The sequence below is a fragment of the Cryptomeria japonica genome, chromosome 6 (genome assembly GCF_030272615.1).
Source record: "Cryptomeria japonica chromosome 6, Sugi_1.0, whole genome shotgun sequence".
Lineage (NCBI taxonomy): Eukaryota > Viridiplantae > Streptophyta > Pinopsida > Cupressales > Cupressaceae > Cryptomeria > Cryptomeria japonica.
The window spans coordinates 500379532-500451620 of record NC_081410.1 but is presented as its reverse complement, the minus strand read 5'-3'; positions in this window follow the sequence as shown (position 1 = coordinate 500451620).

Genomic DNA, 72089 nt, shown 5'->3' with positions numbered 1-72089 from the left:
CAATTTCTCTATAAATTGGATGATCTTCATCAATCAAAGCTAATCCCTAATCAGACTATCAAATTTACGCTTCTAGTACTCTTGAGATTTTCATCAATGTCAATCTTGCTTTCAATTGTATGTGCACTTGTAGGTGAGATCCACAATCCAACCATTTGAAGAGGAAAGAAGAACAATGGAGCCGCATGGAAGGAGCATTCAAATCGTCATCCAGTTTGCATAATCTTTGCTTTTGAATGTTTCATTTAATGTCTCTATTGAATGTGTTTTAGGATAGGTTCATTGCAATGAGTGCTCTTATGATTGAGTTATCATGTTTAGTATTTTGATCTACTTGTTTGTCATGATTCCTAATTTCCTAACATACATTAATTGGATAGAGTCATTTTGGGATCCAAGCTCCGAATCTGATACAAGCAGTTCGGATAGTGACACCACAGATGTTCACATTTTTACCATATCAGCCCTCTCTATCCTTACAACCGATGATGACATGCCCCTCATATATCCCCAACTTATCCAATATGACCAACAAGAACCACTCACATTGGACTGTTTTCAAAATGATGAGGCAATTGCAGAATTCCTGGGACTACGGGAAGGCATACGACAGGGCGATCATAAGGCAGGATTTGCTATTGACCTGGATTCAAAGACATATTTTGGGGAGTCAACTCCCTCTTCCAGTCATGAAAAAGAAAAAGAAAAAGAAAAAAATCAAAAGAATAGATCTTTGAGTGAAAACCGCAAGGCACTCTCTGATCATACAAAAGTAAAAATAAAAAACGTACCTACTAGTGAAAACCTTTCTGAGGCGCCCAAAGGTGGAAGAGTGCATGTACCCCTATCAATTCAAGACAAATCAACATTTCTTGTTGAGATGACCGAGGAAATCAATTTGGGTACACCTGACAACCCTAAGGTCATTCACTTTGCTGCCTCTCTGTCAAAACAAGAGAAGATAGATTTTATCAATTTCTTTCTGGAGAAAAAGATCAGCTTTGCGTGGTCTTATGCAAATATGCCTGGCCTCGATCCAGAGTTAGTCCTTCATCATTTTCCATTGAAAGCAGGTGTTAAGCCTGTCAAACAAAAACTTAGAAAGATGCATCCTCAGGTGGCTCTTTTGGTTAAAGTGGAGCTAAAAAAATTGCTAGATGTGGGCTTCATCAGACCCATTGATTATGCAGATTGGATTTCAAATTTAGTACCAGTTAGCAAAGTAACTGGGGGCATCAGAATCTACACAGATTTCAGGGACCTCAATAAAGCATGCCCTAAGGATGATTTTCCATTGCCAAACATAGACATCATAGTGGACATGACGGCTGGATATGAGATGCTTTCACTAATGGATGGTTTCTCCAGCTACAATCAAATCCGCATTGCACCTGAAGATCAGCATAAGACAGCATTCACCTGTGCTTGGGGCAACTATTGCTGGAATGTGATGCCCTTTGGTCTCAAAAATGCCGGTGCAACATATCAAAGAGCTATGATGACAATCTTTCATGATTTCATGCATGCTTTGATGGAGGATTATGTTGATGACTTGTTATGCAAATCTGTTACCAGAGATAGTCATCTAGCCATCTTGGGCCCAATCTTTGACAGAATGGAGACCTACAAACTTTGGCTCAATCCAAAGAAGTGTGTCTTTGGTGTTACAGCTGGCAAATTACTCGGATACATTGTTTCTCACCGAGGCATCGAGGTCGACCCCGCCAAGGTCAAAGCAATAATGGATATGCCTCCACCTTCAAACCTCTGGCAATTAAGAAGTCTGCAAGGAAAGCTCTAGTCAATTCATCACTTCATAGCTTAGTTGGCTGACAAATTTCATCCATTCCAACATCTACTGCACAAAGGTGTCGCTTTTAAATGGAATGAGCAATGTCAATCAGCCTTTCAAGCTCTCAAAGACTATTTGTTGTCACCGCCTATTCTAATGCCTCCTATAGAAGGAAAGCCCTTTTTATTATATATCTCTACAACTGAAATAGCATTAGGAGTTCTCTTGGCTCAACAAGATGAGAATGGCAAAGAAAGAGCTATTTATTATATCAGCCAGACACTGGTAGGCTATGAGTTAAATTATTCAACTATTGAAAGGGCATGCTTAGCAGTGGTGTTTGCAACACAAAAGCTCTGACATTATATGTTAAGCCACCAAACATTGTTGGTTGCAAAAATTGATCCCTTAAAATATTTGCTTAGCCGAGCAGCTTTGACGGGTCGCCTAGCAAAGTGGGTCATGATTCTCAGTGAATTTGACATTGAGTATATGGAGCGAAAGGCGATAAAAGGTCAAATCATAGCAGATCAACTTGCAGATGCTCCTATTTCTGACGATCATCCCATGTTGACCAATTTTCCAGATGAATCAGTCTTTGCTCTCACACCATCTAATGAATGGAAGTTATACTTTGATGGATCCCATACCAAGTTCGGGTCCGAAGCTGGTATTTTGTTTGTCACCCCTCAAGGTGACGCTATTCCAAAGTCCTACAAAATAACTTTCCACTATACCAATAACATTGCAGAGTATGAAGCATTGGTTACAGGACTCCGAGTAGCAGTCCACTGGAACATCAAGAATTTGCAAGTCTATGGAGATTCTCAATTAGTCATCCGACAAGTCAATGATGACTATGAAACCAAAGATGAGAAACTTATTCCTTATAAGCACATGGTAGATTTCTTCAAGACAAAATTCACAGCTATCCATTTCAGTCAAGTGCCAAGAATGCAAAATAAGTCAGCAGATGCGATGGCTACAATCGCTTCCATGTTGAATATACCACATAATATGGACAAGTGTGAATTCTTGGTCAAACAATTGTTGGTCCCATCTTTTGACATTCCGACAGCTGATGTGATGTGCATTCTTGTTGGTCCCAATTCCCCATGGTACAATGACATATATCAATATTTGAAATCTCAAACCTTACCACCTAACCTTTCCGCTAACCAACGTCGAGCCTTTATTCGACAGATGGCCAAATATGTCATCATCGCTGACACCGTTTACCGCCGTTCTTTTGACCATACCCTCCTCAGGTGTTTGGATTCTGATGAAGCACAAACGGCTTTACATGAGGTTCACGATGGTATATGTGGGGGCCATTTCAATGGTCTTAGCTTAGCCAAAAAGTTGATTCATGCTGGGTATTATTGGCCCACTCTAGAAAAAGATGTTCATGATTTTGTTAAAAAGTGCTACAAGTGCCAGATCCATGGAAATTATATTCATGCACCAGCTCAAGAGCTTCATTCTGTTATATCTCCATAGCCATTTTCTCAGTGGGGTTTGGATCTTATCAGCAAGATTCACCCAACCTCTGCAAATGGACACAAGTTCATTCTTACAGCTACAGAATATTTTACCAAATGGATCGAGGCTATCCCCATGACTTATATCACTGGTGTCCAAATTTCAAAATTCTTGTTGAACTATATCATATGCAGATATGGGGTACCCCTTGCCATAGTCACAGATAATGGTCGACCTTTTAAGAATAAAGATGTCAAAGAACTCTGTGACAAGTTTCATATCTAGCATCATTTTTCCAGTCCGTATTATCCACAAGGTAATGGTCAAGCTGAAGCATCAAATAAAACCATTATCAAGATCCTGAAGAAAGTTGTCAATGACGCTGGTCGAGATTGGCACATACAGTTAAATCCAGCACTACGGGCCTATCGCACTTCTATCCGCACCCCTACTGGCGCAACACCTTATTCCTTGGTGTATGGTGTGAAAGCCATTTTACCTTTGGAAGTTGAGATTCCTTCCTTGAGGGTTTCCTTGCAACACTTGATTGATGATGAGACACACAGAGTCTCTCGGCTGCATCAGCTTGAGATGTTAGATGAGAAATGTCAGACTGCTTTGACACATTTGCAAGCATATCAAAACCGTCTCCGTCGCTCTTATAATAAGAAAGTCAAAGGGAGACACTTCAAAGTGGGAGACCTGGTTTTAAAGGCAAATCCCAAGAATGCACAGTCTACTGACATCATCAAGGGCAAGTTTGAACCTAATTGGGTTGGGCCTTTCATAGTAACTGTAGCCTATGGCTCGGAGGCATATCAGCTTGCGACTCCAGAAGGTGAACCTCTATCTAATCCTATCAATAGCATGCATCTTCGCAAATACTGGGTATAGTTTTCTGTCAAATATTTCTTTAAATATGATCCTGAAAAAATACAAAAAAAATGAAAAAGAAAAAATACAAAAAAAATGAAAAAGAAAAAATACAAAAAAAAATGAAAAAAGAAAAAATACAAAAAAACAATGAAAAAAGCAAAAAAGCAAAAAAAAAAGAGAAACAAGAGGAAAAAAGCAAAGAGCAAAAAAAAATGATTCGCCCTCTAGTGAAAACCTGGCAAACTGGCGCTTTGGGCAAGTACCATGGTGAAAACCTAGCAATCAAGCGCCATGAGTAATGAGATTATTGCTCCGTCATCTATCATGACTTCTAGATATGCTTTCTCTCGGCCGGTTTATCATGCCTATCTTGGTCTCGACCCAATGTTCTATTCCAGGCCTGTTATTGGTCAACATCACTATCTTGCCTACTCCAGTTTCTTGTACATATGTTTTGGTCCCAGTCTATGTGTCTTTCAAGTGTGCATTGGGTGCCTTCCCCTCATCATGATCAATCACTAGAGCGTTTAAATCACATAATGTCCTGAAAAAAGTCATAAAAATTGAAAAATGTCCTGAACAAAAATCCTAAAAATTGAAAAATGTCCTGAAATAATCCAAAAAAATTAACTAAAGTCCTGAAAAAAATCATAAAAATCAAATAAAGTCCTGAAAAAATTCATAAAAATCAAATAATGTCCTGAAAAAAGTCATAAAAATCAAAAAAAGTCCTGAAATAGTCTCTAAAAATCAAATAAAGTCCTGAAAAAATGAACACAAAAAAATTATAAAACTCACAAAAACACGCATTTTGCAATAAAATATCCCCTCTGTGCACAGACAGCTCACTGAGCATTCATCCAACGACACTCGCAATCCATTTCACGTTGTGCTTTAATGAAATCACGCATTAACCAGATGAACTTTTTCAATCAAACCAAGCATTCAAACTGATCCAACCTATCATATCAATCGAATATCGACATCAAAATCATTTGTCCTTGTTCCTATTATCATGGGTCTTATACAGGGTGTGGTATACTCGAAACCAGACTGTGTCCTGTCTTAGACGGGGTACCACATGTCCTGAAACCAAACAGCATGATCGTCCTATCAACACTTTCAACTTTTGACAATGAAGATCAAGATATTTGTTTGATTTTCTTGAATTTGTGTGTCTTATCTTTTTATTGATTTATCTTTGGCTTCAATCATGTTCCTATGTCACTCGATGATGTCATTGAGTGATTTAGAGTGACCGGGATGGCTCATGGTCCTTTTCTTTTTTATTGTGATTGTTGTTTGTTTGTGATGTGTCTGTCTTTTGCAAAAAGGGTTGCATTTTAGCTCTGGCCTTCAATGCCATGATGCTACGCATCTATTTTGCTACATAAAAATAAAGGTTCTCACCTACAAAGTGCATTACTGAAAGCAAGTTTTTCGTCATCTCTAACTGTCCTCTATTTCTTCTTACTAACATTTCTTTCGTCAGTCCGGATAGTCAGTTCGGTCTAGTGCTCTGATATCCAAACACATATGCTGCATCCTGCATTCATTGGTTAGTACATTTACATTCCATCACATATTACATCAAGAATTTTATCCATTTCATTTCATAAATGCATCAAAAATACATAAAAATGCATCCATACATGGAAAATAACATAAATCATAACATATTGCATCCCATCATATCGATGCATATAATATCACATATCATAATAATATCGGAGTACAAAATCGGACTGTCTGTCCTAAGTATGGCCCGTAGGCTGACTACAACATGTCAAACTACATAATGTCCACTGTCTGTCATAAGGAGCATGTGCCTCTATCACTGGGTGCTCCCTCTGTCCTCCTCATCCCTGCCATGTCTCACAGATGATGTCCCTCCTGGTCCTGGCTATGGTGGTCTCATAGGTCCACTCACCCCCATGCTGCTCAATGACCTCCGAGAGCGTGACCTACTCTCTGTCCTCGATCATGCCCGATATGAAGGTGCTCTTCGCTCTGATGGAACTACACTCTCATATAGTGTCCTCTAATATAGTCTCTCCTCGTCGGTCTCTACCAGCATCTGTGCCATCTCCCATGCACTGGCATCCCTAATCGACCCAATGAACTCAGTGACTCTTTGTCCCTCTCGTTGTGCTTGAGCTATGGTTGTATCTTGAGCCTCTGTGAGTCTGGCTATCTCCGCTCTGAATTGCTCATGCTCTCTCTCCAATGTCGCAATATAGTCCTACTGACTCGCTATGGTAGCCCTGCACATCTCCATCTCCTCTGTCCTAGCTGTCTCCGGCTCTATAGGAATATCCTGCAATGTCTCCTGATCAGCTGAGTCTGGCTCATCATCTTCATCCTCCCCACCATCATCTCCATCATCGTCCTCTCCACCATCATCCCCATCTCCCTCATCCTCGTCTCCATCATCATCATCACCCTCGTCCTCTCCACCATCATCCTCATCATCTCCCTCCTCTCCTATGAGTGGGAAGTCCTCCTGTCTCCTAGGTACTGGAATATCAGGATCAGTCAAAGGCACTGGCCATCGTGGTGCAAACCATATCTCATACTCCTCTGTCATCCCAGCATCTACCACATCTGACCACCACTCCCACTGTCTTTGCTGTAACTGTGCAAAGTCGGCATATGCTATGTGTGGCTGAATCATACTCCCCCACTGACTCGTCTCTTTGTGAGATTGGGCAAAGCATGCCGTCCTCCTAGGTACATCCTATCGCTCTCCAAACTGTCATCTGACCCTCTCTGGCAGGTACATCTCAATCACTCTCTAGTGGTTCACTAGTCGCCCAATCAAGTACCTCTCCTGTCTACAATATGGTAGCTCATCACTGTCATCTGACCATCTGAGGCAATCTTGATATGGCCTCCATATGAACTCTCTCAGTCTGTCCAGCTCATGTCGCTAGTACAATATGTATCCAAAAGGACCCTGTCTCAATGCTCCCCCATAGCTATACACATATGGTTAGTGTGGTACAATCTGTCTCTCTATAATTGGTTGACATATAGCTATGTGCTCAAATGCCCATACCTGTAGCAATGTGACTCCACAGCTCAGAGTCTGCACTCCCTGATACACTATCTGATGCAGCTGAAAATAGAGCATCGCCAGTACACATGGTCCCCATGCATACACCGTGCCCTCTATCGCCATCCATTCTAGCACTCTTCCCTAGCCAATAGGGAATCGATGTCCTCGTCTATCACTTGCTAGAAGACATGCTATCACAACTGCTATCACCACATATCGTCGGTCATACTCGGAAGCCATGCTCTCCCAACCGATCTCCCTCTCGACAATGTCCAGATCATCTGCATCACACTCAAACAGTCTACACAATGCATCTCTCCCTGTCACTAGGTCATACTCTATCATCTTCCCATGTATCGGAATGCGGAGGATGTGCCATATGTCCTCTAGAGTCACTGTCGCCTCTCCAGTCGCCAAATGGAATGAGGAGGTCTCCGAATGCCATCGCTCTACCAATGCAGTAAGCAATCTTGTGTTTGCCCTAATCTCAGGCATGTATGTGATATAATATATCCCCAGTCCTGCTAATGTGTCTCTCTCTGTGCTCCTGAGTCTATGTCGTAGCATGAAACAGTCTAGTCGATTCTCCCGTGTGATCAACGGATACTGTCGACTCTGCATCACAATCAGGGCATCTTTTTGTCAGTTTTAGGGTTTGCTCCTATGGGTTGCATTTCCTCATTTTCATGTCCAATCAGGGTGTTTTTCATCTACATTGACCTATCCTACCCTTCTCCCCCCTTTTCCGATAATTTTCCATGTCATTTTGACCAAAACTAAGGTTTTCATGCACTCTTGTGCCTGTGTCAGAGAACCTGCACCTATGTCAGGTAAATTGCACTTGTGTCTTCCTACACAAGCGCAGAAGACATGACACAAGTGCAGAATTAGACTACACAAGCACTGAAGTCATCTTTTGCATCCCCTATGGGCCCCGCAATGTCCTGCAAACGAGTCAAATTCATCAAATTGAACACATGGGTTTTCGAGATACATACCGCTACTCCTGCGTCCTCTGGTCATCTGAATGTGCGTACATGTTCTCCAAAGTGATCCACCATGGGAATGTTTGCCATCTCTCTGCACGTGTCCTTGTCCAGAGCAACAAATCCTCCTCTTTAGCTAGTGCAAATGAGCAATTTTCACCTGCTTGGTCTCATTTATAGCTCTTTGTCATTGCATAGATGGACGTGCATCCTCTCCATCTTATGTTGGTCGCACTCTTGTGTACCTTACATTGCTTGTCCTTCATACATTCGATCTCCGATTGTCCGTCCATTTGATCCTATCATTTTTATCGATCAATTGGCCTCTTTCCTGCATGTTTCCAGCCAATTCCTCGAGGGGGCATGCATATGTCATTATTATTGTCTGGGGCATTTTCATTATTGTTCTTTGAAACAACGCTTAAAATCACATTGTCTCAAAGAGGGGCAAAATGTAGACACCCAAAAATGGTCAACGCTTGCGAGGTCATACTTTAACATTTGCACATTGCCTCATTTTAGGTTTTTTGCGTCGCATTAACATTTCTCCTATGATTCGCACTTGGCCTTTATCATTTATGAGCATCAAGTCATTCTTCTATATTATTCATTCATCTCGCTTTCGAATTTGGGCTTGTCGACAACAATCTTCAATCATGATTTTGGTCGATCTTTGTCCTTTTCAATCATGTCAATTTGGTCAATTTGTCATTGATTTTTGTCAACCAATCTCAATCAAATCATTTATCAACACTGTTCATTTATCAATTCAAAATCATGATCGAATCGATATTAACTATCCTTTGTCAAGACCTAATTGTCATCCTTGCATTTCTTCTAAGGTTTTATGATTTATTCATTTAACCTAATTGGTCATTTCTTCCTCTAGGTTAAATAATTTATTTATTTATCCTAAGTCTTCTCATTGCAATTAAATATTTATTTAATTGGCTAATTATTCCTCTTTGTGAATGAATTAATTAATAAATGAAAAATTATTGATTAATTCAATAATTCCTATTTTTCCATCAATTTCTTAATTCCTAAATTCTTAATCCTCTAATTTCCTATTTTTCTAATTTCTTAAATTCAATTTCCTCCTATTTCTCCCCTAAATTTATGGAAAATGACATAGAAATTTGTCATAGAATTTGTCATAATTTGTCATAAATTCTTGACATAGAAATTTGTCATAGAATTTGTCATAAATTGTCATAAATTCTTGACATAGAAATTTGTCATGAATTGTCATAAGCCTTTGCATAGCAATTTGTCATAGACATGTCATAATTTTGCTATTATTGATTTGAATTTCTATTTGAATCACTATCATGCTAATTTGTTCATTTCTCCAATTTCTCTATAAATTGGATGATCTTCATCAATCAAAGCTAATCCCTAATCAGACTATCGAATTTACGCTTCTAGTACTCTTGAGCTTTTCATCAATGTCAATCTTGCTTTCAATTGTATGTGCACTTGTAGGTGAGATCCACAATCCAACCATTTGAAGAGGAAAGAAGAACAATGGAGCCACATCGACGGAGCATTCAAATCGTCATCCAGTTTGCATAATCTTTGCTTTTGAATGTTTCATTTAATGTCTCTATTGAATGTGTTTTAGGATAGGTTCATTGCAATGAGTGCTCTTATGATTGAGTTATCATGTTTAGTGTTTTGATCTACTTGTTTGTGATGATTCCTAATTTCCTAATGTACAAATAACATCAGAAAGTCTGACAATGAAATGGTCACTGATTTTAATGCTAGATTCCAAAAGGCTATGCATAGATTATATCAGGTGATGAGGTTAGATGATAACATGTGTCTGAATACCTATTATAATGCTTTTGATTCTAAGATGGCCTATATCCTGAGGGATAAAAATCCACATAACTTGAGAGATGCTTTTAGAATTTCCATTAATGTAGAAAGTAATAGAAAAGCATCTGGGAAGTTAGGAAGAAGAATAGATGGTAGGTTATGGCAAGAAACAAAAAAAAAACCTAGCAAAGCAGCCAAGGAGGAAGACAAGATAGAGACGTTGGTCATTGCTATGAAGGATATGACTATCAAGATAAACAAAAATGATAAACCTCATTATAATTGGTAGGATAGGCCACCTAGACTACATGATATGCCTTATAATACCAACTGGAAAGATGGGAAACCCCAGAATGAGAAGCCTAAAATTGCCCAAAACCAGGAAACTCCAGATCCCTTGAAAGGGAAAACTGTCCATAATATAGAAAATACTCCTTGGCGCATTGCTTGTGATGGGCCACATTCTCCTCATCAATGTGCAGTAGCTCAAGCCCTTGAAGAATCCATGAGACAAGAAGTTGAGCCTGACATTAATATGTTTGAAACTATTATAGAAAGTGATGAGGAGTCTATACAAAGTGAATACAGTGATGTGATGGATAATGAAAGGTTTGTTCAAGGACAACTAACCTTGGATTGGCATCCTACATTGAATGTGGTAACAATTGAGGATGAAGAAGTTCATCTTAGAAGGCCTAGTGAGGAAGAAGTTAAAAGTCTCACTAAAGCTGCCATTGCCAAAGCAAAACATAATTATAACTTAAGAAGCACCAACAAGGACACTGATCAGGGTGAACCTAGTTCCATGTTCATAAAAGAGGTTACTCAAAAGGGGGCAGCAAGTAGTACTGCTACTTTTCCTAAGACTGGTCAAGAAAAGAAGGAACAGGTTAAGGATGTACCCAAGAGTACAGATGAAAAAAATACCAGTGATATACAAGGAGCTGCCACAACAAAAAGAGCAAGTCAGCTCAAGGCAGAAAGAGTTAGAGCTCATATTGAATTAAGCAATAGTTCTACATTTGACATGGCTCAAGCTCTTACTTAAATGAAGGTTACTGTCCCATTAGTAGAATTACTAAGAATTAAAGAACATAGGGATGTAGCTTGGTCTTTTTTTCTAGTATATCTAACAGTGACACAGTCTTACCCACCAGTTCAGCTAGAATTGGAAAGGATCAAGAACTCCAAACCCTAGAGGTTTATGTTGGAACCACTATCAATCAAGAGCCTTCATAGGTAGATCCTTTTTATGTCACTTTGTTAGTAAACAACCGGTTGATAAAAAACTACATGATAGATTCAGGAGCTGCTGCTAATGTTATGCCCTATGGTGTTATGAAAGAATTAGGACTATCAGTAACCACTGTATATGGAAAATGCTATGCTATGGATAACAAGGAAGTACCTGTGATAGGTACAATGAAAGATGTTGAAGTAAAAATAGTAGCATTCCCTGAGGCAACTTATAAAATGGATGTTATTGTTACTGATACCAAGCCTCACTATGGTATGTTACTGTCCAGGCAGTGGGCAACAGCAATAGGAGGAAATGTTCAACTGGATTTATCATATGCCACCATTCCAATTAATGGAAATCAGGTCAAGTTGTACAGAGAGCCATGTGCTCCTAGGGTAATTGAAAATGTAGACCCTAATATGCTCAATTGTATGATTGATGTAGATCTTGATAACTTTAGACTTCAACCAATTTTGCCTCAGTTGAAGAATATTGACCCCGTTGTGGTCAAATTAGAATCACAACAATATGGTTTATGGCAGATGTATTTTGATGGAGCTTGCTCCAAAGAAGGATCTGGAGTAGGGGTTCTTTTTGTATCCCCATTAGGTATAACTTTTAAGTATTCTTTCTTGTTGGCTTTCTAGTGCACAAATAATACTGCAAAGTATGAAGCTCTGTTGTTGGGGCTTGAGGTTGCAAAAAGGCATGGAATCCAACTATTGACAGTGTTAGGGGATTCAGAATTGGTTGTCTCTCAGGTAAGATCCAAATATGCATCCAAGAATGATAGATTAAAGAGATATAAACATGCAGTTTGGGATGTTATTGAGCATTTTAGTGCATTTTCCATTAATTAGATAGAGCAGTCAAAGAATATTATGGCAAACTTCCTAGCTAATGTTGCATTAAAAAATGATGATGCAACCCTAACCAGCATTTCAACTATGGAAATAAAATCTAGGCTTGCCATCCTTGATAATGTGTATAATTGGTAAGTTTTTGCTGATGATGAAGATATTCTTAGGTTCATCCAATGTGTTGATGATTATGATAGAAGATTGATTACAATGCACTGGTGGAGGTGGTTGACAATAGGGAAACAGTGTTTGGAAATGACTTGGTCCAGTTGGAAACCAATGAAATACCTAAAGGGATGGTAGAGCTGGAAAGCATGTTCAGTTACAATGACAGTCACTTACATCAACAGTCTACCACCAAGTTGGAAGAATTAGAGGAGGTAAACCTAGGGACTGAATCATCCCCTAAGTTAGTATACATTGGGAAGAAATTACCCCCTCATGTCAGGACTAATCTTATTAATTTATTGAAGAAATATAAACATGTTTTTGCTTGGTCTTATGAAGACCTAAATGCATATAGACAAGATCTTTTTCAGCATGAAGTTCCTTTACTTATAGATGCTAAGCCTTTTAGACAAAAACAGAGACCTATTAATCCCTTGTTAGAAACTAAGATACAACAAGAGTTGACTAAGTTAAGAGAAGGGGGGATTATCAAACCTATAAGGCATTCTTCATGGGTCTCCAATTTGGTCCTAGTAAGAAAGAAAAATGGGGACATTAGATTGTATGTGGATTTTAGGAATTTAAATGTTGCTTCTTTAAAGGAAAATTACTCTTCTCCCAATATGGAAGCTATGTTGCAGAGAGTAATAGGTTGTGATCTTTTATCCATGATGGATGGTTTTTCAGGATACAATCAAGTGTTAGTGAAGGAATTTGAACAGTTCAAAACTGCTTTCACTACTCCATGGGGGACATATGTTTATGTAAGAATGCCATTCGGATTAAAAAATGTTGGAGCTACATTTCAGAGAGCCATGGATGTAGCCTTCAAAGAATTCTTTAATATTATCATGGTGGTTTATCAAGATGATCTAACTTGTTTCTCTAAAAGGGTTGATGATCATTGTGGACATTTGGAAAAGGTATTCAATAAAGCCTTGGAATTTGGTGTGTAATTTAATCCCAAGAAATATCATTTTGGGGTCACTGAAGGAAAATTATTGGGACACATTGTTTCCAAGGAAGGGGTACAGATAGACCCTGAAAGAATTGAAGCAATAAACAAAGTGTCTGAACCAAAGAATGTTAAAGGTATTCAATCCTTTCTAGGCAAAGTGAATTTTGTTAGGAGATTCATTGCAAACTTTGCAGAGATAGTGAAGCCCATTGTCAAGTTGCTCAAGAAGGATACCAAATTTTGTTGGGATCAAGAAGCCTCAAAGGCTTTTGCTGAAATTAAGAAGGCCATTTAGGAAGCACCAATGTTAAAGTCTCCTGATTATAGTAAGCCCTTCTCTCTATTCTCTTTTGCTTCATATCATATAGTAGTTGCAGTGTTGTTACAAAAGGATAATGAGGGATATGAACATCCCATAGCTTTCTATAGCAAGTCTTTGCAAGCAGCAGAATTAAAATATGAAACCATGGAGAAACAAGCTTTCTACAGCAAGTCTTTGCAAGTAGCAGAATTAAAATATGAAACCATGGTTAAAGCTGTCAAGGCTTTTAGGCCATATCTGGTAAATGCAAATATCATTGCTTATGTCCCACATGTTGCAGTTAAGGATATTCTATCCCAGTCTGAGGTTACAGGGAAAAGATGCAGATGGATTAATAGAATCCAAGAATTTGACTTGGAAATAAAGATCACCAAATTGGTAAGAGGTTTGGGTCTGGCTAAGCTCATGATTGAGTCTAATCTTCTAAATGTTGAAGTACACAATGTTGAAGTCAAAAGTACTTCAATCACTAGTATTGAAAGGCAACCTTGGTATTAAGAGGTAGTCCGATTTTTAAGAGTTGTTGAATTCTCAGAAGGAATGACACATAATTAGAAAAAAACTCTAAAACTCAAGTCACAAAAATATGTTCTCATTCAACGTGATCTATTTTGGAGAAAAAGAGATGGAGAATTGCTAATGTGTTTGGATGAATTCTAGGCTAAACGAGTATTGACTAAAATGCATGATGGAGTATGTGGGGGTCATTACTCTGCTAAGACAACTACCGGTAAGATAATCCGGGCTGGATACTATTGGCCTACCTTATTCAAAGATGCTCATGCACATGTCCGGAAATGTGACCCATATCAAAAGTTTTCATCCAAGCTGAAATATGAAGGAGCTTTACCCCTAAATCCAGTCACAGTTGAAGCCCCTTTTGTCCAGTGGGGTATTGATTTTATTGGAGAAATTGTTGAGAGATCAAGAAGAGGTCATAGATGGATCATAGTAGCCACTGACTATTTTACTAAATGGATTGAAGCTATTCCTACAAGAAGAGATAAAAGTAAGGTTGTCATTGATTTCCTGATGGATAATGTAATAACTAGATTTGGAATGCTTGCAAAATTGGTGATGGATAATGCCATGAGTTTTAGGTCGGAAGAGTTTGTAGGATTTTGTACTAGTCATGGAATAATCATGTCTTACTCTTCACCCTATCACCCTCAGGGGAATGGGCAAGCAGAATCCAGTAATAAAAACCTTTTGAACATCATCAAGAAAATCCTGGAAGAAAACAAGAGATCTTGGGATCAAAAATTGAAATTAGCTTTGTGGGCAGATAGAATAACAGTCAAGAAGGCTATTGGAATGTCACCTTTTGAACTGGTTTATGGTGCACAAGTCAGATTGTCAGTGAATAATCTTTTTCCAGTTTATAAATTCTTGCAGGATGAGGACATGGAGCTATCTGAACCAATGGAAAACAGAATGATCCAAATTGTGGAGGTGGAAGAGCTCAGAACTCTAGCTCATAAAAGAAATCAGAAGATCCAATTGCAATCCAAATATGTTATTGATAAAAGGACATCATTAAGGAAGTTTCAAACTGATGATATTGTTCTTCAATGGAATGCAAAAGGACAGGACAAAGGGAAGCATAAAAAGTTTGAATCATTATGGATTGGCCCTCTTGTGGTCTGTGATTTAAATGGAAAGGATTCTTATTTTGTGAAAAATATGAATGATGAAGTGCAGGAATTTCCAGTGCATGGACAATTCCTGAAACATTATTTCTCTTGATGTCCATGTACAGTAGGTCCTTTGTTTGTATATATTTTTTCCTTCATGTTGTTTTGTTTGGGTCTGTGTTTTGGAGTTTCTGATTTTTCTTATATTGACCTTGCGATCAACCATCCCCAGTCAAAGCCGCTGTTATCATTGTTTGAGAAATGGGTTGTCTTTTCCCATAATTGGCTAAGTTTTTGAAATTTTGAGTCAAACACGCTATCAACTGCTTCAAGTCTGTGTTAGGTCTTAAGGGTTTAGGGTTTTAATTTTAAATCGTTCAATGTTTGATAAAAAACCCTCTATTTTCTATTTCTATTTTACTTTATTCACTTAAGTAATGGGTCTTGGGGTCATAAGAGGTGTTCCCCCTTGTCATTTACCTTGGCGGTTGTTGAATTAATCATAAAATTTATGCCTTATGTCTTTTCTTCCTAATGTTGTTGGGCCCAGTAAGTTGTACGCAACTCTTAGATGGATCTATGGTTTTCACTATTTCATTAGGCGAAGTTGCGCAGTGTTTAATACTCGCAAAATGGCGAAAGGGAAACGCTTGTTCAATGGTGCGCATTTGGTCCAGTTTGAAAGGGCTCCATCTCGTTCAAGATCTAATGGCTGGCGTTAGTTCGCAGCTGAAACTTGTAAGTGAAATACCTTTCGCAAAATGGTGAAAAGGTTTGGCGGGACCCTGCAGCAGGGACTTTTCAAATGGCTAAAAGGTGATCAGGTTCAAGAGAGATCGATGGTTCGCGCTGTTTCATGGCTGATAGATGCTCGAAGGTTATGCCCTACAAAATAGCGAAAAGGTTTTCTGGCTACGAAAAGGGAGTTTTAATAAGAGCATAACAGATGCACAAGTCTCATTTGATCTAACGGTTAGCGCACCTTCGCAGGAGGAAGATGCTCGACAGTTAGCTTTCACGAAGTAGCGAAATGACATGGCGCTCCAGGCAGGCAGTCCAGTTAGTCGAGGTGGTGAGTAAGATGACGGCACATGGTAGAAGGTCAAAATAGTCAACAAGTCAGATTTAAGGATTAAAAGGTGGGTCCCAAAGGTGAGTCATGTTGTGGGATAAGAAGTGACTTGGCAGATATAGGTGGCAAGGATGAGGTGGAATCCGATGTGTTCTCTTAGCAAATGAAAGGTTGACATGTCAGTTCGAAAGTGACTAGATGCCAGGTGGATGAAGTTTAGTCAGAGGGCCCACATCTGCTGAATTCAGTTAAGTTGTTAAGCATCGAGCAAGTCAAATATAATCTAACGGCCCACGTCAGTTTGCAATGGTAAAGTGCTCATGTTTTAAAACCAACGAAACAAGGAAAAGGTTTTGGGGCCCTAAGGATAGATAAAAGCATGAAGTTAAAAGAGGATCAACTCCGATTCAATCTGATAGCTCACGTTGTTTCGTGACTGCGAACCAACCGAGGGATATGCTTCATGAAATAGCGAAAGGAAGAGAAGGTTCATCCAGGTGTAATGCTAGATGGTGACGTGTTGATTGACACGTGGTTTCAGAAGAAATTGAGGGCCCACCAAGGTGTAACTGGCAGCTATAAGGGAAAGACACGTGACTGAATTTGAACTAATCTCAAAGAGTTTTCCAAAGCTAATGGTTAAATACCACGTGGTATTCGGTAACCAATGAAAGAGTGGCATAAGTGAAGAAAGAATAAAGGTCTCCCTTAAAGGATGGTTATCTCTGATTTGATCCAACGCTTCACGTTGTTTCATGGCCCTAAGTTGAAAGTGATTTAAGCTATGCGAAGTAGCGAAAAACCTTTAGCCATCAAGATAAAGGTGCGGTTAATGAAGAAGCTAACGGTCCTGGTAAGAGTTAAACGCCAAGCAGTTAAAGTTCCATCTAACACATGGCATAGCTTTGCGAAAGAAAAGTGCTTGGAGGATAAAGCCCATGAAATGGCAAAAAGGAGGTGGGGCCCGGTGCTGAGGCAAAGATGTTAAGTCAGTGTAAATACTGATCAAGTTTCATTTGATCAAACAGTTGGCGTGATTTCATTTAATGAAATTGCTCGAAGGTTATGCTCTGCGAAACAACGAAAGAGCGAAAGGGAAAAATGTACAGGTATGTTGTGACCTGTTGGAGCGAAAAATTTGAATTCTCTCATGAATTCAATTATGAAGGGACGACCGAAGCATGCGGTATTAATGTCGCAGTTAAGATCCTAAGTAACATATATGATCTCATATCAATCAGATGAAGGTATCATTCTAAAGAATTGTTGCAAAGAAGCGGTTGTAACGCTATTTTCTTCAAATATAGAGAAAATTCATTCAGTTGCAAAGCGGATTCCCTCAAGCTAAAAATAGGTTTTCTTGCACTCTTGTTTGGCAATTTCTTACCAATGTGTTTTAATTGAGGTCTTGATTTGTCACAGAACCAGTTGGGGGTAATAGTTAAATTGCTTGCATATTTTAAGATGGCACCTAAGAGAGAATTCTCAGGGAAAGTTAATTACCTAGAAAGCGCCATTTGTGATGATTTTCTCAAACAGTTGACATTGTCAACTAATCAGGCATCAAAAGTGAAAGAACTAGCACCAAGAGATCCTCGCTTGAAAATAGGAGAGGGGTTATATGATAAGGGTAACTGGTTGAAAGACCCACAGGTCAGGTTGTCTGGGTTGGGGTTGTTCAAAGTTGGATTTGGCATGAGAAATTCTCCAGCCCCATAGAATAGCATCTGGGAGTTAGATGTGGGAAAATTGATAGTTCCAGGAGTGTTCATGGATATGGATCTCCTAACTCAGATTGCACATAATTATGATCCAGTCACAAGGAGCATTAGGATATAAATGGGAAAGCCCTCATTGAAATAAATAATGAGGAATTTAGAAATGCTTTTGGGCTTAATGAGTTTACAAATTTTCTAGAACCTGTTAATTTCAAATCATTAGCTCAAGTATACAGTGCACAGAGGAATCACCTTAGAAATGTGCCTCTTAAGGAATTATTTGTGAAGATAGGTGGGTTGACAGTTGTAGGACCCAACACTGAAGAGCCCTTCTCATTGAATTTGTTCACCCTTAGGGCTAAGGGATTTTATTGGTCACTTTGCCAGATTTTGGGAGAGGATGCTGAGGCAAATATGCCCAATCATTCCATGCTAATGTTTCCTCAAATTTTGAATCCTTCTCTTGTAGTAACCTTCGATTATGCTTCCTTTATTACTGATGCTATCCATGAAGGGTTGATAGGAATAAAGAATGGGAAGGTTGATAGTCCTTTTAGATGGTATTCCCTCCTTATGCATGTATTTTTATTCAAAGGTGGTGATTATTTTGCAAATGGAATGGATTTTATAAAAGAGAAAGATGGAGAAAAGATGCTAGTGCAATTATGGAGTATAGTGCTATCATGGAACAGAGATGATGCTAGTTTCTTAAAATTTGATAAATATTTTGCATCAAAGATTAGGACTCTCCCCTGTTCAGAAAATCCAAGAATCCCCAAGGTTCTTTTGGAATTTATTAGACCAAAAGAATTTGCAAAAAATATAAAAATTATCCATAATTGGGGTGATATTTACTTATACCCTGTCTCCATAGTTTTCAGAGTATTTGGTTTCAGAGGCACTCCATTTTTATTGCCCTATCAGGTCCCTCTCAAAGTGGTAATTGCAGAAGTCCTCAAACAAATTCGTAGTGTGCAAGAGGTAGAGCTAACATGCAGGGGCAAAGGGACTATTTTCCCTATGGTACTATAGCCCACCAATTTTTAATAACCAAGGGAGGTTGGAATTATTTTGGGGATTTTCTTAAACCTTATCATTTGTCAACTGCAGTGTCCAGGTGTGCCGATCCTGAAGATTTCTTTAATGGCATGTTTAGAAAGATAGCAATATGCAGAGGTAGACCACATCAATTCCAGTTTCCTAAGGACCTCATTAGAAATGAGTTTGATCTAGATGAGTAGGAGCTGAGGAAGGAAAAATGGGTGGCTTATAAAAAGGCCATAGATTTTGTACATCATTTTGATACGAGCTATGACCCATTGTCTAACTTTTAGCTTTTTGAGGAGAAAATAAAGTTCCTAATTCTTCGCTTTGAGGATGTAATGTAGAATTTGAAAGAAAAGAGGGAGGTTGTAATTAAAAAAACCCCTGAAAAGGCAAGAATGGTTCTAAGTAGGTCTGCCTCCATTAGAGCAATCCCTCTTGGTGACTATACGTTGCACAAGAAGTCTAATTATAGTGTGCTGATGCCTACAACAGGGGAGCCCTCTACCTCCAAAGGAAAGAGAAAGATACAAGATCTCACTAACATCCAAGATAGCCCAAAGAAGTAGAGAGTGGGAAAAGAAATGCAATCTGATACACCCTTGTACTCTCCATCTCAATCCGCTATTCATATAGGAGATGAACAGGCAGCAGCTGAACAACTGATACAGTTAGGTAGTTTGGGAGAAATAGCTTACACATATGATGAAGTAGAAGAGAGAATGCCAGAAGAGCCCCTTGCTACTCAGATGAACATCACTACCAATGAGTTTAAGGGCCAGGAGTGGGATCTTGAGATCAAGCAAACCAGTGAGGACTTCTTGGCTGACAACAACTTTGTTACATCAGGAGCATTCATGTAGTTTGTATGGAAGCAAAACATTGACAAATTGTAAAGCGGAAAATCATGAGTGAACCCTAAGTGTTCCCCCCACCACTCCGAGGAGAGGGGAAGGAGGTCACTAGGGTTGACGGTTTTCACTTAGGGGAGACTTTACATTCAAAAGAGGGGTTGAAACCCACAAGATCCAATCCCACACAATGTAAGATTGGATTCTAAATGAGTTTCAAGGGTTAAGACAGCAAGGCTACCCTCTTTTGTAAAGAATGTAGATAAAAAGATTAAGCTAGGAATGCATAAAAAGTGAGAAAGATTCACTTATAAATAGAGATAGGAATATGGGATGAAGTTGCTGACCTAGAATTAGCAGTAAAATGTCGGGACAGTGCTGTCCTACAAATTTGAGCGAAAGTTGGCGGGACGATGGCGCCCGGTGTGCACACGGTCCTCCGAAAAATACGCAAAACGAAGGGGGATCTGTTCGTCTCTGCACAAGGATTCTAGATCTTCAATTATAGCCGCGTACCTGTAACCTACACACAGGAAAGAGAGGATGATTGGGGGGTTAGGGATTAGGGGTTTGCCCTTAGGTCAAACCCCAGTTTTGGAATTAACCAAGAAATGAGAATGCTGTAAATGTAAATGATTGTAATGTAATAAAGTACTAATACCTTGTTGTAAGAATGTTTGTATTCTTACATGCGAATGTGTAATTGTTGTTGTATGTTGTATGTTTTATGTTGTAACTGATCTCCTCTTCAATGGTCGAATCCTTGTCTTGAATGCAACACTTAGCCTTGAATGGAGACTTAGAATGATCAATTGCTTGAAGGAATGCTTGAATGCTTGAATGCTTGAATGTTTGAGTGTCGCTTCCACCTTTTCTTCATCTTCCAAAATGGGAGAGAAAATGTAGTTTATATACTTGTTAATTAAGGTTGATAGACTAATTTTTCCGACCTTAGGCCAACCAGGAAACATTATTTTCTAATTTGCAAACTAAAAGACCCGAAGCCCCATAAGAAACCGGGCCCAAAATAGGGCTAGGGACCAGAGCGCTGGGCGCCATGGTCCTAAGGGACCAAGGCACTGGGCACCATGGTCCTGAAGTACTAGGGCGTTGGGCGCCATGGTCCCACCTCCACGGACAGCAGGGTGCAAGGAGGATCAGGCCAGGGTGCTGAAAAATACAGTTTTTAGTGTCATGAACAAGTTTCGGGGTCTCCATTCAGGTTCAGTGTTGCATCGCCATCGTGAAGACCCAAATGCGGTTGAAATTGCAAGTGTCACAATTTTAGGACACTACATTTAGCCCCCACTTTAGCAAGAGTATAAGAGTACGCTCATACTTCCAGTAAAGTACAAGGAAAAAACATTGAAAGACTTTCACCACGTCAAGGAGGCAAGACACATCAAGCCCCCAGTGGACTAAGGATCTTACGACTTCAATTGACAAAGTAAAAGGGAAGATCAAAAGGGAGAACCATGACTGTCAGTAGTAAGGTTCCTTCACTATGAGTCATGCAAGAGAAATACCAAAAATTTTCAAGGCAAAGCTAAGTTCGCCAAGAAATTTTCAAGTATCCTGAAGGGATAGATGGGGTGTATGCCCCCCTACATTAAAGTGATCACACATGCCTGAACGGGGGTTATTTCTTTAAGGTAGTGATACACATAAGAAATGAGAAGGGAAAGGAGCACGTTATCACAAAGATTTAGCCCCCGAGTGTGAGATAAACCCAAGGATAATAGACACAAAACATAAAGCACGAGGTGACTTCGCTTTCCTTGGGGTCAGTATGCTGTATGATAATTCATGTATATCATATGTATGTATGCATAATTGTTCTTCATTCCCCAATCAAGGAAGGTCACCTAGAAGAAGGGAACACATGTGTCTTTTGAGTCAGCATGAGAGAGACCAAAAGAGATCTCAATGCTTTGCATCGTCCTCAAGTAGACAACACTAAGGAAAAAAAATAGAAGAATGAGAATAACACATAGAAGAAGTAACAAAAGAGAGGAGGAGAGAGTCTGCTATGCTAATGAAACTAGTCTAGCACGTCATCTACCCCCCGATCTTGCTGATCAATGTTTTGGGAAGGTAGGGAACACGCTAGAGGAGGAACATCCAACATAGCAGATGGAGCTATCACAAGATCCAAACAAGGGCTATGTTCATGTCCCAAGCCACGTTGTTCTTGTCTAGGAGCTAGGATAAGTGCTTTAGAAAATTCGTTAGATAAATGGTTATCAACATCAACATATTCATATTCACTATCAGAAGCAAGAGAAGTAACATTTTCATCATGAATAACATTTTCATCTATATCATCATCAAGATTTATAAAAATAGGATCTTTAACTCGCACAGGTTCAAGACCATCATGCATCTTATGTTTAGGAGATTTTGGAGTAAATGGAATAATGCTTGTTGAAGGTGTTTTTGGGGATTGCAAAGTTTGAGAAGCAGCTGCTTGAGCTCTAAGATGACGCTTTCATCGGCGTTCACGTGCAGAATGATTTCATCTAGTCTTAGTAGGAAGTTGAGAAGATTGAGGAGGAGGAATGTTCTCATCCTTATCACTTGGGTGTTTAGGTTGTGGTCTCTTAGGCTGGATAATAGGAGAAGTGGAAGGTCTCTTCTCTTTATAAAAGGAAGGAGGAGGAACTGCTCCATATAAAGGAGGAATATTTGGTTTAGGAAGGAGACCAAGTCCATCATGACGAGGAGGTATAGGTCTTCTTTTAGAAAGTTTGTTAGACATAGACATAGTCACATCCATAGGAATGGGTTGGGAATCTTCTTGAGGAAAGACATTAGTTTTATCTTTCAAAGGAAGAACTTCCTTCTCAAGAACGATAGGAATATCAAGTTTGGGTGTTCTAGGTTCACTTAGAGATAGGATCATATCTGTTTTCCACTTTTGATAAGATTTGAAAAGATAATCATTTCGCGTTGGAAGAGATTGGAATTGTTTAGGCCAAAAATAATTAATAGGAACGCTAGAAGTTCTTTCAGCTGGTTTAAAGAGACTATGATTGACAGTAACAACTTCACCATTATGGGGAAATTTCAAACACTTGTGAATAGGAGAAGCAATAGCTTTCATGGAAGATAGCCAAGGATAGCCTAGCTTCACACAAAATTGTTCAGATGAAAGAATAATAGCAAAGTTCACATCAAGGGATTTGTTATGGACCTCAATGGGTAATGTAATAGAACCAATTGTAGGAGAAGAAAATGCATCAAATAATTTCACAATCACATCTGTTTTGTCATAGATCACTTGATTCAATTGCAAAGTAAAAAGGAATTCTTCAGTAATAACATTAACCATGCAAGCAGGATCAATAAGCACTCCACGACAAGGTGTATTCTTGACTTTTGCAACTATGTATAAAGGACCATCAGGTGCCCTGATAGTTTCACTAGAATCAAATGTGATGGAAGGTTCTTTAGGGTTTTCTTGCTGCTCTACAAAGTTAATCACATTCGGAGTCATAGACACAAGACCATCAGATGAGAAAGAGGAATCATTAGCCTCGATCGCATTAGAGGTATGAGAAGGTAATGGATCAGTAAAAATCTTAAGATTTTGGTTAGCAGGAGCTACAGATGTGTTGCCTTTATCATTCACTCCTGAAACAGAGATAGTATTATTATCAATCAAATCTTGAATTTTACCCTTTAAAGCAAAACATTTTTCAGTATCATGCCCAGGTTGACGATGAAATTGACAAAAAGATTTGTTATCAAAATAGGGTGAATTAATCTTTGTAGGATCGATTTGCCTTATAGGAGGAAGAGTAAGCACATTTTGTTCCAATAACTTATTCATAATACTATGCAATGATTCATTCAAAGGAGTAAACTTTCTTTCTTTCTTGAAAAACTTAGAAATAGGAGGCACACCTGATGCTGCATTCACATTGTTGTTGATGATGTTTTCATTGAATTTAATAGACTCTCTATTTGGTTTAAACTTCCCAAATGGTTGTTGACTACTATCACCCTTATCACTCGGAGCCATAGGATTTGCTTGTTCCATTTGACTCATAGTTAGTTGATAATTGTGAAGAGTTGCACACAACTATTGGAAAGAAGTAAACTCAGAAAATAGAAGTTTTTCTCGAATATCTTTTTGTAAATTAGAAATAAAGATTCTTTGAATATCATTGTCAGGCACTGGAAAAGAGATTTGAGCATACAAATGCTTATATCTACCAATGAAATCAATCACTTTTTCTTTAACACCTTGTTTACAATGCATTAAATCAATCAAAGTAACTTTAGGACTTATATTGTTTTGAAATTGTTGAATAAAAGAATTTGCAAGTTGTTCAAAAGAAGTAACAGAATAAGAAGGCAACAAGCAATACCATTGTAGGGCTTTATCTCTTAATGTCCTAGTAAACAGTTTTGCAAGCAACCTTTGGTCATAAGCAAAATCGGTACATATTGTTTGAAAAGTCTTAACATGTGTTAGAGGATCACCTTTACCATTATAAAGCTCCAAATGCGGGATTTCAACATGTTTAGGAGGGATAGCTCGAACAATGTCAAGAGAAAGTGGGCTCGCAACATCAAATGTGGGCACACTAAACTTAGATTGATTCATAGAGGCAATTTGTTGCTGTAAAGAAGAGATAGTTTGTGCAAGATTGTTAATGGTCGCTTCAGTCGAAGAATTCATATTAGACGTGTTAGATTGAGATGGAGGTATTATGTTATTGAAAGAAGGTATTGATTGAGAGTAAGGTGGTGGGACACTATGATAGTTAGTCATAGGAGATGATTGGAAAGGAGGAACACTACAAGGAGGGATGGAATGGTTAAATGAATTGCCCCCTTGCACCAGGTTCATTTGCGAAGATGTAATAGGAACACTTATTGAAGGAATGAATGAAGAAGTCGGATTGAATGAAGGAAGAGGGTTAATTGAAGAGGAAGGATTGCCCCCATGACTGGTGATCATAGGAGGAATGTCTTGTATTGAAGTGGTCATTATGTTTGATGTAAAAGTAGGTATACTAGCAATAGAAGTTGTCAAAGGAATAGAATGATTGACTTGAGTGGGAGGTTGTGTATAACCTAAAGTTTCGGCACAACTCTTCATAGGCATCACATTCGAATCCACAATGTGTGCAATACCATGCAAAATATCAATTCCATTCTTATCACTTTGAACCATACATTTTAGACCCTTAATTAATGAAAGAGCTTGACTATCGGGATATTCTTGAGACATCCATTGCTGAAAATCATCAAATTGGTTATCCAATTTTGAAAGTTGTTCTACAAAAACCTCATGGAGAGCTTCTTCATCATTAAGAGGATTAGAGGAATTACTCGTGTCCTCGTTAAAAAGGCCATTCAAATTAGGTTCCATCTCCTCAGTAATTAAACCTTGGAAAGACTTAATTCTAAGGCTTCGTCTAACGGGAATAGTGTAAGTAGGGCTTATTGTTGTAAAACTCATGCACTAGAGAGGGAGAGAAGATTTTGAATTTAGAGGTAGCAAATTTCAATAAAATCAGCCAATCTCCTAGATTTAAGCTGTTAAATGCAATCACGACAATCTCCCAAAATTTCAAAAAAAATGTCAGCGACCATGGCGCTCGGAGTGCACACGGTCCTCGTAACTTTTTTCAAAATTTGCAAGGATGAAAGTTATGATGATTTTAAAGCTAATCTGAAAAAATTGAGTGATTTTACGATCTATAGATAGGCCAAATTAAAGTTGCAATCTCAAAATTGAACCCTACCAAGATTGTTGAAAAATGCAAAATTTGAATTTTGAAAAAGAGAGGGAAACTGAAATTTTGAATTTTATGATTTTAGAGGGAATACCAAAAGAAATGCAAGTTTTGAATTTTAAAAGTTGACTCAATTTCACGCAAAATTCAATTTTGAAAGCAGAAATCAAAGTTGGTGTAATTAAACACTTAATTTCAAAAGTCACAAATTGCAAGAATTTGAATAAAGCACTGAAATTTTGAATGAACGCCAACACGCTTTTCAGATTTAGGACAGTAAGAACACAATTTCGACACAAAATTTCAATTTCAACAATTTTTGAATGATTAGAAGCCTCAAACCAAGCAATCCCTAGACCAACTTTGACTTTAATTTTGAAAGTGTTGGAATTGATGAAATCGGCCAAAATTCTGGATTTTAGCAGAAAAATACAGTAAGATCTAACTCCCGAAATTTCAGAAAAAATGTCGGGGACGATGGCGCTCGGGCTGCACACAGTCCTCGCAACTTTTTTCCAAATTTTCAGGGATGAAAGATATTATGATTTTATTGCGGAATCCAAAGTTACAGCCGATTTGGAGATGTTTTAATCAGTGAAATCATCAATCAAAGGCTGAATCAAGAGGGTTTTAAAAAATTAGGGTTTTGACACTTAACCACTTAATTTTCAAAATTAAAGCATAGATATGATTTGATAATTTGCAGTAGAAGGGTAGATCTGAAACAAGCATTAACAAGTAAACATTTCACAAGCTCAATTACTAAAAAGAAAATTTAGGGTTTTTATGCAATTATCCTCTAAAATTTGCAAAAGATCAAACATGGAAATGTAACCAAGGCATAATTTTCAGATCTAACCATGAATAATTAGAAAGGATGTTCACGTCGGGTTCACCAAAATGTAAAGCGGAAAATCACGAGTGAACCCTAAGTGTTCCCCCCACCACTCCGAGGAGAGGGGAAGGAGGTCACTAGGGTTGACGGTTTTCACTTAGGGTAGACTTGACATTCAAAAGAGGGGTTGAAACCCACAAGATCCAATCCCACACAATGCAAGATTGGATTCTAAATGAGTTTCAAGGGTTAAGACAGCAAGGCTACCCTCTTTTGTAAAGAATGTAGATAAAAGGATTAAGCTAGGAATGCATAAAAAGCGAGAAAGATTCACTTATAAACAGAGATAGGAATATGGGATGAAGCTGTTGACCTGGAATTAATAGTAAAATGTCGGGATGACGTTGTCCTGCAAATTTGAGCAAAATTTGACGAGACGATGGTGCCCGGCGTGCACACGGTCCTCCGAAAAATCCGCGAAACGAAGGGGGATCTGTTCGTCTCTGCACAAGGATTCCAAATCTTCAATTACAGCCGCGTACCTGTAACCTACACACAGAAAGAGAGGATGATTGGGGGGTTAGAGATTAGGGATTTTCCCTTAGGTCAATCCTCAGTTTTGGAATTAACCAAGAAATGAGAATGTTGTAAATGTAAATGATTGTAATGTAATAAAGTACCAATACCTTGTTGTAAGAATGTTTGTATTCTTACATGCAAAGGTGTAATTGTTGTTGTATGTTGTATGTTGTAAGTGATCTCCTCTTCAATGGTTGAATCCTTGTCTTGAATGCAAGACTTAGCCTTGAATGGAGACTTAGAATGATCAATTGCTTGAAGGAATGCTTGAATGCTTGAATTCTTGAATGTTTGAGTGTCGCTTCCGCTTTTTCTTCATCTTCCAAAACGGGAGAGAAAATGTAGTTTATATACTTGCCAATTAGGGTTGATAGACTAATTTTTCGGACCTTAGGCTGACCAGGAAACATTATTTTCCAATTTGCAAACTAAAAGACCCGAAGCCCCATAAGAGACCGGGCCCAAAATAGGGCCAGGGACCAGGGCGCTGGGCGCCATGGTCTTGGGGGACCAGGGCACTGGGCACCATGGTCCTGAAGGACCAGGGCACTAGGCACCATGGTCCCACCTCCAGGGACAACAGGGTGCAAGAAGGATCAAGCCAGGGTGCTAAAAAATACAGTTTTTGGTGTCATGAACAAGTTTCGGGGTCTCCATCTAGGTTCAGTGTTGCGTCACCATTGTGAAGACCCAAATGTAGTCAAAATTGCAAGTGTCACAATTTTAGGACGCTACACAAATACAATGCAAAATGTGAGAAGAGAAAAGGTGAGCAGCCTCATAAAGATCCAGTTGTGGTTGAGGAGGAAATAAAGAAAGAAATGATAGATGAGTTTAAGACCATCACTCTTGAGCAAGGAAGACATATGGTGGCACAAGCTAGAGTACTCATTCTCCCTGAGTGGGACATAGCAGATGCCTTGGTATTGGAGGCAGTGAGAAAAGAAACCAAACAAATGGAGGGAATCACTTTTAGCAAAGATAATGTTGCACTAGTCATGTGGTCTCTTAAGAGACATGAGAATAAGAGAAATAAGGACACCCCAGGGTCAAGCTACCTTGGTCGAATGATAGTGAAAAGAGTGCAAAACACAGAGCTGGTAGAAGCTACTAGCACTATGCTAGAGACTGCAAAGTTTAGTGTTGCAGTAGCAGAAAGGGAAGCTAAGGAAAAGATAGACCTCCAAGTTAAGTTGGAGACAATTTTGAAAGCCTATAATAGTGCTAAGGAAGAGGTAAGGGGTAAAGATAGCATCAATGCTAAGCTGCAAAGCCAGTTGATAGGGCAGTACCATCAAGGTGAGTCTTCAACACTAATGATCTCCTCTTCTCCTGCAAGACCTCCACCTACCCGCCCCATTATTTAGTTCCCACCATCTCCAACACCTTCGAGTTCTCAAATGGTTGAGATCACTCCTCAAGAATTGGAGAATTTAAAACAGGCTTAGGCCTTGTATGCAAAGAAGTATGAGGAAAGAGTAAGGGCTACCATTTCAAGTCTTGCAAACACCATGGAGGCCTCACTATTATATAACAACATAAGCAAGATTTTGGACATGTGGAATGAGGTTAACGGAGATAAGGCCATTTTGATGCCTATTTTTGACAAGTGGAAGCCTAGAGAGCAAGTTTTGGAGCTTATTTGTGTATCTTATGATGAAGCAAGGGTTGATCCTATCATCAAATCCACTTGTGACACCACAAAGGATCTAATAAAATTAGTAGAAGGGATAGACAATGCTGACAGGAAGATCAAATTGTACAAAAAGGGGTACACTGATCAAGTTTTTGAATTGATTCCAAGAGTTTTTGTCAGCCTGAATCAATTAAAGGACAAACAAGTGTGGCTTAAGGAATTAGAGGCCAAATTGTCAGCTAGAATAAAAGGAATCGTTGACCTAGATGATGCTTCCTTTTTTGTTGTAACAATTCAAGAGATAGAGAGAATCAAATCTCATTATGGTTTTCTCAATTCAGAGGTCAACAAGATGAGAAATTCCTGGAAGAGGTTAACCAAGGAAAAGGTAAAAGTGATTAACTTCACGTGGCCAACTGATGATGTGTACAATGAGTGGACAAGAAAATATGTCATTCAGGATGTAGAACAGTTAGAAGAGGTTGCAACAGGACAACAAGTAGAAGAAGCTGCTGAGGTTGAAAAAGACTTGTAACCATTTTTGTAAAAGGTTTTGTAACTTCTTCTTGAGAAGAAATGATTGTAACAAATTCTCCTAGGAAAGTCCGAAGCTATGTGCATCCATATTACTATAAATGGATACCAAGACTAGTAGAAAAAGGATCGCCAAAAATTGTAAGAAAATGCTACAGAAATTTATCTGAGCTTTTTCCAAGTTTTAATGTAGAATATTTGAAAGTTTTTGTAATACTTTCTTGAAGATAATATCAATATACAGACCATCAGTTTTGAGTTAAAACTTTGTGTCATCTTCAAATGTGTTTGCAAGTGTTTACTATTTCATTCTGAATAACCCAAGGTTATTTTGTTTGAATAAGGTTGTAAGGCAACTTTCAGTAGATATTTTCCTTAGCTTTTCTCTTCAGGAGGGGAATTAAATATGCTGGAATTATTTCTACCAGTAAATTCTCTATAGGATACTTTGAATCTTGATGAGCGTAGTTTGATGTGGTATGAATAAATTCTTATGTATGTCATTCATATATAGGGATCTGCAGAAGCCAAGCTAATGAGATGTGTAGAGATATTTCGTTTGGGGGAGTATTGTTTGAATTTAGATGACTCTGTGAACTTGGATAAGGCACTGGTATAGATCAAGGTTGTTTATTACATATTTTGTATGTCAAATACTAAATATGAGTACAATTTTCATTCCTTTGTTTCAGTAGGTTTTAAGGTGATTAGATCCACTGGTTTTCTGAACTGGTTTGCTATGGATTTATCTTTTAAAAGGTGTGAATTTAGTTCACAAAGGTATACCCGCCTGGACTTAGATTAAGTCTAAAGTGTAGAAGTTTAAACCAAACCTTGTCATATGTTGTCTTGGAAGTTTCTTTCTCTTTAATATCTCTTCTGCACAGAGTTATCATATTATTATAAGGATGTTCAAGTGAATCAGATTTTGAAGACAACACGGGCATTAATATATTTCTACCGTGATGAATTCTTCTTCTTCTATTGGAGTTCTTGGTGGAGTTGTTGGCTCAAGTTGAGCTTCATTATAAGTGATAGGGAACTTTGGGAACAAAGTAGGGTTAATCCTTCCTCCATGATTTAGGTGGTTGGTTGAATGTCACTTTCTGAATGTAAGCCCTACTTCTCAAAGTTTCCTTGTCAAACTTGTTTATTTTGCCTTGGATATACAATCGCATATGACATAAGAATGTGTGATGTGATGTAAAGAGTTGACAATTGATATAGATAATTTTATTCCTTTTAGCAAGTTCCTTAGAACTAGGTTGTCTCTTTTTCAACTTAGTTTTGTGATGAAGACTTGTTCTTCTCAAAATATGAGGAGTGGTCATACACAAATGATCAAAGGTTGATGTTGATGTTGTATTTGGATACTTTGTTTGAATACTCAAGTTTACTTTATCAAGTAGATGTTTAGTTAGATTTGCCTCCACGATAAAGTGTGTCAAATGATATGGATAAACTCTTCTGATATGGAAACTTGATTTGACAACTTAAGGATTAAACTAAGTATTTTTTGTTAGAATCCATTGGATGGTGAAACTTTGATCACTGTTTCTAATACTTCCTAATTTTGTTGGATGAATTCTAATCTCAAGCTAGTTTAATGAGTTGAAAACTCGTTCTAAGAGCGTCTTGTTTATTATAACTTTTCTCACTGATGATCGAATTTGAAGTTTTGTTGCTGAGTTTGCTAAAGGACCTGAAAGGGTATTTGAAACTGTCGATAAAATTTTCCTAAAGTGTTGGATTTGCTCTTTGTTTTTCCCTAAAATTGATCATGCACTAAGACAGAGATTGAATGTGCTAAAGAATGTTTAGAATGCACCACAAAATGTTCCCTATGTGCTAAGCTTCCTGTCATGCCCACTTTTGGGCATGAACGGAATTTTTTTTTTTTTTAAAATACTTAACTAATTAACGACTTACTTAACAAATAAAATCAACTAAGTGTGATTAACTTAAATGAATAATGCATTTTGGGTTAGGTCAAAACTATATTTGTATAAAACGGGTAAATAAACTCAATTTGGTGACAAGGTTTACTAAGTCATCTACGAGCTAAAATCTCTTCCAAATGGATTAACACTAATCTTCATAAATTAATAATTAGAATCCCAAGTATAATGTTTACTCCGAATTAAACTCTCTTTATGAAATTTGTTTTATCATTCCTATCCTTCTAGGATTTCTAAATTTATTTATCCTTGTAATTTAAAACACCTTATTTAAATGAAACCCCCATAATTTGATATTACCTTATAATCTTATACCTAATTTGGCCCTCTTGACTCTACAAGAACTTAGTGTTTACACCCCTTTATTTTTATTTTTTATTCTATTCTATTTAAGTGTTAAACTCCTTCTTATAAAATTTCTCCTACACTTGCCCGATATTTTTTTTAAAAAAACATACAAACTTAATTCTGCATTAATTACAAATAAAAACTAAAATAATTCCACTTATATATATATATATATATATATATATATATATATATATATATATATATATATATATATATATATATATATATATATATATATATATATATATATATATATATATATATATATATATATATATATATAGTTATCCCATTAAATATTCTGATTATGACTGTATTTCCAAAAGAGGTGGGGTTTTTAATTCCACTATTAAATTACCCCTTTTTAAACAGACCCCTTTTTTTTATATTTTACATTTTCCCACCCCCCCCACACACACACCCACTCATATTTTAAACCTTGACTGGGTGTTGCCCTAACCCGAACTAGGGTTAGGGCATCTAAAATATCATCTTTTCTTTTCTCCTTGTTGTGAGTGTGTGTGCGGGTGAGGAAGGGGCGGCGGAACAGGGCCGAGCGGGGGAAAGGTTTTGCATTACCCTCGCGGCGCTTATATTATTTTTTTTTATCTTGGTTAAAAACTCGGGGGCGTGGGGAGTGGAGTCAGCGGCGCAGTGATGCGGGCGGAGCGGCGAGTTCGGGCGGCACGAGTTTTTTTAATGGCTGCGGTGCACAGGTTACAACGGGCGGAGCGCGGGGTTGCCGCTGGCTACAGCAGCGCCGCCCAGCCTGCGGCCCTCGCAGGTCCTGGGCGTCGCCGCCCAGGGACTGCGGGTTCCGCAGCCTGGGGGGCGCCGCCGCCCAGGGTTGCGGCCCACGCAACACATACTCCCTGCGTTTTTATGTTCGCTTTGCTGGATGAAATGAAAATAAGTTTCTTGGGAGAAATTTGTATGATGTTTTTTTTTTCTTTAATAACATTTTTACAAGTATATATATATATATATATATATTCATGTGTATATAATCTGGTAAAATAAGATGCATAAAGTCATCTGTATACAACTGGCAGTTTTTTTTATAAAAGAATAATTAAATGTATATATATATATATATATATATATATATATATTTATTTATGTGAGTATATAATCTGGTTCAATAACATGCATAAGGGTTTCTGTATGATAACTGACAGATTTTCTAGTAAAGGAATAAATATATATATATATAAATATAAATATATATATATATATATATATATATATTTACATATATATATATATATATATATATATAAAATCATATTATCAGTTTTCTTTTTTTTTTGCAATCTTAAATCTGTAACAAAACATCACTGTATTCTTTTGTTATAACTGATTTTGAAGGACAGTAAATAAGATATATATATATATATATATATATATATATATATATATATATATATATATATATATATATATATATATATATATATATGTTTTGTATATTACCATTTAAGCTACTTGAAAACCCTTTTTAAAAGCATAAAGAACTATTCATATATTCTTTGCAGATTTATTAATGAGAAAAGAGCATATATATTTTTTTTTGCAAATATACTAAGACTAAATGCAAATCTCTTAGAAAATAAATAGACTACAACTATTAGGATTTCTTTTTCTGCAAATAATGGAAAATAAATTACCGTTTTTAACTAAATATACAGCAGCATATTCATCTTAAAGAAAATGGTGTAACATCTAAACTTTAAATTTCAGTTTACTCAAAAGTGCATTCATTTCTCCCTTTATTTTTTATTTTTTTTATGCCAAAACATTAAGAATCTAGATGCAAACTAACATTTTCATTTCCTTTTGCAAAACTACAAGTAGGAAAAATATATGTATTCATTGACAAATGTAATTACAAGATAGATATGGATACAAAATAAACATGAGTTCAAATGGGATGAAATCCCAACAAAGCTTTTTCTCTACATGATAACTTGAAAATAATACAATTTTTTTTTTCTTGAAAGAGAATACTACAAATACTCACTTTTCATTCTTTACACAAACTATTACATTGAATCTATCCTTCTCCCTATTTTTTTTTAAAAAAAACAAAATCTTTTTGCAACACAAAAACAGCAACTTAGTTCTTCAATCTTTCTTCTCCCATTCCCATGCAACCTGCAATAAAACACATTTTTGACCATGGGAAGCTCACCTCCTAGCCTAGGCTTACTAGAAGCCACCCCCGAGCTTGGAGAACCAAGCACTAGACGGGTTACAAACATGCAAACCCCACAACAAACATAGGAACACATTTACATTCAAATTTCCCTTCCCAAGCTACACATTCACCACTTTCATGGTGACTCTTCCATGGGTGGAAGTGGACCAAGTACCAATGGGGAGAATGCATGCCAAAAAAATACAACATAAGCCACCTCATGGCAACACAAATGCAACCAAGAATACTTCCTCAATCCTTATGCCCCCCCAAAAGGCTCAAGGTCATATTTACTCCCCTTATGACCCCCACATGCATACACAAGGATATGCATCAAGGGTCACCAAGGACACCCTTGAGAACACTCTCCATAAGGAGAGCCTCTCACCCATGGCTGTCATACTCCTTCCACCCCAAGATCTACCTACCCTCCCAAGGGTAGGGAATCTTGGACACTCCCAAAACAACAAGAAACACAAACAAACACATAGAAAAGAAAACTACACATTTTAACTTCAACAAAAACTTCATAAAACACATTCTTACAAGCAACTCTTTTCTTTTACAAAACAACATAACTAACATAACAAGAGAAGGTAAGAAGTAACCAACCTTATTCTACCAATAGGTTTGCTAAAATTAGTTGGGGATGAGCTGCCCAATTCCACACTAACTTTCTCCAAATTCCCCACCAAAAGTGCTAATCTCCTACTAACTTTTTCAAAACAAGCATAATCTTCCAGAAAGGAGAGTGGGTGATTACTCACTAAGTTTCCAAATTCTTGCCTAAGAAGGCCTCTCACACTCTTCCCAACCCCTTGGGTGAGGTGTGAGTTCCCATTGGTTTCCCTTCCCAAACTCTTACACATTACCAAAAGTGGAAAGGGAAAAGGTGGAAGAAGATGGGGAAGAGAGTTTAACTTCTAAAAGGAAGGTTCTCTATCCTAGGTAGAACTTTCTAAGTTGAATTTTCGTTCATCTTGAAAACACCACTTTTTGAAGTGACTAAATAGTCACATGGGAGAAGCCACATGTTGCAAAATACCCCTAACCCATAGGTACACCCTTTGGACCTTTGGAAAAGCCTAAAAACTTACCCTAGGAGTCCATTAAACCCTTTGGAAACCCAACTGAAGTTTACCTACGGGTCAAGCTTGAGTTGACCACTCCCAAGACTCCCTACCCAAGGCAAATTTGGGACCACACTCATGTTTTTGAATGGCTTTGGTAGAAACAAAACTCCCTCCAAGAGACAAGTCAAAATCAATGACACTTAATCAGCCCATGTGTCAAGTGACACAACAAAAATACAATATAAAAATCACACATGGAATTTGTCTCTTGAAGGATTACACATATACATATAAATTAAATTTTACACTCAAGCATTATACACATCACAAATAAAATACATTGCAAGGGGGGTGTTGTCTCTCCAAATAGACAACTCCCGGCTTAACAAACGCACATTGGTCTAGGCTTGGTTCTCCATATAAATTTCATGGTCACATGGATAATTTTCCTGCGCATCTCAATTAACACATTAGTAACTCCAAATAATCACAATTATACATAATCAAATACATGGATTTTCATTACACATCAAACACTCATACATTTGACAACAATAATCCAATATCTCATTTGTTTCAAATTCAATTTCACATATGCAATTAGCATAATTTCCCAAAAATGAACCATTCATAAATATGCATCATTTTTCTTTCATCAAAATAAAATCCTGCAAATTTCCAATAATGACATTCACCATCATAATGTAATTCTATTCTAGTAACATATCTAAAGTTTCATAATCATCATTCATGAAATAAAACATCAACATATGTCAGTGTGATCCCAATCAGGGAATCATATAAGTTCTAAGTCCATAATGCATAAAATAAAGTGTCCATAATAGTCTCAATATGCAAATAACTGAAAATGTCAAACTGAATCGGGGTGGGGCCTCACACCCTCCCCCTCTAGGCATGAACTTCCTCCTGGAGTTCATCAAAAAGGTGGGGGTACTGTGATCTCATAAGTGCTGCATCCTCCCATGAGGCTGTGACCTCATCATAGCAATCCCACTAGACCCTAACCTGGTCCAGCTCTTGCCCTCGAAGGCTCAGCGTCCGGCGTGCCAAAATGCGAATGGGCTCCAAAGCTAGCTGCCCCTCCGACTCCACCTGCAAGGCATCCCAATCTAGAATATGAGACTCATCATAGATATACTTCCTCAACACTGAAACATGAAACACATCATGGATGCGTGACAGGCTAGGTGGCAATGCTAGACGGTAGGCAACTGGCCCTATCCTCTCAAGGATCTCAAATGGTCCTACAAATCGAGGTGCGAGCTTAGAACCCTTTCCATAACGGATTGGACTCTTATGCGATCGCACTCTCAAGAAGACTCTATCTCCAACTGAGTAGCTACGATCAACCCTCTTTGCATCTGCATATTTCTTCTGCCTATCCTGTGCCTCTCTAAGACGCTGCCTAATCAAATCCACCTGCTGTTCCATATCCTGAACTATCTCTGGACCAATAGCAACTCTGTCCTCTATGCGGTCCCAACTCAATGGTGTCCTACAAGGCCTGCCATATAATGCCTGATAGGGTGGCATTCCCAAGGATGTGTGATGCCCATTGTTATAGGAAAACTCCACTAAGGGAAGATACTCTTCCCATCTGGTCTGGTGATCCATGACATACATGCGAAGCATATCCTCTAACACCTGATTAACTCTCTCTGTCTGGCCATCCGTCTCCGGATGATAGGCTGTACTGAAATTGAGCTTGGTGCCCATAGCTGTCTGTAATGCCTTCCAAAAAGAAGAAGTGAAGAGGGAATCCCTATCGGAAATGATCTTACGTGGAACACCATGAAGTCTGACAATGTCTCACAAAAACACCTGTGCTACTGCTGGTGCTGTGAAGGTGGTACGAACTGGTGAAAAGTGAGCCACTTTGGTCAACTTGTCAACCGTCACCAAGATGGCATCATGGCGGCGGAATGACATAGGGAGACCAATGATAAAGTCCATGGATATAGTGTCCCACTTCCACTCTGGTATAGCATGAGATTGGAGCAACCCACCTGGATGGCAGTGCTCCGCCTTGACTCTTTGACACTCAAGGCATCGGGCTACCAACTCGGTAATAAGCTGTCGCATTCCTGGCCAATGATATAGTTCTCTCAAGTCTGCATGCAACTTCTTGACACCGGGATGCGCTGCATAAGGAGCTCTATGAGCCTCTGTGATAATGAACTCCCGCAACCCCCCGGAAGAAGGTACATAGATACGCCCTCTATGGCGCAATAAACCATCGGGCTCTAAGGAATAATCCACATATTTCCCTTCTATAGTTTCCTGAGATCGAATAGCCTGGCAAACCTCTAAATACCATCTGTCCTCTGGCAATCGCTGCATGATCCGATCTCTCAAATCCGTGCTCATAGACATGGTGAATACCTCGTGACGTCTCCTACTCAAGGCATCTGCAACTACATTTTCTTTCCCTTTGATGTAGTGAACGTCAAAATCATACTCACACAAGAATTCCATCCATCTCCTCTGACGTGCATTAAGATTCGGCGGAGTAAATATGTACTGAAGGCTCTGATGGTCTGAGTGCAACTCAAAATGATGACCCAAAAGGAAATGTCTCCATCTCACAAGTGCATGTACTACGGCTGCAAGCTCAAGGTCATGAGTGGGGTAATTAAGCTCGTGAGTCTTGAGTTTCCTAGACTCAAAAGCTATAGCTCTGCCATTCTGCATAAGAACTGCTCCTAAACCATCTAGGGAAGCATCTGTGCAAACCATGAAATCAGCTGACGGATCTGGTACTACAAGGATAGGTGCGGTAGTAAGTGCCTTTTTAAGTTCTTGAAAGGCCTTCTCGCACTTCTCCGTCCACTCAAACTTCTTCCCTTTGCGCTGAAGAGAAGTGATAGGATGAGCAATTCTAGAGAGTCCCTCAACAAAACATCGGTAATAACCTGCTAAGCCCATGAAGCTCCTGACCTCTGTCACACTAGTAGGTGCTGGCCAATCCATAATGGCTCTAATCTTTGATGGGTCTACTGAGATCCCATCACCGGATATAACATGACCAAGGTACTTGATCTCAGTTCTAAAGAAAGCACACTTCGACAAACTGCCATACAACTGATTTTCCCTCAAACACTGCAAAACCTGTCTCAAGTGTTCCTCATGTTCCTCCTCATTCCGTGAATATATCAAAATGTCAGATCGAGAAACACAATCACAAAGCGGTCGAGGAATGTACGGAATACTCCATTCATGAGACTCATAAAAACTGCTGGGGCATTCGTAAGACCGAATGGGACCACGGTGAACTCATAGTGGCCATATCTAGTGCAAAATGCGGTCTTGTGGATATCACTTTCCACTATCCTCAACTGATGGTATCCTGACTTTAGATCAATCTTGGAGAATACTTTGGCACCTTGAAGTTGGTCAAACAAATCATCGATCCTGGGCAATGGATATCGGTTCTTGATGGTTACTTTGTTCAACTGACGGTAGTCCATGCATAATCGGAGAGATCCATCTTTCTTCTTCACGAAGATGACTGGTGCACCCCAAGGGGATACACTAGGGTGAATGTGGCCCTTCTCTAGGAGTTCCTCAAGCTGAATCTTGAGCTCATTAAGCTCATTTGTGGTCATTCTATATGGTGCTCTTGAAATTGGTTCGGCTCCTGGAACAAGGTCTATATGAAAATCAATCTCTCTACGGGGCGGCATACCAGGTAACTCTGAAGGAAATACATCCGAAAATTCCCTAAGGATAGGATGGTCGTAAATAGATGGTTCTTTTTCTTCTTCTTCTTCTCTATCACTAATGGTGATGGCAAATAACTGACATCCCTTTCGCATGCTCTGCTTAAGCTGCATGGCGGAGATCATACGAAGAGACACGGGTCTCTGAATTCTAGTTATCACTATAAGAGAGCCATGATCATCCTCACACTCGATCCTTTTCAGGCGACAATCCATCTTGGCTCTGTGGGCATAAAGCCAATCCATGCCAAGTACAACGCCATATGATCCAAGTGGTGTAACTCTAAGGTCTACTAAGGTGGTGGTATTACCAATCTGAAGCTAACATCCCTTAACCTCTGATTCCACTGACACTCTAGCCCCTGAAGCTAATTCCACTTCCCAACTGACCTCTTGCCTAATTGCCACTAGCCCGCAACGCTCCACAACCAATGGAGATATAAAAGAATCAGTAGCTCCTGAATCAAATAGTATAGATACACTGCTACCTCTGATCATACCTGCTACCTCAATAACCGTGGCCTGATGCTCTGCCTGGCGGTTGTCAACCGCTGCGAAGACCCTATGGGACTTGCCCATGTCCCCAACTGTCGGCTCTGATGCTGCCATCCTCTGATTCCCTGTCATCTGACCCTGAGGACACTCTCTCGCTATGTGTCCCATGGCTCCACATGTGAAGCAAGGGCCTTGTGCCTGAAACTGTACCCCCTGTGGTCTGGAGAAAGGCGGTCCCCCTGTTCTACTAGAACCACTGTACCCACCTTTAGAGGACTGCTGAGTCCTAGCCAGAGGTGTGTAAGGAGCCTAAGATCTATGATCTCGCCTCTGACCCTGTGACTGCCACTGCTTGGGCTTTGTGCCCTGCTGATTCTGTGGAGGCTTTTGCCTCTAGTTTTGTTGTGACTACTGCGGAGGAGGGGGTTTGGAGAACCCCGATGAGTGCCTGTTGTTACCTTTCCAATGGGGTTTCTGAAACCCATAAGTCTGAGGTGAAGGGTTACAGTTCTGAAACCGATCCTTCGAGTCATGTGGTCTGGCCTGAATCTCCTCGGCTATCAAAGCCTTCTCCACGGCAACCCGGAGGCTCTCTGGAGCGGCCATTCTCACTGGTCCTGCTATGCCGGAATTCAATCCTCTGATAAATCGGTTGACGAGAAGCTTTTCATCTTTCAGGTAGTCTACATAAGGTAATAGTTCAAAGAACTTGTTCTCGTACTGTGTCACTGACATACCCTTCTGCTGGAGGTCATGAAACTCATCCACCCTACGCTGTCTGAAATGCTCTGATAAATACCTCTCCCTGAATCTCTCTGTGAAAATCTCCCAAGTGAGGGTCTCTATCTCTAAGCCACACTTATATTCTTCCTGTCTCCACCATGTGGAGGCTGTTCCTCGCAATAGGTGAACCGCTGCACGTGCTTTTAGATTGCTCTCATAAGAGCGCAATGCAAAGCACCTATCTAGGCTTAAAAGCCATGCCTCTGCCTCTACCCCGTCGGTAGATCCCCCAAATGATGGTGGCTGAAGACGCATAACCTCTCTGATTAGATCCCCTGGATCTCTACGTGCCCTCTCAATATACACTGGTGCTACGGCTGGAGGCGGTGCTGGTAGGTGAATGGGTTCGAGCTCATGCACAGCCTGAATCTCTACGGGATTAGGAGGTGGACTCCTACTCCGTTCCCGTTCTATTGCTCTATGACTTCCTGAGTTCTGGTTCTCAACATTGTGGTCTACTGCTGGAAGCCTATCCTGTACTAGTCCAATCAAGTTCTGAAGAGCTACCAAGATGTCTCGGTTTGGGTCAACTGATTGCTCGGGAGGAGCTACTGGGTTCACTTCCTGAACTGATTCCTCCCTAATGACCTCTTCGCGTGCCATGCGTGCACGCCTAGGGCCTCTACCACGTTTGCGAGCTTGTCGCGTAGTTGGAGGCATCCTTTTTAAGAAAATAAAATAAAACGAAATAAATAACTATTTTATGAGAAAATATTTTAGCTAGTTTTTTTTTAAAAAAAATTAAATTAAATTCAATTTAATTAATCAAATAATTATAGCGAAACGTAATGGAGTAAGGTTCCCTAGTGTTGGCAACCTTGCTCTGATACCAAAATGTCATGCCCACTTTTGGGCACGAACGGAAATTTTTTTTTTTTTTAAATACTTAACTAATTAATGACTTACTTAACAAATAAAATCAACTAAGTGTGATTAACTTAAATGAATAATACATTTTGGGTTAGGTCAAAACTATATTTGTATAAAACGGGTAAATAAACTCAATTTGGTGACAAGGTTTACTAAGTCATCTACGAGCTAAAATCTCTTCCAAATGGATTAACACTAATCTTCATAAATTAATAATTAGAATCCCAAGTATAATGTTTACTCCGAATTAAACTCTCTTTATGAAATTTGTTTTATCATTCCTATCCTTCTAGGATTTCTAAATTTATTTATCCTTGTAATTTAAAACACCTTATTTAAATGAAACCCCCATAATTTGATATTACCTTATAATCTTATACCTAATTTGGCCCTCTTGACTCTACAAGAACTCAGTGTTTACACCCCTTTATTTTTTTTTTTTATTCTATTCTATTTAAGTGTTAAACTCCTTCTTATAAAATTTATCTTACACTTGCCCGATATTTTTTTAAAAAAAACATACAAACTTAATTCTGCATTAATTACAAATAAAAACTAAAATAATTCCACTTATATATATATAGTTATCCCATTAAATATTCTGATTATGACTGTATTTCCAAAAGAGGTGGGGTTTTTAATTCCACTATTAAATTACCCCTTTTTAAACAGACCCCTTTTTTTTTATATTTTACATTTTCCCACCCCCCCACACACACACCCACTCATATTTTAAACCTTGACTGGGTGTTGCCCTAACCCGAACTAGGGTTAGGGCATCTAAAATATCATCTTTTCTTTTCTCCTTGCTGTGAGTGTGTGTGCGGGTGAGGAAGGGGCGGCGGAACAGGGCCGAGCGGGGGAAAGGTTTTGCATTACCCCCGCGGCGCTTATATTATTTTTTTTATCCTGGTTAAAAACCCCGGGGCGTGGAGAGTGGAGTCAGCGGCGCAGTGATGCGGGCGGAGCGGCGAGTTCAGGCGGCACGAGTTTTTTTAACGGCCGCGGTGCACAGGTTACAACGGGCGGAGCGCGGGGTTGCCGCTGGCTACGGCAGCGCCGCCCAGCCTGCGGCCCCCGTAGGTCCCTGGCGTCGCCGCCCAGGGACTGCGGGTTCCGCAGCCTGGGGGGCGCCGCCGCCCAGGGTTGCGGCCCACGCAACACATACTCCCTGCATTTTTATGTTCGCTTTGCTGGATGAAATGAAAATAAGTTTCTTGGGAGAAATTTGTATGATGTTTTTTTTCTCTTTAATAACATTTTTACAAGTATATATATATATATTCATGTGTATATAATCTGGTAAAATAAGATGCATAAAGTCATCTGTATACAACTGGCAGTTTTTTTTATAAAAGAATAATTAAATGTATATAAATATATATATATATATATATATATATATATTTATTTATTTATGTGAGTATATAATCTGGTTCAATAACATGCATAAGGGTTTCTGTATGATAACTGACAGATTTTCTTGTAAAGGAATAAATATATATATATATATATAAATATATATATATATATTTACATATATATATATATATATATATATATATATAAAATCATATTATCAATTTTCTTGTTTTTTGCAATCTTAAATCTGTAACAAAACATCACTGTATTCTTTTGTTATAACTGATTTTGAAGGACAGTAAATAAGATATATATATATATATATATATATATATATATATATATATATATATATATATATATATATATATATATATATATATATATATATATATATATATGTTTTGTATATTACCATTTATGCTACTTGAAAACCCTTTTTAAAAGCATAAAGAACCATTCATATATTCTTTGCAGATTTATTAATGAGAAAAGAGCATATATTTTTTTTTTTGCAAATATACTAAGACTAAATGCAAATCTCTTAGAAAATAAATAGACTACAACTATTAGGATTTCTTTTTCTGCAAATAATGGAAAATAAATTACTGTTTTTAACTAAATATACAGCAGCATATTCATCTTAAAGAAAATGGTGTAACATCTAAACTTTAAATTTCAGTTTACTCAAAAGTGCATTCATTTCTCCCTTTATTTTTTTATTTTTTTATGCCAAAACATTAAGAATCTAGATGCAAACTAACATTTTCATTTCCTTTTGCAAAACTACAAGTAGGAAAAATATATGTATTCATTGACAAATGTAATTACAAGATAGATATGGATACAAAATAAACATGAGTTCAAATGGGATGAAATCCCAACAAAGCTTTTTCTCTACATGATAACTTGAAAATAATACAATTTTTTTTTTCTTGAAAGAGAATACTACAAATACTCACTTTTCATTCTTTACACAAACTATTACATTGAATCTATCCTTCTCCCTATTTTTTTTTTTAAAAAAAAAAATCTTTTTGCAACACAAAAACAACAACTTAGTTCTTCAATCTTTCTTCTCCCATTCCCATGCAACCTGCAATAAAACACATTTTTGACCATGGGAAGCTCACCTCCCAGCCTAGGCTTACTAGAAGCCACCCCCGAGCTTGGAGAACCAAGCACTAGACGGGTTACAAACATGCAAACCCCACAACAAACATAGGAACACATTTACATTCAAATTTCCCTTCCCAAGCTACACATTCACCACTTTCATGGTGACTCTTCCATGGGTGGAAGTGGACCAAGTACCAATGGGGAGAATGCATGCCAAAACAATACAACATAAGCCACCTCATGGCAACACAAATGCAACCAAGAATACTTCCTCAATCCTTATGCCCCCCCCAAAAGGCTCAAGGCCATATTTACTCCCCTTATGACCCCCAAATGCATACACAAGGCTATGCATCAAGGGTCACCAAGGACACCCTTGAGAACACTCTCCATAAGGAGAGCCTCTCACCCATGGCTGTCATACTCCTTCCACCCCAAGATCTACCTACCCTCCCAAGGGTAGGGAATTTTGGACACTCCCAAAACAACAAGAAACACAAACAAACACATAGAAAAGAAAACTACACATTTTAACTTCAACAAAAACTTCATAAAACACATTCTTACAAGCAACTCTTTTCTTTTACAAAACAACATAACTAACATAACAAGAGAAGGTAAGAAGTAACCAACCTTATTCTGCCAATAGGTTTGCTAAAATTAGTTGGGGATGAGCTGCCCAATTCCACACTAACTTTCTCCAAATTCCCCACCAAAAGTGCTAATCTCCTACTAACTTTTTCAAAACAAGCATAATCTCCCAGAAAGGAGAGTGGGTGATTACTCACTAAGTTTCCAAATTCTTGCCTAAGAAGGCCTCTTACACTCTTCCCAACCCCTTGGGTGAGGTGTGAGTTCCCATTGGTTGCCCTTCCCAAACTCTTACACATTACCAAAAGTGGAAAGGGAAAAGGTGGAAGAAGATGGGGAAGAGAGTTTAACTTCTAAAAGGAAGGTTCTCTATCCTAGGTAGAACTTTCTAAGTTGAATTTTCGTTCATCTTGAAAACACCACTTTTTGAAGTGACTAAATAGTCACATGGGAGAAGCCACATGTTGCAAAATACCCCTAACCCATAGGTACACCCTTTGGACCTTTGGAAAAGCCTAAAAACTTACCCTAGGAGTCCATTAAACCCTTTGGAAACCCAACTGAAGTTTACCTACGGGTCAAGCTTGAGTTGACCACTCCCAAGACTCCCTACCCAAGGCAAATTTGGGACCACACTCATGTTTTTGAATGGCTTTGGTAGAAACAAAACTCCCTCCAAGAGACAAGTCAAAATCAATGACACTTAATCAGCACATGTGTCAAATGACACAACAAAAATACAATATAAAAATCACACATGGAATTTGTCTCTTGAAGGATTACACATATACATATAAATTAAATTTTACACTCAAGCATTATACACATCACAAATAAAATACATTGCAAGGGGGGTGTTGTCTCTCCAAATAGACAACTCCCGGCTTAACAAACGCACATTGGTCTAGGCTTGGTTCTCCATATAAATTCCATGGTCACATGGATAATTTTCCTGCGCATCTCAATTAACACATTAGTAACTCCAAATAATCACAATTATACATAATCAAATACATGGATTTTCATTACACATCAAACACTCATACATTTGACAACAATAATCCAATATCTCATTTGTTTCAAATTCAATTTCACATATGCAATTAGCATAATTTCCCAAAAATGAACCATTCATAAATATGCATCATTTTTCTTTCATCAAAATAAAATCCTGCAAATTTCCAATAATGACATTCACCATCATAATGTAATTCTATTCTAGTAACATATCTAAAGTTTCATAATCATCATGCATGAAATAAAACATCAACATATGTCAGTGTGATCCCAATCAGGGAATCATATAAGTTCTAAGTCCATAATGCATAAAATAAAGCGTCCATAATAGTCTCAATATGCAAATAACTGAAAATGTCAAACTGAATCGGGGTAGGGCCTCACACTTCCTTTCCTACGTGCTAGTTTAGATTGTTCAAAAATGACTGTTTTGGATAGGTTATGTGCTATTATGTCCTGATTACGCGCTATTGTTTGAAGTGAAAGTGATATGAAATGCTTCTAATGTGCTATGATGATATTTAAATGCATTGCACTAATGCTGACAAGTGTTACTGGGAATTTCACTAGTATGATATTGATTAGGCGCTAAGCTAAGTGATGAAAGCGCTAAGTTTTGGTGTGAATGCACTATTTAATGTTGTCTACACGCTAGAAGGTTGCTCCTATGTGCTAATTGTCCTGATTTCTTTGTTTTTGTCATTTTGAAAATTAACACTTGTGATTTTAATGGATGATTTTCTATAAAATAATGACTTGAAAACATGGCACATAGAAGAGATAACAATTTTGCCTATGCTAAACAAGTAGTGTATGTTCTTTTGAGGATGCGTTTAAATCCCTGATGTTTTCACTAGTTTGTATAACAATAAGACAAATCAAGCAAACCCTTTATTCAAGAGTCATCAACAATATCATAGCCCACTAGTCTCGATACTTTGTCAGCTCAAATAGCCTTGTCACCCCCTAGAGGGTGCCCATTTTTTTGCCTTTTGCTAGAAATTAACTCAAAGTGAATTGCTTCATAATTGAGTAGTTATCTTGAGAGATATATGGTGAGTGATTTTGGGGGTAGATTCTTCCTCACCCTTGCACTATGATATTGAAAACATCTGGTAACTGACTCAGCTCAAATTTTTTAATGCTAAAGTTCTTAATCAAGCTTTTGTCTGGTCTTCAGTGATAAATTACCTTGGGAGGCTTCCCAACCTTTAGAACAAAGGCTTTACGTATCTTAAAGATACTGGGGGAAGGCTAATTGTTGAGAAAAACCATTGAAGGGGACTTTTGTCAGCCTCCTCTTTTGATTATAGTGGGTTGGAATACTTGGCGATAAAGTCGTTTCCCACTTAGGTCATTCCCCTCTCACCAGCCATTAATGGCACCCTAAGGGAAACTCGGGAGGGTAGACCTTCTAAAGGTTTTAAGTGCTTGAAGTAAAGAAAGCATAAGAGTGGTTTGGTTTTTTTATCACCCAATTAAGGGGAGAGCATATACCTTCCACTTTCGAGACAAGGAAAACAATGATTCTTTTTAGCCTTCAAGACAATGATTTTCTAACTTTTATTTGGAGATGTTGCTCCAACAAGCATGGTGTTCCTTTTAACTATTCATAGCAAAATGTGTATTTTCAAAACCTTTGAAAAACAAACCTGGTCAACAAAGTAAATCATGATTTTGGTCAACAAAAGGAAAATCGTGAATTTAATCCTCAATGAAAACTCTTTTTGCCTTGTACAAAAACAAAGAAAGTGAGATTCTTTTTATCCTTTGCAAAAAAATGAAAATGAGTTTGTTGTTCTTTTTAACCCTTTTGTAAAAATGAAAATGAGGTCTTGTTTTATGCACCAAAGGAACAATGAAGTTATTTTTAACCAACACCAAAGGAAAATGGGATCCTTTTTAACCTTTGTAAAACTGAAAGTGAGTTTGTAGTTCTTTTTAACCTTTGAAAAATGAAGTGAGTTTCTAGTTCTTTTTGACCAACAGGAAAATAAACTATTTTTAAAACTAACTTGAGAAAGTTAGAAACAAAAATAATTAAATGCCCAAAATAAAACTCCTCCAATTCGCAAACAAAGATTAGTAACCTATAGAAAAAATAACAATTAGTAAAAAATTTAAATCCGAGGTGAGTTTATACAAGCCTAACTTTTTACTTCTGTTACAAATTATGTTTTTGCTTCTACCAGAGTCACGCGCTGGACTTCTACACAGAAGCACTACAAAAAGTTAAATACGTGCTACAGAATGTTCTCTAAGCGCTACACTGATTACTGAATGTGCTACACTAATTACCAAATGTGCAAGAGAGAAACTGAACTGTTATGCGCTATCACTAAGCTCCAATGTGCTAGAAAAGGGTTCTAATGCACTAAACAATATGGTGAATGTGCTACTATTTTCCTTGGATGTGCTAATGAAAGTTCCCAACATGCTAAAACAATATTCCAGTGTGCTTGTAATCTTTGTCCTGCATCAAAAATGATATGATTTATGGGGATTAGCCTCATGGTGGGCACCATAAATGTGTGTGGGAAATTAGGGCAACAAAAATGTAAAAGTCAAATCCAAAAGTCCCACACACCAATAAGACTCTTGGTGAAAGTTATAGGAACTATATTGAAATAGCTCAACTTACCAAGGGGTGTCCAATTATTCTCTATCTCACAGGATCCCTAAAGTCAATGTCTTTTCTCTCTGATCACTGAGTAAAGTGACTTAGGAATGATAACTCCAAGAATGAGTAATCTTTTATTATTATGCATGAATGCATTCCTAGATATGTATGATAATTAAACTATGATTATTAATATAGCATAAAGATGATGATAAGATTAGCTAATTATCCTAGCAATGATATACTAGTATAACATGGATATTCTATAATATTAAAATGCTTCTAAATGTTATTATGATGATTTAACAAAGAGAGGCTAAAATGCTTAGTAAAATGACTACAAGTTTGATGCACAAAGACTTGGATATATCATTAGCAAAATGACTATAAGTTTGATGCATAAAAACTTCTATATCAAAATGAGAGAATGAGAGCTCTATTTATAGGGAGAATAGGGCAATGGATGGTCAAGATTGGATAATCTTAACAAGGGCCAGGATTGAAAGTTAATCAATCTATGTTCACAATTCTCTAATGAATACTAAGAGGGGGGGGTGAATTAGCATGCCAAAAAATACCGTAAGCAAACTTTTAAATAGTTTAGTAGATAACCGATGCAATAGATTCACTAATAAACTGATTAGGATAAATTCAAACCAAATAGCAAACAAAGCATTCACCCATAAGAGCACAATCACCATAACACAAGATATTTGACATGGAAACCCAAATGGGAAAATCCACAGTGAACAAAAACTCACAAGTAACTATCTACGTAATAGTAACCAAACCGGTTAAGGTCATACAATGTTCTTCACCAAAACATATCATGTTAGGAATCTAGATCTCTGTTAGGAAATAAGTCATGTTAAAGACTACCTTGTTAAAGGATTTTAGATCCACAGTTGTGAACCACCTTGTTAGAGGATTTACAAAGGCTTTGCTGGGCCTACCTAGTTAAGGGTTTCAGACTTGTCAAAGATATTAGTAATCAACAAGTGAATGATCTAGATAATAACACAATATGCTTAATTAGATCCTTGATAGCTCATTGTTAATACATTTCAGCATTACTTCAGTCTTCAATATCTCCACACTCTATCTCTTCATACAGACCTAATCTTCTCTTCAATGATCGCACATAACCTTTTCTATTCTATATCTCACACATGCAAACCCTAGACATGATGTCCTTATAAAGGAATCTGATTTCATGTCGGTCCAATAGAATTAGAAAAGTTCCTAGGTATAGTGCATCTAGACACATTTGGTAACGTGGCACAAACACACTGCCAAAGTGTCGGTGGATGATAACTCATCACACATTACAGTAATATCGATTGGTAACTCATCACAGATATATACCAGTTAATACAATATACCAATTGCCGATTGTCAAAAATGAAGACTAGAAGATCGTAGTGTTCTGATCAAAAGTTAACTACCACTTGGGTCCTTTGTACCGCTTGAGATCCTCAAACCGCTTGGGGTCTCCATACCACTTGGGATCTTCAATCAATCTATGACCGGTAAACCATCTTCTGCAAAATACTGATAGTCTGAAGACTATACATTCAATAATACACAATACCGGTTGGAACAATTACCGGTTGAGCATAACTCATACATCAAGAAAGTGTGTGTCCATCAATGACAATCAAAACATCATCAAAATGCCAACAATCTCCCCCTTTGGCATTGATGGAAACACTTAGGGAAATTTTGACATCTAAATGTTTTTACAACAATAACAAAAAAGATACTACAATCAAAAATACTTCCCCTAAGCATATATACTCCTACCTTTGCAAAAATTATAAGTAGGTGCATGAAATGGTAACATTCACCAAAATTTTAATGTACACTACTCCCCCTTTGCCAACAATGACAAAGTAATGCAAAGTAACCCCTTATTCCTTATACAATAAAATAGAGTAGATGTTCATGACAATAAGGAATGAAATTTCTCAAAAACAGATTTAAAGTTCTGCACAAAAGTTTTCATGTCCAATGTCCGAGTGTGTGCACAAAGATGGTGGTCAGAAAAGTGGACACCACCCAAAAAAAACTTGGAAAAACAGGCAGCGCGTACGTGGTTTTAAAATTTCAAATTCCCGCGTATGCGCTTAGGTTTGTTCTTCCCGAGCCTAGAAAAGGTAGCACATACGCGCTGAGCTTAGGAAACTGAGCGCGTACATGCTACGCCTAGGAAAATTAGCACGTACGTGCTTCTTATAGGAAAATGAGTGCGTACGTGCTAATAATCCTAGTAAAACCACATATGCGGTGCCTGATGAAAAAGTTTTAAAAAAAAATTGGGCAGAGGTGGTGGATGGTGTTTGACAATCCACCTTGTAATAATTATGAAGTGCCATTATATTTTTTGAGAAAAATATATTGTGAGTTTGTGCTCAATGTGTGCCCAAATTATTTTGACATGAGAGAGTTTCATGGTAGAGGTGGTGGCTCTGCCCAAGATAGACCTAGAGCCTATAGGTGATTAGCTGCAAAGAGTCGCCGCCCCCTAGCACCCAAACCCAAGTTGCATCAGGCTGTCCCATTAGAGCTGAAAGATTCAATGGAGCTATAGACTCTTCAGGCAGCCATAGCATTGACTGGTGCCATCATCCAGCATGGGACATCATTAGCACACCCTATTGTATTGGATGATGAGCCATTAGAGGGCGACAGAGAGCCCATCGAGCATATGTGTGTCAGTTGCTCAGGGATAGATGATGCAACCGGTGTAGATGGATACTCATATCATCTATGCATGATTTGTGGTTGTAGATGTCAGGCTCACACGGTTGAGGATGTCATGCTAACAGATGAGTTGATGGACATGGTGTTTGCCCATAAGCCACAGACACAGGTGTGTTGATTTGAATTCATAACATTTTATTTATCAGTCACTTTAATTTTTTAATTACATAAATGAATTTTCATTTATACATCGATTTAAATTGAGACAAACAATATGCATTTCAGGATGCAGCAGTGGTATCCCATAGACCTCCCCCAATTACCACAACTGCAACTTCGATGCCTAAGGTATAAATTTTGTAACATGTTAAAATAGAATAGTACACTTTGAATTCAAAAAAATACAAGATATACTAACTATCTTTAATGCTTGGTCCAATTTCTTGTTTGTAGGTGTTGACAGGGGACGAAATGTCTCAAAATGATAACATCACACTGTCGGCGATCGATTTTGGCCTACAAGGCTATACGGATCATATTTTGTACAACTCTTTTTATGTATTGTTTTGATGGAATATGAAAGTCATTTCATTTTAGATTTATTATTTTTAATTTATTATCTATACTAATATCTCATGTTAATTTTCTATTTTTAGGGCACCCCCTCCGCGTCTAGGGCTCATCCAAAGAAAAAAAATATCTCGAAGACGCCAAAATGTGTGAAGAAGGTAATTGAACACATTTTTAGTTGTACAATTGTTTGAAAATGTTGAAATCAAGTATTAGCTGGGGTTTGTAGATTGATTAGTGTTTTTTGTCTATTTTACATGTACAATGGCCATTGAGCTTTGTGGATATGTTGAATGCACTTGATTCGCCCGCGAACCAAGAGAGGGTGGAGGTATGTATCTCTACTTTATTTTCTTGATTTCATGATTATATGCATGCATACATGTGAACTTGTTATATATTATAATCTTATATTTTTTTCATACAACAAATATCCATACCTATTTTGTCAATGGCAAACCCTCCTCCTTGCACTGGAGAAGCATATCGGGATCTGATACACTTTTGTTTGATATGTAAAATTAATTGTTTTCAACCTTCAATACTTATCATTATATTAATTGTATTTAATCTTTGTACATTTTTTGTATAGGTAATAGCGACCATTTCTACATTGATGGTGAGCCATCCTCAGTCCATTGGAGAAGCATCTGAGGCACAGGTACATCATTGTTCTCTATATTATATCTTTTAAGTGTTTTTGATATATTTATGTTAGTACATTGTATTAATTGTAAATTTAAAACTACAATAGACTTGTTTGTGGTATGGCCATAACGTGGATCCATTTAAGTATGTCTTCAAGAAAAATCCTAAGAGTGACAAGGAGAGGAGAGTGAAGACATTAGCTCCTGGATCAACTGATGAGGTAATCTACATTTCAATTGCAAAGGAATTAAAGTTAAATGCATAGTTATGATGTCAATTGTGAACTATTTTCTACAAAAGAATTCTAACTTGGCTTTTGAATTGTGGTTTTGCAGCCATCTACAGAGCCGCGTACTGCACCGAAGAGGCTTGATTTTGATGATCCACCAGAAGTTTAGGATCATCTAGTGTTAGTTTTGGTCATAGAATGACCAATACATGTAGATATATTCTACATTTTCATTGTATATTGATTTGGACATGGCATATGCCACATTTTTGTAATACTTGTATTGACTTGGCAGACATGCCTTTTTATATATATATAAATATCAATATTCGATCCAATAAATGTGTAATGAGTTCATTATTTTGTATTCATTGTATTTTGTGGTTGTCCTTTTATAAATTTAAATGAATATTTGTATATGTAATCAACAATATGAATATAAACAACAAAAATATATGATATAAAGCATTGCAATTGTGGAATATGATTTGATAAAATTTCTAAAATGTTGAATTAACTGTACAAAACTCCTTGTATTCAGTTCATTATTGTGTATTCGTTGTATTTGGTGGCTTCCCTTTTATAAATTTAAATGAATATTTGCATATGTAATTAACAATATGAATATAAACAACAAAAATTGACAATATGAATTTAAACAACTATGTGTTTGGTGCGAGAGCACCCTCACACTCGCAATGGTCAAATTTTATTCCTTGTGTGTACAAAATGACATTGCGAGCATGTTTGGGTGGGCATGTTTATGCTAGGCATGCCCCTGTCATGCATCCCAAAGCACCAGAACGTCAAGAGTCATACCATACTGGTGAGATCTCTCAAGTGCCCTGAGTCCAAAAAATTGTCAAAATTTGACAGACTGTTTCTTCCAATCCATTACACATACAGTCAATCTGTTTGATCCTGTGGGGTCATGTGAGGCTCCTCTACAATGGCCTATCTCAGTTTTTGATGACTCAAAGCCATTTTCAATTAGTAGCATTTTTTTGCCTGCTCAAAAAACCATCACTTGCTTGCAAGGAAAAGTTGCAAGATTGGCTAGAATTGATTATGTTCCTCATGTACACAAATCGACATCGTGAGCACATCCAAGTGGGAATGTTTATGCTAGGCATGCCCCTGTCGTGCATCCCAAAGCACCAGAATGTCAAGAGTCATACCCTACCGATGAGATCTCTCAAGTGCCCGAAGTCCAAAAAATTATGAAAATTTGACGGACTATTTCTTCCAATCCACGACACATAAGGTCAATCTGCTTGATCTTGTGGGGTCACATGAGGCTCCTCTACAATGGCCTATCTCAGTTTTTGACGACTTGAAGCCATTTTCAATTAGTAGCATTTTTTCGCTTGCTAAAAAAACCGTCAATTGCTTGCAAGGAAAAGTTGCAAGATTGGCTAGAATTGATTCTATTCCTCGTGTGCACAAACTGACATCACGAGCACATCCAAGTGAGAATTTTTAAGTTAGGAATTCCCCTTTCATGCATCCCAAAGCACCATAATGTTGAGAGCCATACCCTACCGGTGAGATCTCTCAAGTGCCCTAAGTCCAAAAAATTGTCAAAATTTGATGGACTGTTTCTTCTAATCCATGACACATACGGTCAATCTTCTTGATCCCATGGGATTGCGTGAGGCTCCTCTACAATGGCCTATCTTGGTTTTCAACAACTGAAAGCCATTTTCAATTAGTAGCATTTTTTTGCCTGCTCAAAAAACCGTCAGTTGCTTGCAAGGAAAAGTTGCAAGATTGGCTAGAATTGATTCTATTCTTTGTGTGCACAAACTGACTTTGCAAGGGCATCCAGGTGGGTATTTTTACACTAGTCATACCCCTATCATGCATCCCAAAGCACTAGAATTTCAAGAGTCATACCCTACCGGTGAGATCTCTCAAGTGCCCTAAGTCCAAAAAATTGTCAAAATTTGATGAACTATTTCTTCCAATCCACGACACATACGGTCAATCTCCTTGATCCCATGGGGTTGCGTGAGGATCCTCTACAATGCCCTATCTTATTTTTTGATGACTCAAAACCATTTTCAATTAGTAGCATTTTTTCACCTGCTCAAAAAATTGTCAGTTGCTTGCAAGGAAAAGTTGCAAGATTGGCTAGAATTGATTATGTTCCTTGTGTGCACAAACCGACGTCGCAAGCACATCTGGGTGGGAAATTTTACGCTAGGCATGCCCCTATCATGCATCCCAAAGCACCAGAATGTCGAGAGTCATACCCTACTGATGCAATGTAGAAGTTGCTTGACAACTTTTTTGACAATTTTTTTGACAACAATGACAATTTTTGCTCAAATTGTATCTAGTCTCACTCTATCACCCCTATGACCCGATAATGACTCAAATAATTATCCATGATTATACAAGAATCAAGAATGCTCATGATTGACCAGGGACACATCACATATACTCAAAACATAGTCACAAAACATTGACACACAAAATAGTCACAAAACAGTGTCACATATTATTCAAATCAGCTCTTGGCTATTTGATTATACAAAAAATTGTCTTACAAATAATCTCATGGGCTTTTATACAAAATTTGGCATTACAATATATGTGAATCAGCTCATCGCCATTTTAATATACAAGTCATCTCATGGGCTTTTATACAAAATTTGGCATTACAATATGTGCGATTCAGCTCATCGCCATTTTAATATACAAAATTTTGCATGTACATATGTACAAATCAGCTCATTGCCACTTAAATATACAAAATTATGCCCCTAAATATGTAAAAATCAGCTCATGGGCATTTATATATACAAAAAATGAATATAGAACAATTTGTCGACGATTTATACAAAATTCTCAAAATCATTCTACTCTAAACTGTAGAATCAATCAAGTGAGCCTTCAGGATCATCTCTAACCCATATTGTGTCAAGTATTGCCTCGTGGTCAGATTCACGAACTTTCCATAAAATCTTGTTATGAGGTCAACCACGATACTTCATCAAATGAATATTTGTTGCAACTGTAGGCACCTAAAAATGGTCAACGCTTGCGAGGTCATACTTTAAAATTTGCGCATTGCCTCATTTTAGGTTTTTGCGTCGCATTAACATTTCTCCTATGTTACGCACTTGGTCTTTATCATTTGCGAACATCGAGTCATTCTTCTACATTCTTCAATCATCTCGTCCTTGAATTTGGTCTTGTCGACAACATTATCCAGTCATGATTTTGATCGATTTTATCTTATTGCATCAATGAGCATGCTTATTTGTCATCATTTTGGACATCGTCAATCCTAATTAGGGTTTTTGTCCTTCTATCAATCTTATCAATTTTATCATCAATCTTATCATTTCGGACATCGTCAATCCTAATTAGGGTTTTGTCCTCTTATCAATCCTATCAATCTTGCGATCGATTTGTCATCGATCGTTGTCCTCTTATCAATCTTGTCGATTTATCATCAATCCTTCAATCTTCTCATCATGCGATCGATTTGTCATTGTTCAATCGTTTTCATGTTTAATTTTGTCATTTGACGATCGATTTGTCATCGATCGTGGTCATTGTCAATCTTGTCGTCTTGCAATCTATTTTGTCATCGATTTTTGTCCTCTTTTCGATCTCGTCATTTTGCGATCATTTCGCTATCGATCATTGTCTGTCTTAATTATGTCAATTTGGATCAATTTGTCATTGTTCCTCGTCAATTGGCGCATTTATCAATTAAATCATTTTGTCGCATTGGCCATTTATCAATTCAAAATCCTGACATTAATTATCCTCAATCAAGACCTAATTGTCATTTTCGCATTTCTAATTCGTCTTCTAGGGTTTTATGATTTAGTCATTTAACCTAATTTGCCATTTCAAAATCTAGGATTACTAAATTATTTATTAATCCTAAGTCCTCTCTTTACAATTAAATCTTTATTTAATTGGCTAATTATTCCTCTTTGTGAGTGAATTAATTAATAAATGAAAAATTATTGATTAATTCACTAAATCCTAATTTCCATCAATTTCTATTTTCTAATTTTCATCAATTTCAATTTCCTAATTTTCTAAATTTCTAATTTCTTTTCCCTCCTATTTCATCTCCTAATTCTATGGGAATGACATTTCAATTTGTCATGAAATTGTCATAATTGATAATCAATCAATTTTGACATGGAATGTGTCATAATTTGTCATCAATTATCAATCAATCAAATTGTGCATGGAAAGTGCATAATTTGTCATAATTTGTCATATTGATTTGCAATTTCCATTTGAATTGCATCATGCCAATCTTGTCACTTATCCAATTTCTCTATAAATTGGATGATTTTCAATCAAACCTAATCCCGAATTTCTATCAAACTACCGAACTTACGCTTCTAGTACTCTTGAGCTTTTCATCAATCTTGCTTTCAATTGTGTGTGCACTTGTAGGTGAGATCCACAAACCCATTGAAGAGGAAAGAACAACAATGGAGCCGCATGGAAGGAGTATTCAATTCTACATCTGGTTTACATAATTTTCATTTTGAATGCTTTGTTTTTATGCCTCTATTGAATGTGCTTTGGAATTAGGTTCATTTCAATGAATGTTCTTTTGATTAAGTTATCATGTCTAGTGTTTTGATTGATATATCTTATCTTGTGATGATTCCTAATTTCTACGCTACATTAATTGGTGAACCCGATGTGAATACTAACCTTCTAACCCTTTTACTATGTTTTGGAGTGCTTCTAAGTTGATTTGCAGGTCAAAAACCCAAAAATAGAGCCATGCAATGCATTCTGGACACTTCTGCTCTTGTGTGAAGCATTCTATGCCTGTGTTGAGCATCTTGCGCCTATGTATGCAACATTTTGCGCTTGTGTTAGACATCTTGCGCCTGTGTCATGAGTTCTGGGCTTGTGTAAAGTTCAGAACAGAGGTGAAAAATGCAGTGTTTACTTGAAATTTTTGATGTTTTTGCATTCTATTTTCTGTGTTTTGGATTTTGGTACTAATTGTTGGTGCAGGATATTGGCATATGCATGAAAAAGACTACAAATCAAACTACTAACATGTTTTGTGCAGATTCGATGGTCAAAGACAACAAATCAAACCTCTAAGTTGGGTTTTGCAGGTTGCCTTGGAGAAACAACCAAATTGTGTGTTTGTGTTTTTTAATTAGGCACTTAGTGATTTATAAATAGGTGGAAATGAACATTTGTTTGCTTTGACTGTTAAGCATGACATTGGAGTAGGAGAGTATGCTCTCATCCTTCATAGGGTGATTAGAAATCTAGATCTTCGATACCATGCTTGTGTTGTTGATTGAGTGTCTCCATTAGAGGGCCTGCCTTCCCGACCACTTTGCTTTTGCAAGCAAGTGATAATCATGAGAAGGGAATGACCCAAAGTGAGTACGGCTAGAATTCCTTGGCATTCTAACTCACTATAAAAAAATACCCGATGAGCGAAAGCTTTGAAGGAAGTGTTACGTGGGAATTGCAGTTACTTGGGAAGTGATGACCCTTGAACTCTTTCTCATATCAAAATCTAAGTAGGGCCTCTTGGTCTAAATCACGCTTGCGTGACTACATTTTTTTGGTATCTTGATGGGCTTAATGTCTCAATCATGCTTGCATGACATCAAGGAGTAATGCTTAATAGAAATCCTTACTACATACCTTGTTTTTAGAGGCCAAAAACCCTTCTAGTTGCTTGAGAAGGACAAATTCGGATACTTGGAAGAGATACTAAGTTCGCCATGGGGAGATTTCCATGGGGACTGATGCTTGGCTGCCCTGAGAAGTGAGTGCCGTGGAGGGGAGCCCATGGGGTCAAGCATCTATGTATTCTCCTTGAATCCCATAATGAGTCTACCTCTCAAGTACCTAATGTCTTTGCCTACCCTAAGGAATGTGGAAATGAGCATGATTGTCTTGAGTCTAAGTTGCAATATCTTGTATTCTTTTATTGTCAAAAGTTGAATCCCATTTCAAGAACAAACACATTGATATAATATAAGATTAAAAACAAAAGATATTCATCCAGCAAACATTCAACAAGATTCAAAGATCATCTTCCTAAACCATGGTTATCCAACATTGTTCAAAAACTTGTCTCAACACTTATGTCACTTACATTTAAGTTCATCCTAGGTTGCATTTTTCAAAGTCATTATTAAATATCAAGGTTAGGTTTCACCTAAGTCATACTTCTTTTGCATATCAATAGAAGTCATCCATTTGCATATGTCCTCTTGCATAAGAGTAAATATCATTTCATAATTAAACCTTAGGTTTCATCTTAGGTTGACATTGTCATACATTTTGCATTTGCATATCCCAAGCCTTTTCATTAAGCCTAAGTCATTGTCATATCATATTAAGATCATTTGCATATTAATTGTCCTTTCGCATATAGTGTCAAACCTAGGTCTTGTCATGCTTGAGTAATCCAAATCTTTGTTAAACCCTAAGTCATTGTTAGGAGGTCTAGACCTTATCAAAAGTCTTTTGTCCTTTTGTCATCAATATCATTTCGTCAAACCTAGCTTAGTATCCAAGCATATAGGGGAGACATTGTCATCTTGTCCTTTGTCCATTAAGTCCTTTTGTCCTTTGAGGTCTAGACATCATTTCAATTTTCCTAAGGGTCTCTTTTTAGATTTGCATTTCAAAAGTTTGTCAAAATCTTCAAAAACAACCAAAAACATAGATTGCATTTTCATCTATTTAGTTTGCATTTAGTTACATATCATATATTGTCTTTGAAAAATTCCAAAAAAAAATTGCATTTGCATAAGTGACATGCCTGTTGAGACAAGATCAAGATCTAAGAAGATGAGTGAACCAATGTATCAATCCATGGATAACATAGTAAATTCGCAGTTTCAAACCAGTCAAACAGTGCAAGTTGAAGCTTCATCAAACACATCTCTACCACCATATGGAACGGTTCAACTTGGACCACCTCCATTATATGAACCAGTATTTGTACCTATGAAACCAGGACATGGGAGTGTTCCACCAACTCCAAGAGGAAGTCCACCTTTTAATTGGGATCAACCAAATTTGCAACATGACATTCGAACTCAAACATTGTATGAAGACCAAACTCTTTCACAAGGATTTGGTTTGGACCAAGGCATTCAACAAGAAACGAATCCAAATGTCCAACCAGATTCTTCATCTGATTCTGATGCTTCTGATGATGTCAACATGTTCCTTCAAGATCCAAAGGTAATAAAAAAGATGGATAAGTTCCTGAACAAAGTCTTTAAAATGTGTCCACAAAAGTATCTTCACATGATGAGTAATGTGGCTTCCTTAAATGAACCAATTAATGTGCAAACACAACAAGGCAGTGAGATGTTAAATTTCTCTTCGCATCCAAGTGAAGAAAATGTGCAACAAGAGCTTCAACCTACATTGATGAGTAAACGTGCTTCAAAGGCATTGACAATGACTATTCCTCAAAAGTCATCATTTGAGACGATAAATAATCCATTATACAATACAACTCCTGTAATGCAAGATCAAATGAAGACCAAGCAAATATCAACAATGGTTTCTCAACAAGAAGTGGTTCCTCACATGCATAAAATTGGATCAACATCTAAGATACAAGAAAGTTTCACAACTGGAATGCCTAATGTCAATAATGTCCAAAGCAATTCCATGATGCAACCAAGTTCTTATGTATCTTTGTCAAACACTATTGCGACAGATCCTTTGATAATGACTACACAAAGAGCTATGGGTAGTGGTGTGCACCACTAGCAATTGTTGCAACAATTGAGCAATACGCAAAAGGTACGGTCGAATGTGCAAACAAACGATGTGCAACAACAACAATATCGCATTCGACAAGAAATTGCAGCACCGTCGGCACCATTACAAGTTGATGCAAACTTGCAACCATCACAATGGATTGGACAAACAACACAACAAGTTAATGCAAGTGCTATACCCCATCCTAAGGAGAAGCAACGAAAATCATCTAAACAAAGTTTTTTACAAATGATGGGATATACACTGCGACAACAATTGGTACAAAGTCAACAAATTCTGATTCATCAGCACCAACAACATGTGCCACAATATGTGCCAAGGCAAACAAGTTATCCTACTTCACAACCGCAAGTGGCGCCTATGCAATATCAACAGCCTACTCAATTGCAATATCAACCTAGGCTCCAAGAAGCACAACAACAAAGTCAATATCAAGGCATAGCACAACCGCAACAACAAGAGAAGTACCAAGAATTTTATATGCAGGAGACGCCAAAAATGACCATTGCAGAGTATCAACAGCCGATCGGAAATGCGATATATCAACAAAGAATACCAACTGGGATTAATGATGGACCTCTACAATCTGATACAATTGCGCAACAACTTGAGAAGTTGCAACGAAAAGTAGACGCATTAGAAACTAAAGGAACAAAGTTGTATACAGATCAAGATTTATGTCCTAATCCATTTGACAAGAGTGTATACATGCCTCCATTCCCTAAGCATTTTGAGGCACCCAACTTTGAGAAATATAGAGGGAATGGCAATCCAAAAGATCATATTCGAGCATTTTACGCGGCATGCACGGAAGTAAGCTATGAGGAGACATATTTAATGCGATTATTTGCATGAAGTCTCACTGGACAAGCTATGGATTGGTATTCACATCTGCCAGGAAATATAAAGACTTGGTCAGAACTAGCGCAAAAGTTTATATCTCATTTCGCGTTCAACATCGACAGTGATGTGACTATGTCGGATTTATGCAATACCAAACAAAAGCAAGGTGAACCATTAGTGACTTTTTTGCAACGATGGCGAAGCTTGTATAGTCATTCTTCTCTTGATATACTTGAAGAATAGCAAGTGAATCTGTTTATCCAAAATCTGGTCCCAGAAATGATGTATGAGCTAAAATTGAAAAGTCCTAGTACTATAGAAAAACTCATTAAGAAAGGAATGAATATTGAAGCAGCTCTTGTAGCTAAAGGAGTTATCAAGCTCAATAAGGACAATGACAACACAAATTATTCAGGGGATAGAAATAGATTTTGGTATAAGAACAAGAACTTTACTAATGATGGTGTTGTTGATGCGAGAGCGGTGAATGCAAATCAACCCCCATTCACAATCAAGAAGTTGAGTGTTCCTAATATGTCGACTATGGAACAAAATCAAGCACCCAGGAACAATGTTACTCAATAACCGCAGTATCAACCGCATGCTCAACAGTCACAATATCAACAGCATGCTCAACAGTTGCAATATCAACCGCATCCTCAATAGCTACAATATCAACAACATGCTCAACAACAGTATGTTCAACAATATAATCAACAACAAGGCCAACAACAAAATCAACAACGTAAACCCTTCCGATCATGGGATGGGCCTCCTCGATAGTTTACACCATTGGGAGAGCCTATCAAATCAGTAATGAAACAATTAATACAAGCGAAATTTATCAAGCTACTAGATATTAAGGCAGAACCAACCGTAAAACCACATTGGTGGAATGATAATGCGTACTGTGAGTATCATCGGTCCAAAGGACATAAAACTGCTTCATGTTTTCAACTAAAACATATGATTCAAGATTTACTGGAGCAAGGAGTAATTGAGGTAGATCCACCCCATCCGACCTCTAATACTGATCATACTATTTTCAAAACTCCTTTGCTTGATCATGACAAGGGTAAAGCGTCTTCTTCCAATTCTGCTCAAACGGCCAATTATGCAAATACCGGTTATCACAATGTCATTAATTGTTTTCATGCGTCAAATGAGTATGTTTCCACCTTGAGAATAAAAGGACAAGATCCTTCTTGTGCGGTCACCACTCGTCGATCCAAAATAGTCGTGAAAGGAGCTCCTGCCGCTCCTCCCAAACCAACTCCTGCAAGTCAGTATAATCTTTTGGATCATCTAGGAAAAACACCTGCACAAATATCCATTCTAGAGTTGTTAAAGATGTCTCCCATGCATCATGCAGTCCTAGATAAAGCTTTGACTGAGTCCACTATCCCAACAGATATTGATGTTGACCAATTTCAAGCGCGGATTGGACATTTAGCCATTTCCCAAATTGTCGCATTTTCTGATAGTGATATCTCACCTGACAAGCTTCCCCATAATGACCCTTTGCACCTAGAGGTCTTTGTCCACAATTGCAAAATCCGGTGAGTCTTGATAGATGGCGGGGCGGGTCTTAATATCTGCACCTTAAGAGTGGTCATTGGCCTCGGATATTCAAAAAATGACATTGATGCTTCCAAAAGGATAACAATCAAAGCCTATGATGACGCTGAGTGCCCATCCAAAGGGATAATTGCATTGCCCATCAGAGTTGGTCCAGTGACGGAAAACACTTTCCTACAAGTCCTAGACCTTGACCTCCCTTATAATATGATCCTTGGCCATCCGTGGATCCATGCCATGAAAGTAGTTCCATCTACTTATCATCAATGTCTAAAATATCCTTACAACGGAACTGAGATAACCATTCCAGGAGATCCTAATCCGTTCCAGTTCTGTGCTACCCTAAAGGATACTCCTCAGCAGTAGGTCCCAGTCAATAGAGAGGCCAAATCAGACAGTTATGTGGATCCTAATGCATTATTAGATGCTGTCAAAGGCAAACTAAAGATACAGGACCAAGGGTGTGGAGAATATTCAATGGACCAAACATTCCTCATTGGGAATTTGCCGATGTCTCCAAAGTCATATGGAAAACCGCATTTATTGCAAAAGGAACCCAAGGTCATTATTCAATATCAGCCTCCTACTACATTTACAAGATGGGGAGAACTTGACAAAGAAACTATAGATGATGGTGTCATAGATTGGCTCTATAAAGATCCAACTGAAACTCCACCTGTTAAGTTGCCAGTGGAATTATATGCCAAAGGATTTACTATGCTGCGGAAGAAAGGATATGATGGCTGCAGTGGCTTAGGCCTGAACAACAATGGAAGGCTAGAACCCATCATACCTACAAAGCGACCCCCAACTTTAGGGTTAGGTTTTGTACCATTACGAATTGGATCCACATCGACCAAAAGGTCCTCGTGTCGAAAAGGGCATGATTCTGACGATGAAATAACACCTGAGGATACCCGACCCGAGACTGATTCTAATGAATGGGAGTGGAGTTCTTTTTCATCCAGCTCCTATGCCCTTGACAATATCTTCATTGACCCTGATAACTTGCCTATGGAGGATAAACATGAAATAACTCATCTTCCTAAAACATGTCCTCATGCTTGGATCGAGTCATTTTGGGATCCCAGCTCCGAATCCGACACGAGCAGTTCGGATAGTGACACCACAGACATTCACATTTTTACCATATCAGCCCTCTCTATCCTTACAATCGATGATGACATGCCCCTCATATATCCCCAACTTATCCAATATGACCAACAAGAACCGCTCACGTTGGACTGTTTTCAAAATGACAAAGCAATTGCAGAGTTCCTGGGACTACGAGAAGGCATACCGCAGGGTGATCATAAGGTAGGATTTGCTATTGACCTGGATTCAACGACATATTTTGGGGAGTCAAATCCCTCTTCCAGTCATGAAAAAGAAAAAGAAAAAGAAAAAAATCAAAAGAATAGATCTTTGAGTGAAAACCGTAAGGCGCTCTCTGATCGTACAAAAGTAAAAATAAAAGACGTACCTGCGGGTGAAAACCTTTCTGAGGTGCCCAAAGGTGGAAGAGTGGACATACCCCTATCAGTTCAGGACAAATCAACATTGCTGGTGGAGATGACCGAGGAAATCAATTTGGGTACACCTGATAACCCTAAGGTCATTCACTTTGCTGCCTCCTTGTCAAAACAAGAGAAGATTGATTTTATTAATTTCTTTCTAGAAAAGAAGATCAGCTTTGCGTGGTCTTATGCAGATATGCCTGGCCTCAATCCAAAGTTAGTCCTTCATCATTTGCCACTGAAAGCAGGTGCTAAACCCGTCAAACAAAAACTTAGAAAGATGCATCCTCAGGTGGCTCTTTTGGTTAAAGTGGAGCTAAAAAAATTGCTAGATGTGGGCTTCATTAGACCCATTGATTATGCAGAATGGATTTCAAATCTAGTACCAGTTAGCAAAGTAACTGGGGGCATCAAAATCTGCATAGATTTCAGGGACCTGAATAAAGCATGCCCTAAGGATGATTTTCCATTGCCAAACATAGACATCATAGTGGACATGACGGCTGGATATGAGATGCTTTCACTAATAGATGGTTTCTCCGGCTACAATCAAATCCGTATTGCACCTGAAGATCAGCATAAGACAGCATTCACCTGTGCTTGGGGCACCTATTTCTGGAATGTGATTCCCTTCGGCCTCAAAAATGCCGGTGCCACATATCAAAGAGCAATGACGACAATCTTCCATGATTTCATGCATACTTTGATGGAGGATTATGTGGATGACTTGTTATGCAAATCTGTTACCAGAGATAGTCATCTAGCTATCTTGGGCCCAATCTTTGACAGAATGGAGACCTACAAACTTAGGCTCAATCCAAAAAAGTGTGTCTTTGGTGTTACAGCTGGAAAATTTCTTGGGTACATTGTTTCTCACCGAGGCATTGAGGTTGACCCTGCAAAGGTCAAAGCAATAATGGATATGCCTCCACCTTCCAACCTCCGGCAATTACGAAGTCTGCAAGGAAAGCTCCAGTCAATCCGTCGCTTCATAGCTCAATTGGCTGACAAATGTCATCCATTCCAACATCTACTACACAAAGGTGTCGCTTTTAAATGGACTGAGCAATGTTAATCAGATTTTCAAGCTCTCAAAGACTATTTGTTGTCGCCGCCTATCCTAATGCCTCCTATTGAAGGAAAGGCCTTTTTATTATATATCTCTGCAACTGAAACAGCATTAGGCATTCTCTTGGCCCAACAAGATGAGAATGGCAAAGAAAGAGCTATTTACTATATCAGCCGGACATTGGTAGGCTATGAGCTAAATTATTCAACTATTGAGAGGGCATGCTTAGCAGTGGTATTTGCAACACAAAAGCTCTGACATTATATGCTAAGCCACCAAACATTGTTGATCGCTAAAATTGATCCTTTAAAATATTTGCTCAGCCGAGCAGCTTTGACAGGTCGCCTAGCAAAATGGGTCATGATTCTCAGTGAATTTGACATTGAGTATATGGAGCGAAAGGTGATAAAAGGACAAGTCATAGCAAATCAACTGGCAGATGCTCCTATTTCAGACGATCATCCCATGTTGACTGATTTCCTAGATGAATCAGTCTTTGCTCTCACACCATCCAATGAATGGAAGTTATACTTTGATGGGTCCCACACCAAGTTCGGATCCGGTGCAGGCATTTTGTTTGTCACCCCTCAAGGTGATGCTATTCCAAAGTCCTACAGAATAACTTTCCAATGTACCAATAACATTGCAGAGTATGAAGCATTGGTTACAGGACTCCGAGTAGCAGTCCACTGGAACATCAAGCATTTGCAAGTCTATGGAGATTCTCAACTAGTCATCTGACAAGTCAATGATGACTACGAAACAAAGGATGAAGAGCTTATTCCTTATAAGCACATGGTAGACTTCTTCAAAACAAAATTCACAGCTATCCATTTCAGTCAAGTGCCAAGAATGCAAAACAAGTCAGCAGATGTAATGGCTACGATTGCTTCCATGATAAATATGCCTCATAATATGGACAAGTGCGAATTCTTGGTTGAACAATTGCTAGTCCCCTCTTTTGACATTCCGATAGCTGACGTGATGTGCATTCTTGTTGGTCCCAATTCCCCCTGGTACAATGACATATATCAGTATTTGAAGTCCCAGACCTTATCACCTAACCTTTCCGCTAACCAACGCCGAGCCTTTATTCGACAAACAGCCAAATATGTCATCATCGCCGACACCCTTTACCGTCGTTCTTTTGACCATACCCTCCTCAGGTGTTTGGATTCTGACGAAGCACAAACGGCTTTACACGAGGTTCACGATGGTATATGTGGGGGCCATTTCAATGGTCTTAGCTTAGCCAAAAAGTTGATTTGTGCTGGGTATTATTGGCCCACTTTGGAAAAAGATGTTCATGATTTTGTTAAAAAGTGCTACAAGTGCCAGATTCATGGAGATTATATTCATGCACTAGCTCAAGAGCTTCATTCTGTTATATCTCCATGGCCTTTTTCCCAGTGGGGATTGGATCTTATCGGCAAGATTCAGCCAACATCTACAAATGGACACAAGTTCATTATTACAGCTACAAAATATTTTACAAAATGGATTGAAGCCATCCCCATGACCTATATCACTGGTGTCCAAATTTCAAAATTCTTGCTAAATTATATCATATGCAGATATGGGGTTCCCCTTGCCATAGTCACAGATAATGGTCGACCTTTCAAGAATAAAGATGTTAAAGAGCTTTGTGAAAAATTTCATATTCAACACCATTTTTCTAGCCCATACTATCCACAAGGTAACGGTCAAGCTGAAGCGTCAAATAAAACCATTATCAAGATCCTGAAGAAAGTTGTCAATGACGCTAGTCGAGATTGGCACGTACAGTTAAATCCAACACTATGGGCCTATCGTACTTCTGTCCGCACACCTATTGGCGCAACACCTTATTCTTTGGTGTTTGGTGTGGAAGCCATTTTACCCTTGGAAGTGGAGATTCCTTCCTTGCGAGTTTCTTTGCAACACCTGATTGATGATGAGACACACAGAGTCTCTCAGCTGCATCAGCTTGAGATGATTAGATGAAAGACGTCAGACAACTCTGACACATTTGCAAGCATACCAAAACCGTCTCCGTCGCTCTTATAATAAGAAGGTCAAAGGGCGACACTTCGAAGTGGGAGACCTGGTTTTAAAGGCAAATCCCAAGAATGCACAGTCTACTGACATCATCAAGGGCAAGTTTGAACCTAATTGGGTTGGGCCTTTCATAGTAACTTCAGCCTATGGCTCGGGGGCATATCAGCTTGCGACTCCAGAAGGTGAACCTCTGTCTGATCCTATTAATAGCATGCATCTTCGCAAGTACTAGGCATAGTTTTCTGTCAGATTTTTTCTTCAAATATGATCCTGAAAAAAATTAAAAAAAATGAAAAAAGTAAAAAAATACAAAAAAAAATGAAAAAAAAAAAGCAAAAAAGAGAAAAAAGCAAAAAAAGAGAAAAAAGTAAAGAGCAAAAAAAAAAATGATTCGCCCTCTAGTGAAAACCTGGCAAACAGGCACTTTGGGCAAGTACCATGGTGAAAACCTGGCAATCAGGCGCCATGAGTAATGAGATTATTGCTCCATCATCTATCATGACTTCTAGCCATGCTTTTTCTCGGCCAGTTATCATGCCTATCTTTGTCTCAACCCAATGTTTTATTCCAGGCCTGTTATTGGTCAACATCACTGTCTTGCTTACTCCAGTGTCTTGTACATATGTTTTGGTCCTGGTTTATGTGTCTTTCAAGTGCACATTGGGTGCTTTTCCCTCGTCATGATCAATCACTGGAGCGTTTAAATCCAAAAAGTCCTGAAAAAAGTCATAAAAAATTGAAGAAAGTCCTGAAAAAAGTCATAAAAATTGAAAAAAAGTCCTGAAAAAAATCTCAAAAAAAATTGAAAAATGTCCTAAAATAATCCAAAAAAAATCGAAAAATGTCCTGAAATAATCCAAAAAAAATCGAATAATGTCCTGAACAAAGTCAAAAAAATTAAATAAAGTCCTGAAAAAATGAACACAAAAAAATTGTAAAACTCGAAAAGCAAAACAAAAACAAAAACAAACATTTTGCAATAAAGTATTCCCTTTGTGCATCAACAAACCACTGAGCATACATCCAACGACAATCAATTCAACACTGGGCTTTAATGAAATCATGCTTTAACCAGATGAACTTTTCAATCAAAATCAAACATTCAAACTGATCCAAATTGTCATATCAATCGCACATCAACATCAAAATCATCTATCCTTGTCACATTATCATGGGTCTTATACAGGGTGTGGTATACTCGAAACCAGACTGTGTCCTGTCTTAGACGGGGTACCGCATTTCCTAAAACCAGACAGCACGATCATCTTATGAGCACTTTCAACTTTTGACAATGAAGATCAAGATGTTTGTTTGATTTGTTGGAATTTGTGCATTTATCTTTGGCTTCGACCATGTTCCTATGTTGCTCGATGATGTCACTGAGTGTTTTAGAGTAACCGGGATGGTTCATGGTCCCTTTTCTTTTTTGTTGTGATTGTTGTTTGTCTGCGATGTGTCTGTCTTACGCAAAGGGATTGCATTATCGCTCTGGCCTTCATTTCCATGTAGTGCCGCATCCATTTTGCCATATCAAATAAAGGTTCTCACCTACTTCTGTGCATTGGTGAAAGCAAGTATTTCTTCGTCTCTACCTATCCTCTGTCTAATTTCTGCTTACTAACATTTCTTTGGTCCATCTTGGCAGTCCGTTTGATCCTATCATTTTCTATCATTCTTATCGATCAATTGGGCTCTTTTCTACATGTTTCCGGCCAATTCCTCGAGGGGGCATGCATATGTCATTGTTATTGTCTGGGGCATTTTCATATGTCATTGTCAGTGTCCGGGGCATTTTCATTAAGTTCTTTGAAACAACACTTAAAATCGCATTGTCTCAAAGAGGGGCAAAATGTAGGCACCTAAAAATGGTCAACGCTTGCGAGGTCATACTTTAACATTTGTGCATTGCCTCATTTTAGGTTTTTGCGTCGCATTAACATTTCTCCTATGTTACGCACTTGGTCTTTATCATTTGCGAACATCGAGTCATTCTTCTACATTCTTCAATCATCTCCTCCTCGAATTTGGTCTTGTCGACAACATTATCCAGTCATGATTTTGATCGATTTTATCTTATTGCATCAATGAGCATGCTTATTTGTCATCATTTTGGACATCGTCAATCCTAATTAGGGTTTTTGTCCTTCTATCAATCTTATCAATTTTATCATCAATCTTATCATTTCGGACATCGTCAATCCTAATTAGGGTTTTGTCCTCTTATCAATCCTGTCAATCTTGCGATTGATTTGTCATCGATCGTTGTCCTCTTATCAATCTTGTCGATTTATCATCAATCCTTCAATCTTCTCATCATGTGATCGATTTGTCATTGTTCGATCATTGTCATGTTTAATTTTGTCATTTGACGATCGATTTGTCATCGATCGTGGTCATTGTCAATCTTGTCGTCTTGCAATTTATTTTGTCGTCGATTTTTGTCCTCTTTTCGATCTCGTCATTTTGCGATCATTTCGCTATCGATCATTGTCTGTCTTAATTATGTCAATTTGGATCAATTTGTCATTGTTCCTCGTCAATTGGCACATTTATCAATTAAATCATTTTGTCGCATTGGTCATTTATCAATTCAAAATCATGACATTAATTATCCTCAATCAAGACCTAATTGTCATTTTCGCATTTCTAATTCGTCTTCTAGGGTTTTATGATTTAGTCATTTAACCTAATTTGCCATTTCAAAATCTAGGATTACTAAATTATTTATTAATCCTAAGTCCTCTCTTTACAATTAAATCTTTATTTAATTGGCTAATTATTCCTCTTTGTGAGTGAATTAATTAATAAATGAAAAATTATTGATTAATTCACTAAATCCTAATTTCCATCAATTTCTATTTTCTAATTTTCATCAATTTCAATTTCCTAATTTTCTAAATTTCTAATTTCTTTTCCCTCCTATTTCATCTCCTAATTCTATGGGAATGACATTTCAATTTGTCATGAAATTGTCATAATTGATAATCAATCAATTTTGACATGGAATGTGTCATAATTTGTCATCAATTATCAATCAATCAAATTGTGCATGGAAAGTGCATAATTTGTCATAATTTGTCATATTGATTTGCAATTTCCATTTGAATTGCATCATGCCAATCTTGTCACTTATCCAATTTCTCTATAAATTGGATGATTTTCAATCAAACCTAATCCCGAATTTCTATCAAACTACCGAACTTACGCTTCTAGTACTCTTGAGCTTTTCATCAATCTTGCTTTCAATTGTGTGTGCACTTGTAGGTGAGATCCACAAACCCATTGAAGAGGAAAGAACAACAATGGAGCCGCATGGAAGGAGTATTCAATTCTACATCTGGTTTGCATAATTTTCATTTTGAATGCTTTGTTTTTATGCCTCTATTGAATGTGCTTTGGAATTAGGTTCATTTCAATGAATGTTCTTTTGATTAAGTTATCGTGTCTAGTGTTTTGATTGATATATCTTATCTTGTGATGATTCCTAATTTCTACGCTACAGCAACAACAAGGTTAGAGAAATGAAGAATATGTCTGTGTGTGTTCAAATTCCTCAAACAACCAAACGTTAGAATTCTTGATAGGGTATCTTCGAAGCCATGTACCTATCATGACAACAGACCCTATTGGGTACTCAATACCCTCTCCGTCAATGATTGTGGTTGTCAATTTTCTTTTAGGCTCAACACAACAACACAAATAGTAATATGTTCCTTCTTCATTGTTCTCTTCTACAACAACTACATACACATGACCTACATTTTATAAAGTGTTAATTAATACCAAAAATAAAGTATGGTGTACATCAAAATAAACCAAAAAGAATACTTGCAAAAAAATTAACTCAAAAAATCACCTGAATCCACTAGGTCGGATACATGGTCAAAATCCATTGATGTCTCCATCTGGCTCAATTGTAGTGCTTTGGGAATTTGATATGAATCAATGGGAACCAACGGTCTACAAGACCGTTTGTCAACCCACTCTTCTGATTCACATTCTTCACACAAACAATACACGCATGAAGAGCAAAAACATACCATCTATCTCGTATAAATTACCAGTGAACTTGAATTTGAACTCATAAATGACTTACTTGTTTTGCTTATCAAATGATCTTTTTTTATTTTCTTGTTCATTATGGTTGATGTAATGACACATTGAGTAGCATTAGAATCTTTACTACATGATTTTGAACCAATATATTGATATGCATCAAATAGATTTCTGACAATAGTTCTTTCACTGTTACTTTCAGATGATCTTAGGCCTAGAATTTTCATTGTCTCTCTAAAATTCAAATTTTTAATCATTTGAACAATTAATTGACATCTTGCGGTTTGATTTAAGTTTTTAAAATAGTTTTGCCATATTCTTTTAACCATTCTCCTACAAGTTCATTCATTCATTTTATTGGGCATCGACTTCAATATATTCTCATCAATGTCAATTAGATACTTTGGTTTCCTACAAATGATTCTAGGAGGTGTTAACATCAGTGCATTATGTACATTCAATTCATCAAGTAGAGAAGGTGTAATATGTTCATCATTTAATTGATTATTCAATGCAGTATCTTCTTCAATTGCATTAGGTTCAAATGGTAAATTATCAAATGTTTCTTCTTCAATTGCATTAGGTGCATTATATTCATTTGGTAAATCGAATTGAGATGTTGAGGTTGACATACCTTCTTCTCCCACTATTCTTATGTCACACAATTTCTTCATACGTTTCCTTTGTCTTTCCTTTTGAGCCTCTCATTGTTCCATCGTTCCTCGCTTATTTTTTCCCATGGTTGAGATCGGTTGACATAAATAGAATCATATTACATATATATGTAAAGAGAAGTTTAAAAATAAATAAATAACCATAAGTATGCATCTTATCACTATTTTTTGGAATCAAACTATTAAACAATCACAATTTAATCATTTGAAACCATGCAAAAATAAAAAACTAATAAAAACAACAATTCAATCATTTGAAATCATACAAAAAACAAAAAATTCACTTACTTTTATGTATACAACAGTGATAGAAGTGCAGACACAGTTCTAGTGGGGCCTTCAACGACCTCAAAAACTTCTTTTGAGGCTGTTGAGGCTCTTGGGAAACTAAAACTATGTCTATAAACCATGTACACACTACATTGATAACCTCATATGCACTGCTAGGCCATAAAATGTTGGCAAGCCCAATGGTATTCTTGGCTTATGAGTAATAAGTACCGCGTATGTGCTTATAAGTAAAAAGTACCACGTACGCGCTAATAAGCCTTAAAAAACTTATGGAAGGGGTATGGAGGAAGGGAGAGGGAGAGAGGGAGATAAGAGAGGGGGAAGGGAGAGAGAAGGAGAGGAGAGGGGAGAGGGAGAGAGAGGGAGAGAGGGAGAGGAGAGGGAAGAGGGAGAGAGAGGGAGAGGAGAGGGGAGAGGGAGAGAGAGGGAGAGAGGGAGAGAACATGGGGGGAAGGGAGAGGTAGACGGAGGGAGAGAGGGAGAGAAGAGGGGGGAGGGAAGGGAGAGAGAGGGAGAGAGAGAGAGAGGGAGAGAGAGAGAGAGGGAGAGGGAGAGGGAGAGAGGGAGAGGAGAGGGGAGAGGGAAGAGAGAGAGGGAAGGAGAGAGAGAGAGAGAGAGAGAGAGAGAGAGAGAGAGAGAGAGAGAGAGAGAGAGACCTTGTATGCATTTGAGAGGGAGAGAAGAGGAGGGAGGGAAGGGAGAG